General features: G+C 43.7%; 1 protein-coding gene across 1 annotated transcript; it reads left to right on the plus strand.

Annotated features, from left to right (window-relative positions):
- The first annotated feature begins 708 nt into the window (after positions 1 to 708).
- tns1a (tensin 1a) lies at positions 709 to 55,018 on the plus strand. Its single transcript, XM_069675674.1, has 34 exons — positions 709 to 910; positions 1,187 to 1,188; positions 9,307 to 9,345; positions 12,787 to 12,828; positions 18,260 to 18,309; positions 19,985 to 20,156; positions 20,304 to 20,354; positions 20,503 to 20,625; positions 21,233 to 21,297; positions 21,769 to 21,852; positions 25,065 to 25,177; positions 25,258 to 25,318; positions 25,406 to 25,481; positions 25,687 to 25,816; positions 26,354 to 26,419; positions 26,496 to 26,621; positions 39,245 to 40,930; positions 41,774 to 41,854; positions 42,353 to 42,507; positions 42,595 to 42,739; positions 46,574 to 46,648; positions 46,910 to 46,936; positions 47,187 to 47,268; positions 47,348 to 47,904; positions 47,980 to 48,066; positions 48,149 to 48,277; positions 48,353 to 48,448; positions 48,529 to 48,606; positions 48,692 to 48,763; positions 49,631 to 49,657; positions 49,921 to 50,089; positions 51,904 to 51,972; positions 52,059 to 52,088; positions 52,179 to 55,018. The coding sequence occupies exons 1-34, from the start codon at positions 901 to 903 to the stop codon at positions 52,306 to 52,308; spliced, it is 4,905 nt and encodes a 1,634-aa protein (XP_069531775.1). The 5' UTR covers positions 709 to 900; the 3' UTR covers positions 52,309 to 55,018.
- Positions 55,019 to 55,572: the final 554 nt, after the last annotated feature.

The following is a 55,572-nucleotide window of genomic DNA, read 5'->3' on the forward strand; positions in this document are numbered from 1 at the left end:
TGGATGTGTTCTCGCCCCGCCCATTGTATCAAGGATGCTTTGGGACGTGGCTATCGTCGCTCTTGTCTGATTAGCCTCCCCTCCCAAGTTTACTTCCCCTGTCTCAGTGTCAGTTTGTTGTTTGTCTTTCGTTCTCTTTGTGGATTAGTTTCTTGTGGGATTGATCATACCTCATTTTGTTGGATTTCTTACCTGGACTTTGACCCGTAAGCATTTGTTTTTGTCTGTTTTTTTTGTGTGTGTTTGAATAAATCATCCATGCATTGTCTGCACCTGGGTCCTCTCCCCTTTTTGTGTCAATCCTCAGATGTATCACGACTTTCTCTGCACACTGGTGCCCCACATGCAGCTGGTGCCCTTTTTTTGCCCCCGGTCCTTAGACGACCTGAGTCCGCCCCTGCTCTGAAACAAAAACAGGGTGTATTGAGCTAAAAAAAATAATATCCACATTTTTTATGTTCCAAAATTCAAGCAGTAATGTTACAAATATTACAAATTACTAGTATGACAACATTTAGAACATTTGAGAGAGATTTTCTGCAGTGGAGAAACATGGAGAGAGAAAAAACTCCTTCCTATTCTCCCTCTCACTCCCCCTGTCAAGCATGTGTCAACAGCTACAGTGAGGGCTGTGAGGAGAAGGAGGGAGAAGAGAGAGAGAGAAATAGACAGACAGAGCGGGTTAGCAGAGGGAGGGATACAGAGGGATACAGTTACTGTCTGCCCCCGGACGGCTTTTTGCTCTCTCGTTTTGGGTACCGGAATCATAAGGAGCCCCAAGCCACTTTCTTGGCCTTATATAGCGTGTTTCAAAATTTCTTGGCAGTTGACGGGAGGAACCAAAGCCAGCAGTATAAAGACTGTATCCTGGTCCAGTCCAGAGGCTACACAGACATCCACATGAGCGCACGCATATACACAGAATCGAGTTCAGTAGCTCTCTGGCACGCGTTTGGGATTACTGCTGTTGTTTTGAGCGAGAGGGCCGGCTAAGGAGGAGGAGGAGGAAAGTGTCTGTATTTGGTACTCCCTCTCTTGCTCCCTTTCTCTCCTGGAGGGGGGTCTGAAGGAAGTGAGAATGCAGAGGTAGAAACAAGGCAGAGGGGGAGAGAAGAGAGAGCGTGAGAAAAAAGTGGCAGTGGTGCGCAGGTAAGACATTGAGGAGTGGCTTGTCAGATGCATAGAGATGTATTTTTGCACAAAATTCCATGTGTGGTTTGGATTGTTGGTGTGTTGAATGAGTTCTTCGCATTCCTTCATGGCTTAAAATCAGTCGTAAGAAAGGGGACGTCAAGCCGAGCTTTGAGCGTTGTAGTGCATAAAAAATGCTGCTGTTGCAAGAAAGCAAAAAGGGATTTTTTTCATGGGATGTCATGTCAGCTGAAAATGCTCAACTCTGCATGTTTCGGATGTAGGCTAGTCTGCCACACACTCATGGGAAAGTTGCTCCCACGGGGAAAGGACAGACAGAGTTCATTTGTGTTGCTGTTCCAGGCCTTTCATGACCCGACGTGTAGTGATTTGTGGCAGCCGAGTCACAGGGAGACCGGGACCAACTGGTCAACACAGCAGGCGACCACGTGTTTCCCCCTTCAGCGTAACCTGCTCCTGCTTTGGCATTGCGAGACATAAAGTAGAGCAGCTGGTCGAGTTGAATGTTTGCAGGAAATGTCTTTTTCTTCCTTACTGCGCCTTCGCCTTCCCTTCGCTTGTTCTCACACTTTTTCTTTCTGACACCTTTGAGAGAGGATGCAAACTGATGAGGGCAATCACTCACCTTTGACCTTGAGCTAACACAAGGGTGGCAGTTAAACATGAGCGGTCAAGAGGTCGTGAGGCTTGTATGTCCCGTCTCCCGCTAAAGAGTCAAAACAACCCAAAGGAATGCCGTTTTATTACCCTGCCAGAGTCACTTTTTTGAGGACATAGACGCATTTTTCTTTCAATTTCCTTCAAGACATTGCATAACCTTGAACCTGATGCTCTCGCCTTGGCATCGCACTTTTCAAATTGGGTCCAAAACTCTCAAGAGAATCTTCTCGACCACTTTCTCCACCTTGCCCAGAAACACTCTTAAACCGCCAAAAGAGCCCTAACTCATGCCTCCCTCGTGTCTCATAACAAGAAGATGTTTAAAGAGCGTCTGCCTTCCCAGAAGATCTATCCCTCTTGAACTATTTGTCTCTTCCGTCTGTCTCTCCCATGCCTTAATAACATACCCAGCGTCCCTCAGGGCAGTTCATCTTTTGACACATCAGAGGAAAGAACCCTCGGCAACGGTTAGAGAAAATGTTGAGAAAAAAGTACCGTAAATCGCAGAAAAGCACCTTGAAAGGTTCAAAGTAGATAACTTTGAACACTGATTACAAAACAGCGACTCCTCTCGCATTTTTGAGCAGATGTGAAGCTTGTTTTCACTTTTGTCTTTCAGATTGAGTTTTAAGATATTGTGCCGGTAGGCTTCGTGAGATGAGAAACAGAAAGTATGGTTGGTACACTTTGACACTCCTCCAGCTGTGTCAGCTCCAAACTATGTGCCGGGAAGCGTTATAAAAGCAGTAGTGACCAGGGAGGATGGCATTTCACATGCAACCACACAAGAGGCCAAGGCTGAATTAGTAGAAGCTCAGCCTACCCACTAACTTATTTCTGTCAATAAGTGACAGGCTGGCAAGGAGTCTTCAGATGTGTCTCGCAAGAAAATTGCAGAAACAAGCACACATTAAGGCTTTATTACATTCAAGAATCCTTTCGAATATCTTGCTCTCCTGTAAGCCTATATTGTATTGCAATTTTCTGACTGTATACCCGTGATTTTGGCTTGGCATTGTTTCTTTATTCTCACTTCCCTGTGCTATTAGTGGTCAAAATCTTCCTGTAGCCACCGCTGATCAAACGAGAACTGATTGCTGTCCGGAACAGACCAATCAGCACCGTCCAATGGCAGTTCCATCCAGTAATAATGAACACTTCCTTCTCTTAGAAGCCTGGCCTTTCAAGTGTTACAAAACTCCACTTAATTCTGCTGTGTTTCCCACGAGTGGAAGCCCGAGATCTTGCAAATCAGGTGAGTTTCTGTTTTAAACCCGTTGCCAAATGTTAGCCCTCTCCCATGACTGAACCCCCGATTAAATGACCGAACATTGATGATATGCGGTCATGCCCCTCTTGCATAAAACTCTTCGGCAGGCTTTGAGATTTGGAGGTTTCCAACCTGTGTCCAATGTAAGCCACAATTGCACATCTGATATTCATCATTTTCTTGTTTAATGGGGTATTTTGTCGCTCGCAGTTGTAACCATACAAGGGGGTGAAGCAGCCAAACCAGAGTTCGCTCACCATTCACTGTGGCCTGACCATGATGCTGCTTCATTGATCCATGGTCTTTGGCCTGTTGCGCATCCACTTGATGACGCCTCGCTGGGCCTCAAACCCAACATTGGCATGTCGGTTTATCGAGGTGAAATGTCAGTGCCTTTGTTGGACTCAAATGGGAGCTCACTGGCAATCGAAAGAGTTGAAATAAGAAAGCAACCCAAAGTGAGGAACCTTTCCAATGACCTTCTTTCTGTTGTGGTATATTTTGTCTGAACCATTTAGGTTTGTAGCGAACGCTTGTGCCTGTCGGCCGATCGTTATGCTTATTTATGGCGTGTTAACCATGTGTTAGGGATTTTGTTCTCATGTGAAAGAGTATATCCCGTTCTTGTGTTATCCAAAAGAGTTGGAATGTGGATTCTTCATGTTGCTTGGTAGATTTCGCATCGCCAAGAAAGCCTCCAGTCATGGCCACATGTCGATGGCTCAACCGTCACAGGCTGGTTTTGATGCTGCGGGAAGGCCTTGTTTGTGTTACGCTACCGGGTGTTGATGGACGCCATTGCAAACAGCTGCTGGGCAGCGTGTTCTACTTTGCAAAAACAATTATTTAGATTTGAAGTGTATACAACATCCCCTTTGCATCCTGTTTTGGTGCACAAGGCCTTGAAACAGGATTTGGACCTTCATGGACGAGCCAAGACTGAAAGTCATGTTTCACAGTGTTTGGTTCCATATTTAGACATCCAGCTAATGGCTTCGACCTTTGACAAAACAACATGTTTGAAGAGCGGATTCCCGGTTCTAAACGGTATTAAATCAGGAAAGAAAGAATCTACTCTCTTATAAATGATAGATAGCATTGTAGCGGTAGAACTTTCCCACACAGCATTCTTCTTTGGCAACATTCTGCATGAGTCATTTATTGTGCCATTATTTCACTACGACTTGGTTTAAGCTCTCCATCGGATTTAACCATTGACAGCATCACTCCTCATTGCCAGGGCAGTCTTGCCAGCGACACGCTGCCACCCAGACGAACATGCCGTGTTACACACTTGACATTATGTCAAAATGTCAAAGCAGAAAAGGAACACGCTCCCAACCAGCACAGCCATCGGCGGATTTATTAGCTCTCCAAGTAAAACAGAAACCCAGCCGACAGATAAATCCCTCCAAAGGGGCTGTTTGAGCTTCAGTCCTTATTTGGCCCCCGTTTGGAAAGTGAAGAATTTACTTTCTCAGGCAAACTGCCATCAGCGCGGCAGTGGCTCTTGTGTGGGCAGGAGGAGTGCTTGAGGAATTTTGAGTGTGGTTGGACCAATGGCAGGCTCATTTTTTGGAGCCAACGGGATGATTTATGCACAGTTGCAAACACACGCTCTCTCCGATCGGTTAGGCTCAAGTTGATCGACAAAGATCAGAGGGATTATTGCTGGCTTATTGAGGGGTAAAAGGGCAGAAACCTGAGGAAACTCTGCAGCTTTCCCAAGTGAAACAAACAACTTCTGCTTCTAAGATATCTTTAATCCTTTGTGCAATATAACGTAGGTTAATATCTTCTGCAAAAATGTACGTTTTCATACCTTTTTTAATTGGCTGCCCTTATTGTTCAAACAGAAGAATGCAAAGGTTGCTGAGCAAGCCGGTCTTATTCTTCCTTGCTTATCAGAGGATGCTTGTTCCAGCCTGTTTGAAGTCTGTGAGAGTGAAGGGAAACTAGTTCATCACTATCCTGCTTGAACTGCAGAGCGTTTACTCATTATACAATGTTTCAACTCAGTGGACCGGGCTCCAGAGTCGTGCTTTGATATTCTGCACTCTCCATTTCCATATAAACCCACTTGAGTACTTGAGCAGCACTTTTGCTGAAATCATTAAAGCTCCCGCTGATCCACGCTCTCATTGTGAAGGAGGGAGATCAAGGAAGAGAAGGGAAGCTCCGTGACGCTGTCGAGACTCACCTGAGACATTTGACCTTTGCTGCGGGTAATTCAACGACGTCCCGCCTGGGCTCACCTCTGTTTGCCCCCCGATGAGGCCTCTCGGCTGGGTTGAGATTGCGCAGGGGCCCCCACGGTGGCTCGCTTGACTCCTTGTTCTAGTTCATTGGCTTCTCAGACGCCCCTCGTGACTCGACGAGATTATAAGCTCCCTTGTTTTAAAAGCCTAAACCCACTTTGACTCTCGCTCGATGTTGGAGAGTTTTCTTTGTGGTCTGCTGGTCGATTTGCTGGGAAGGGATTGGCGAGAGACACATTCAGAGGTCAAAGAAACGTTTTTTAAGTGGAATCTGGACAGAATTTAACTCTCGTTATTGGGACATTGGACAATATCTGTCATTTAGACAGAAAATTCATCATCGTTTCAAGGTACTTCCTTGCTATGATACATGTGCAGAAGAGGCACAGATAAAGCGTGGAAAAGTACCAAACAAAACACACTAGGTTCTATGTTTTTTCCAAACTATTGAGCAATCCCAAACTGAGCTGGATCACTTTACAGATATTGAGATGGCACAGATGCACAAACAATTTCAGGCTGATGAAGTTCAGGTGTCCGCCTGGCCTCGTGCCGAAGCGTGTTCCTCAGAGATTCCTTTGCTTTCATCCGTCTGAGCTGCTAAAAACCACGTGAAGCCTGGAGAAGTCTGGCTCCCAGCTTCACCCACCAAATATGGTTGAAGTTGTTCTCTCGCCTGTTTGCATGGTGATGCGGTGAGGCTTTTTAAGTTATCCTGAGACTTGGTGTTTGAAGGAATGTAAGAATGTGTGATTGTGAGGTCAGTGTCTGTATTTTCTCTCCGTCGGCTGCCCTTGCTGTCTGCTCTTAAGACTCCCTCACTAAATCTTTGATTTAAGAATAATTGCGAGCAATGACCATGTCCAATTTTCTCTGGACTATTTTTACATGCACAAACATGTTCCTTCAGCATTCATTTGGCTGGGATATGTCTTGCTCACTAGTCTGGTTCCTTTGACTGTAAACCAGCAGTAGCCAAGTCATCTACATCCTTCTGACCTTTCGATCAATACTGGAGGGAGTCATCATCAGGACATTTGCAGGCGTACGCTACAGTACAGCAGCTCCTGTCAGCTGTAAATAAAGGCAGATGCTCTTGCTACGAGGCCCCCGGGGCCACTGGAACAGCCAACACTGATATATGAATGTCAGCAGCGGCCCCAGGTAGCGTAGAAACAGTAAAGAACGAGCATGAGCCGACTCGCTTCTGATTCCTGGCTGAAGTTTGTCTTCTGTTGGTGTCTGAAAAGGTCCACTTGAGGAGTTCGGTGTTAGCTGCCTTGCTAAGGTCTCTTTTATGTGATTTAAGAGGGCACAAAACAAGTTTCTCTTCCTTTATCCACTTCCCTGTAAGACCTGCAGGAACAACAGCGTAACTCATTCACTTTATTAACCCAGAGGTTCAAACAATGACCTCCAAGTTGTGTGTGTTGAATGGCCTCTCTCACACGCACGCAAGATCCAACTGCTTTTGGCCATCAACCCAGGGTCGCAGGGAGGCTGGAGCCTATCCCAGCTGTCATTGGGCGAGAGGCGGGGTACACCCTGGACTGATCGCCAGTCAATCACAGGGCTGACACACAGAGACAGACGACCTTTCAAGCACACCTATGGACAATTTAGAGTCACCGATCAACCTAACGAGCATGTCTTTGGACTATTGGAGGAAGTACCCGGAGGGAATCCAAGCATACACGTGGAGAACATGCAAACTCCACATAGAAAGGCCCCCTATTTTAGGATGCAAATCATATTACAGTGTGCATACACACCAGGAGCTGAGCGAACCCCAGCCACTACGTGGTAACATATCAAGGTGCTTGTACTGCAGCACAGAATCTAGCACAATCCTTACATGGTCAGCTTCTTCATGTTTTCTGTGCAACCAAATCAGCACCGACTTGTGGACTGATGCCATCACATTGCATATCAGCACTGCGCTGGGTGGGATCTGCTCTGCTGGCGATGTTATCCCACTACTGTATTCGGATACGCTTGATGATAGCATTACAAAGTCAATGAGTCTTTTGTTTTCCCAGAGCAAACTAATTACGGCGGCTTCCTTCCTGCCTGCCTCTGTTGTACGCTGATAGCGCGCACTCATCTCGCCGCTCGTAAACATCCGTCAGCACACATCACGTCGCTGCACGCATTCTTAATTGTGCACACGTATGCATCCATGCACTCCTGCATGCATGTTTATTTATGCACACTCGAGTAAATAGAAGCCGGCCTGGCAGAGAGTGCATGTTTATGCATCATAATCAGTGCAGAGTGTGACACAGACTATTAGGAGCCGCACTAGTCTGACAGGGATACTATTAGCAAAGTGATGCCCTTACTGCTATTTTAAGATGCTACATGTAGCATTGCATCAGGAAATCAATACTGCTCTTATTTTGAGGTGATAGTATAATTAGGAGACAAGTGATACTGTTGCTGGGAGGTCTGGCATCAGGTAGTGGTTCTCCACGCTGCAGTTTATAGTACTGATGTGCCACCAAGCTGCATTTGTTGGTGTTCTTTTACAGGACAATGAAGCTTTTAGTTTCTCTGTGTTGCAAAGGAAAGGTGGATGGTAGTGTATATCTAATACTACACTCCTGCAGCTTTCCTATTCATATTTACTACACACACCAATCAACGTATAACAGTTGGAATTATGTTACTTATGTTATTATACCTGCAGGTTTACTGCATAAGAAGAACAATTGCTCGTTCCAATCATTAGTCGGTGCTAGAAGAGAGAGTCAATAAGAATTGCTACTTGCAGAATTGTGGGTAATGGAGTTCCACTTGGCCCCAAGGTGTGTTGCTGGGAGTAAAACCAACAAATACAGCTTAAACAATTAGTCGGAAAATTAATGGTTGATGCAACTTTCTTTGATGATTAAATGCAAAACATGGAATGGTTCAACTTTCTCAAAGTTTAGTTCAAGGAGTTTTTATAAATATATATATATATTTTTGGAGTTTGTATTGTTGGTCAGTCAAAATAAGAGCTCTGGGAATGTTCACTGTATTTTTTTCACCATTGTCGCACATTAAATGATGAAAATAGTCATTTTTAGTTCCAGTCAAAAACCCAATATATCTTAACCAAAACCACGCAAACTACCACAAATCCCAATTTCAAGTTATTACTCATAAAATACTGGAGTGAATGATGAAGTTGGCTTTTCTGATAAGTTCAAAAGGTACAGCCAAGACCCTAAAATTTAAATAAGAATAAAGTATGGCAGACTAATCGACAGAATAAAAGCATACAGTGGAAATGTGCCCCTTTTCCCAACAAACCGCAACATTCTGGGAGTGCGTTACCTTGACAACGAGCCCGGAACGTTCTAAAGACTGACACCAGCAACTGCCAGCTTTAGAATGTTATGGTGAGATGGGCATCGTCCGGGCAGTGTGCAGCCACCTTAATCTAACAGAGTCACCATTTGATAAGTCATGGCACATGTGTCGTTTAGTCCAAGGTGCGTTCAAGGCCCTCCTGTTCAAGGGAATAATGAGTGCAAATGCGTCCTTGTTATTGAATATAAGTGGAATTGCTTTGCTTGATTCATTTGTCTCTCAGCATCATGTAAAACAGATGATACAGTCATAGCGTTGAATTACAGGAAGCACTCTGTGTGATGCTGCCTTGAACACGGCCGACATGTCTCCCACACAGAGCAACAGCTAAAATGGCCTTTTTGTTGACGCAGTGGTTATTTCTGTTCTGTTGAGGTCGATTTGGGGAATACTCAGGCATTCAGGAGGAAACATGCCGAGATGTCTCTGCCTGCCTGTTTGTACAGAAATAAACGCACTTCTAACAGCAGTGGTTTTAAAACACAGTCCTAAAGTTCCTCAGAGAGGACAACATGCTCTTTGGTTATCCTTAGCTCGTGTTACTGCTTTTACTTGATGCCTTTTTCACGCTTTTCCTTGCTTACAATTTCTCTGTTTCTCTACTTACAGGTCACCACATCATGTCAAACGACGACCAGCCATGAGCCGGTGAGTTTCACATTTTAGTGTTTGTCCACAAACACCTTTTAAAGATCTCTATGCCCTCTAGAAACCCCCCCTCATAATGCAATGACACTTCCTGTAATTGTGGCAGAACCACACAGATTGAACCCCCTGTGAGGTTGCTGCTGGAGGTCAAAGGTCAGAGGCTATAACGATAAGAGCTTCCTCCCCTTACTCAAAGGAATATCCTGTATGAACAGCTCAAACAAGACACGCTGTCCGTCCTGTTTTAAGCTTTAAAGGTGATAAGAATTTGAGGGTGATGCGGTCGGCAGTGACGGTGATGAGGATGATGAGTCATGGGGCAGCTGTTTCTTTTAAGGCTATAAAAAGGTAAAAAATTCAACCTTGTGACTGACTTCCTGGCAGCTCCCACATACGCCCATTTAGCTTCATACTTAACTTTCAACTATTACATAACATTATATTTATAGCACAGGTTTGGATCAAACAGAATAAAAAGATATACGACTTTGTAGCAGGAATAAATAAGTCAACCAAACTGATTTTGATTGGCTTAACTTAAAACTTGTTCAACTTGAAACATAGCAAAGAAAAGGTTCATGCTAGGACTTAAAGGCGCTATGTTGAGGGGGTTTTTTGTCAGCAAAGTTTCTGTTTACATTAATTTTTGTATATTCTCGAGGTCTAACTAACATCTTTAAAGCTTCCTTCCGCATAAAAGCAGTTCTTTCTACTCTTCTTCTTCCCTGCCTTTCAGTGGCCATTTTTGTAGTTTCTTGGCGTGTTATCGCTGCCTATAGATCAGTGTAAAATTATGAAACCATTTGCAGGAGTGTGTGCACATTCGTAGGGACCAACAAAACTGGGTCCAGTCGTGAAATAACCACTCCACAGGGTAGCTTTAATATTTTTTTTTGAACGATTGCAATTTTTTAAAAAACTTTTTGATCACTTCTATAAAAAAGATATAATGTATAAAATCAGATTTATTATTATTGTTTTGTATTACATTTTTTTTTACACTTTTCCAATATATTTTTTACATTTTAGACCAATTTTTTGACTTTTTTTGGACTTTTTAGACTTTAACAGGCCGGGAAATAACCCAGGCATATCTAAATTTGTTCTCTCGGGTTGTAGCGTACAGTTTGGACACTAAAAAAAAGGTTTTGAGAGTGTTTTTCAATCACAAACGTGGCCTGAGTTGTTAAGGATGCCATATAAATGCTACACTGAGAAAAAGAGGGCCGATACGAAACCTAAATCCAAGTGATTATCTTCCTTCCCTCTGGAGGTTCCCCCTCTACAAGACAAAAAGTGATTTATGCACTGCAACACTGAAGCTGGAGTTACTTTCACTTTAATGAGCTTGAATGGGAGTTTTTCATCCCCGTTCATAAAGAATGCATGCTCAGCAAATAGTAGGACATGATTAGAAAAGCAGCATGAAAAGGATTTTGATTCGGAGTTCTAGTCATTTTTTCCTGTAAAGTCAAATAAAAACTGCCGCAGTCAGATTTATATTAAGATTAAGCTCCAGTGATATGACCAAATTAGGAACATTCCGAGCTGCAGTAACTACTTTTCACTTATTTACTTTGGACGCCGGCCTTTTTAAATGACTGCAGCAGCTTGTTAAACAGTCCCCGCTTTTGTTTATAGAGCTCACATCAGCAGCAGACGCTGTGCTTAACTCAGTTAAGGGATTTTCCTCAGCACATGGATCAGTGTCAAGCTGTGTGTGTGTGTGTGTGTGTGTGTGTGTGTCTCTTCCTTCAACACATCACATACTGTTTCTCCATCTACCTGGCACTTATTGACCAGATTAGTGTTTTATTTTCACATTTTTACATATTGATATTCTGGCCTAAAGTGCTGTGAAATGCGGAATCACTTTATTAAACAGTATTTCATCTTGATGCTCGTGGTTTTTGTAGAAAGTAATAGTGTGGCTTTGGCAGGACCAGGTGACCACTGTGTCCAATGAGAATCCAAAATACCACATTGATATTATTATTGTTGGTATTATTGTTTTCCGAAGCCTCACCAAGCAGTTTTAGTGCAGAAACCTGCCCAAACTTTGACCTTTTCACACAACAAAAAAAGAAAGTTTGCAGTTGTAGGAAGGTTTCAGCACAAAAAGTAGGTTTTGAAAAGATCATGGTTTGGGCTAAAATAATTATCCAAAACCTGCTGTGTTGAAATTATAATAGTACAGAGTACTAGGGCCATGTTCATGAAAAAAAAATCTAATATTTCAAGAATAATGTCGGAATATTACGAGAATAAAGTAGTAAGAGGAGAAAGTTGTAATATTTCGAGAAGAAAGTCATAACAGAAGAAAGTCGTAATATTAAGAGAAGAAAGTCGTAAGAGAAGAAAGTCGTAATATTAAGAGAAGAAGTTCGTAAGAAAAGAAAGTCGTAATATTAAGAGAAGAAAGAGAAGAAAGTCGTAATATTAAGAGAAGAAAGTCATAAGAGAAGAAAGTCGTAATATTAAGAGAAGAAAGTTAAAATATTACAAGAATAAAGTCCTAATATTAAAAGAACATTACGACTTTATTATCGTAAATTTACGACTTTATTATCATAAAATTATGTTTATTCTTGTAATATTACAACTTTATTCTAGTCATATTACGACTATTACGAAAATAATGACTTTATTATCACAACATTATTACTTTTTTCTTCGTAAAATTACGACATCTCTCTTTATTTTCTTGAATGTGGCCCTAATACTCTCTCATAGAATATAGAACCCCCCCTATATATATGGACATGATTTAGTCCATCAATCCGTCTACGTATTATTGCACTATTTAATTTAAATATTTTCCAGTGTAACACTTTGATTGTGACTTTGAGTATTTATAGGGAAGTCTAGTTCCAAGTTATAAGGAGCAAAATTCTAAGTGTAAATTTATAAACAAACACAAATATTAAAGTAATGAGACGACACAATGAGACACACAATGATGCACAACACTCTGTCCTGTCCTGTGAAATTCAGCCATCGTCACCTTGCATTTTTCTTTTCATAACCACCAAAACTAACATCAATTTTCACCATTTCTTCCAGAAATTCATAAAAACACTTTTTCTATAACTGCAAAAAAATGGTTGAGGGGGAGAGTTTTTAATTTGCGACCTCCATCCGGCCTTGAGTCACACTTTTCAAGCCAAAGAGCCTTTACACTCAAAATCGCGCTTGAAATCATCTTTTCATAACTTCCAACTGATACATTTCCTTTTATTACCTCCTGTCTATACCTGAAGGAGTATCTGAGAACCATAATGGTCCTGGTCAAGTCCAGGAAAATGGCTAGACTCTACATGATCTCTCCATCTTCTCTGTCTTTCTGTCTCTTTATCATCCTTTCTCTCACCATGTTGTTTCTTCCCCGGCGTGAAAGAAACAATGACTAACCCTCTGACTCTTTCTCACTTCTCTCTCCAGCCTCCCACTCCTCAGCTGCCATTAAAGCATGTAGATACCCCGGTAAGTAACACCTCTTCTTTACTAGCGTTAAAGACAAGGAGACATGCTTTAAAATTCATTCATTGATGCGGGTATTGTTATGCAGCAGAGAGCTGGGATAACAATACTTTGTACACTAAATGGCCAAATGTATGTCGACTTCCTTTAGCTCATACATTTGTGAGCATTTGGTGTACAGTTTTTGTCATGGTTTGGGAATCTGTAGTCACAATGTAGAGAAATATTAAGACTTGTAAAGCTTGGTGTATTTAGAAAGGGTTCAGTGTGGAAGAGCTTGGCCTGTTCTTTTTGGTACTCTTTTTGGAGTCTGGGGTGTAACACTGGTTTTAAAGACAATCATTTAATGATACATTGATTATCACTAATTTTAATGTAGGTTGTTAAGCAAATCCCACCACCTGTTCCTGCACTCTGCAGAAGGTGGCAGCATCATGCAATACAACACAGCCAGCCCATGAGCGCTCTTGTTGTTGCTCTGTGGGTTTAACTTCTTGTTGTGACACAGGCATTACATAACTTAAAATTAATGCACTAACTTTTATGAGTTTATTATGTGTGTCTAATAATTGAGTTGGGTTGGGAATCAGTTTTTTGATTATCAGTCGCACACCCCAGACTCAATACAACCAGACGGCATGAGGTAACTGATTTAACCCTCTGTGCTGTGCCAATGTAAAGAAATATTTGGTACATACCTTTCAAAATGTAAAAAATCTGCCGTGACATCTGTTGCCGCCACTTTGCTGCAGATTGCGTCTCATCTGTGCCAGAAATCTCTGCCAAGGCCCGGACCGAGACTAGGAATGCATGTTTAGCTTGACATTGCTAAAACCATGAAGGGTGTGGGCACGGGCAGCGGGTTGCAAAGAAGGCGAGATTCCAGGAAAATAAGAGAGGAGAGAAACGCTTCTAATGTAAAAGAAAACAGTTTATTCAAGCCAGCAGTCATAGAGGCAAAAATCTGTTCGCTTGTTTGTAAGATATTTAGAATATAAGGGGCTTTATTTTCCTTTTCATGAAACCAGAAACAACATTTGTTCAATAGATTAAAGCAGCACTGGTGTCTCACATCCCCTTTTCTTACTTTTATCTCTTTTCTAAGTCAGTAATGAGTCAGTGTTTGCGTCAGACGTGGCCTGATTGTTTAGATCGGCAGCAGAAGTTCGACGGTGACTCAGAGAGAGATTATAAACACAGATCGGTCTGTGTACACCAGCCTGTAGGGAGATTTATTCACAGTCTGTGTTTTCACAGAGGAAAAGGGACGCAGAACAGAGTCCGACAAGCAGATACCTGAATATTTTTAATTAAATGCAATGTTATGTAACATATTGAAGGAACACTCCAGACAACACCTGTTTTAAACACCACACACTGCCTGCTTTATTAAAAATGTGGCTCCAAATAGCATTGGCATGCTAACTAGCTTATTTCTAGTGTTTCTTATGTCCTTTCATGTGCTATAATTTATCAAACATGTCCATAATACTCGACTTTAATTTGTCACTAGCATTCTTAAGATATCTTTAAGCATTTGTTGTTAGCAACCAGTGTACACGCCAGAAGAAACGCTCCAGATAACACCTGTTTTAAGCACCACACACTGCCTGTTTCATTGAAAAGTTGGCGCCAAATAGCATAAGCATGCTAACTAGCTTGTTTGTAATGTTTCTTCCGTCCATTTATATGCTATAATTTTTCAAACATGTCCACAATACTCGACTTTAATTTGTCACTAGCATACTTAAGATAGCTTGAAGCATTTGTTGTTAGCAACCATTGTAAGCAGACATTCAATCAAGCTAACACAAGGCGTTGTGTGTTTAGCCATAAGTTAGCATATTTTGGCACTGATAGGATTGTTTGAAGCATACTTGTGTTACAGATAAACAGTGAAGAAGTGGATTATGAGAGCTTTGAGGAGTCTATGAATGTTTTGATTTGTTTTATATCTTTAAGATTTGGATGCCAATAGCAGCTGTAAACACAAGCGAACCACTAGCTAGCTGATATCAATCAAAACAACACAAGCTACAAACTTTTATGGCGCACAATGAGTCTGTCTTTAAAGTATAAATAAATACCGTATTACATTTTTATATTTAAATCAACAGGAAGTGGGTGCAGTAAAAGGTTTAAGACTTTCTTTGTCCTCTTCAGTGATGTGCACAAACAGCAAAACAGTAGTTTAATGGTTGATGAATGTGTCAACATCATCTTTTGCAACAGCTAGTGACAGGATTTATGGGAAAGGTGGGCGTAATAATGAGAAATGCTCTAAAAATACCAACACTGAGGCTACTAATTCTCTTGACCATTGTCTTGTTTTTTTACTGTAATTATAGAAAGATGTCACAAACAATTTGACAATGACTTATTGGTCTTAAGGCGCAAACATAGCCCAGTAGCATCCTTAGCAGCGGTTATTGCTGATGATTATGATGAATTATGACCAAAATTATCTCTGCAGTAGTGTTTCGTCTTCTCAGAGCAGTCCTTGTGTTACCCATCACATTAGGGTGCTTTTATTCCAAGATTAAGGTACATTTTCCTTGTTTTTATTGGTTAAATTCCATATCTTCTGGCTGGATTTCAAAGGATTTATATTTCTAAATGTTTTATTTATAGAATCCCGTTTTCTGTTTAGATACGTATATCTAAGTATCATCTACATATGGGTTTACCATATATGTGGGTCTGTGTGTGGTATAGAGACACAGGGGGTAGGTGCCAGTGGAATGTTTATTTGGTTAGTCCATATAGGATACTTCCATGGTGGTTTTGAGTCCAGGAACCCCACCGTGTCCATAATTGAATCAGTGTGGGGCCTGTTTTATGGGGATAAAAGGATAAAGAGTTAATGGAGACATACGTGTTGTAAAATTTTACAACTGCGCAAAGCTTTCGGAGAAAATACATGTTCTTTGAGCATTTTTGTGCTTTTGTAGGTAGATTCTCAAGTTTAATTTAAGTCACACACATGCAGCCGCATAAACACAGTCTGTGTCCTCACAGGAACCATACCGTACACAAACATATGGCCTGGAAAAAAAAAAGGGAGTAAAGACAGGAGAAGCAGCAGAGGGGGGAGAGCCGGTGATAATGAGAGATAATGAGACTGTGGGAGGAGTTGTTCCAGAGAACACAAAGTGGGCATGAGGGAGAGGATGAGAGAAAGCAGGAGAATGTAGGGAGAAGATCATTGAGACGGGAAGAGAAGGAAGAATGCACCATCAAATATTACATAATTGCGGATGAAGTTTGGCACAAATTGAAATTATGTGGAACTGAACCTGCTTTGTTTTTGTATGGATTTGTCGATTATATGTTGGACATGCAAAGCCAAATTTTGGTTGGACATTTTAACCCAGTAATAGTTTTTGATTTTTAATCGAAATAGTCAAACATAGAGAAGTGGTTCCAGACGTAGCCATGCCTCTGAGCAGCTGCATTCGGGAGCGTTTTGCTCACCTGCGTTCATCCTGGAGGTGGAGCACTGGGTACCTGCCCAGCAAGGTAGGCCACTCCCACACAGGAAGTCCAAAATGCTGCAGTGTTTTCTTTCTTTAGATGTAATTTTTTGTCATTATTGCAGAAATTTTCCTGCTTAAAACACGGTTTTAAGCAATTCCAATTCCATGAATTGACCAAAACAAACCCAGCATTTGATTATATCTTGATACTTCCTGTTTTCCCAACCTTGGCACAAATGGCTGGATCATTTCTTGCGGTACGATGGTAGAAATGGAAACCTTTCCATACTACGAACTACCAAGAAGGTTGTACCAAGCTAGTGATTTGAAAGATGAAAATATAGTCACAAACCAAGTCACTAATTTTCCCTAATAGCTGGGCACTGTAGTTTGATGCAAATGTTACTAGAACAGGAATAAGCAGCATATTTATCAGGGACTATTTGCAGCGGTGGAATAATCTGCATGTATTGTCTTAAAGGAACATGTCATTTGTGGCACGTGGATGTGTTTTGAATCGTTTTATGGCAGAGCAAAGATAATGTGTTTATAGTCTGTTTTTATTATGGTATTTTTTGACAGTGAGTATCAGCCCTAAGCTATGAAAGCTAATGTTCTCGTGCATTTAAATGGCGAAATAGTCCACCCCACTTTGCATGCTGCATTGACTTTCACGAGGCGTTCGAGCACCCATGTTGCTACAAGACAACAGATTGTTCCTGTGATGTGAAACGTAGCGGCGTAACACCCCCGAAGCCCCATGCGAACAGGCTGTTTCATTTAGCAAACACCAGCGTCCGCCGTCCGCCTAGCATCTGCTTCCTGTCAAATCACACAGAATTATGCTTCCCATTTTTGGCTCTCGAGGGGTGGGATTAGCTTCATCTGCAGGAATACCGAGAGCTTTGGGCTGTGTGTTTAACCCCGTGCCATGATTAGAGACCCTTCTGACAATTTTTGTGGGGAAAAACAGAGGGTGCCTGTGAAGATGGAGCTGTCAGATGTAGTTGTATATTTTTGGACGACTTAATCGTTTTGATGGCAGCTGACTCGTAGAGACATAAAGTTCTCCCCTGGGCCGACAAACACTAAGAGGAAGAGCCAACTCCAGCATCTATTATGCAGAGTTTCCTCGACAGAACAGCATATTTAGTGACATTTTCTCAGTGCTATCCCGTCAAATAAAAGAGCCTGACGTCCAATCTTTCCTCAATAAATAACTACAAACAGGAAGGGATAATTAAAGCATTCGCTGAAGTCCTGACAGAACCTGAGTCAGGATGGTTCGCTCCTTCTTCTTCCCCTCTTCCTCCTCTCATCCTCTTTTCCTTTTAACATCTTAGTCTTGTCTTTTTCTACATTTCTTCTTTTCTTTTTGTCTTCCTGACCTTCATCTTTTCATCATCCTTTCATTATTTACTTCTTCCTCTCCAACTTTTGCTTCTCTTTTTTCCTTGTATCTTTTATTCATCTTTTACCTGATATTATTCTGCTTCATTTCCTTTCCTTGTTCCTCTCCTCCCTCTTTTATACTCATTTCTTCTGCAGCTCTTTTTAGCTGGTTTTTATGCTCTCTTTGCCCTTTCTACTAATCCCGAAACAATTTCTTTTTTCTCTTCTCTTCTTCTGTCTTTTTCTACTTTTAATTCCCTTCATAACCTTCTGACTTTCTTTCTTCTTCTCAGTTGTCTTTTTCTTCTTTTGCTTCCTCTCTTACTCCTTATCTCCTCCTACTACACTTCTTCTAACTGTTCCTCCTCCTCTTCTTTTTCCCCTCTCTTTCTTCTCTCCAAAACACTTTCAGTTTTGCTTCTGTGATCCAACTGTGCCCTGTTGTGTCAGACTGTAATTCAATAACAACATCCCCATTACCAGATGGACTTTTTGCTTATAAATCATTTTCTCCCCTCCCTCCCTCTGTGTGTGTGTGTGTGTGTGTGTGTTTGTGTGCTCTCTAGGGATCTACAAGGTCCTGCAAGAGTGTGGAGATAAGGCGAAAGCAGTCGAGGTAAGACAGCGTTGTTTTTTGTGTTAAATTCTGTGCACAAACACAAATATACACACAAGTATCATCAGCGAAAAAGCGCACTAGGACTGCTACGATATATGGAATAAATCAGAATCTTCTTTGTTTCTTGTCTTCCTTTGATTCTACAACATAATATTTGATGAGTTTTCTTCTAAAAGGCAAATCAGCATGACTCCTAGGATTGAAAAACAATTGTTTGCTCAAAAAACGATATAAATTCAAGCACAAATCCCTTAAATCCCCAATTTAATTGTCTAATGGTGAACATCATTTTTTCAAAGGAATGTAAATCATCATTCCACCTCTCTGTTGTCTGTTATTCTTCAAGCTTTCTCATGCTGGGCTTTACTATAGACTCACTGGCCAGTGAACCTGATCGCTATTTGGCAAACTTAAAAAAAAGATTGCATAACACCAGCAGAGGTCACGCCAACAGTCAACCGAGGATTATAAATCTTTTCCTTTCCAAGAAACTTAAGAGTGAGCTGCAGTGAGTTTACATTTGATCAAGTGGATGTTTGCGATGAACCCTCGTCGTTAGTCCCCGAGAGAGATCGTGGAGTTCTAGAAATGTTCTCACAGCAGCTGTAAAAAAAGAGATTCATTACATGATAATGGCTGGATATTGGAAGGCAGTTTGGAGTGAACAAACCTTGTTATCCTGACGTTTTTGTCGAGTAATGGTTGGATGACTGTGCTACATCTAGAGGGATACATGTGGTATAAAAGTTAGGTTTGTTTGGCCTGTTTGAACGCCATTTAAACAACTATATTATCAGTGGCGCTTAGCACATCCTACATTCTCAGCTGGGTTTCCACTGCAGGAACTGCTCTCAGTGGTCTTGGCACTTTTAGGGGTTATTAGCAGGAACCAGAGTCTAAATGAGGTACCAGATACTATTTATCCACCAAAAGGTCCCTGCTAGAGGTAGAACTTTCTGAAAGTACAGGGACTTCCAGTGCCAAACATTTATATTTGTTGAAAACTTGCAGCATTCAGAAGCCTCTCTACACGTCAGCTGAATAATTTGCTTGATCTTCGCGGGTCTTCAGACCTTGGTAGAAACACAAACAATAATGAGTTGGAGGAACCTTTGAGAAGTAGCCCCTGGGACTTAAAGTCCTGGATACTTTTGGTGGAAACGCTGCCTAAACTCCTCAGTCAAATGTTGTCCTCTAAAGCAATAAACCAAGCACGTACATTTGTAATCCAAGAAGTTTAAATGTGTTGATTCAGCTTTGAATTGATTTCACCAGTGCTGGCCATCCCTTTCACAAAAGTACACTTTGTTATTGGAACAATCTTTGGTCTGATCTGAGTTTATGTAATGGACAGTCACAGGAAGTCAATCTCTTGTCTGACTGATTGAGCGCTGATGGTATGCACATTTACGAGGGCAGAATGAAAATCAGAAATGATCCCTATATAGAAAGAATTAAGTCTTTACTGTAAATGCGAGTATAGCATTTATTTTAGTGATATACAATAGCCTTTCCAATCAGGGCCTTTGTTTTGAATTTCAAGGAAGGCCAGGCAGATGTTCGCCAACAAAGCTTGATACCTAAATTTTCTTCAGTTTGACCATGAAACTATCGACCCATTGGGACACAAAAGCACCCGATAACCTCCTCTTGCTCCCCCTACCCTCTCCAGGAGTCAGAGTGTGGTCCCTGCCATGGAGGAGAGCTATGAGGTGGACCTGGTCTACATCACAGAGAGGATCATCTCTGTCTGCTTCCCCGCCGGCGCCGAGGAACGCAGCTACATCCAACACCTCAAGGAGGTGGCGACGATGCTGCGGTCCAAACATGGCGAGAACTATCTGGTGAGAAACATCATCCCCAAGTGAACCCAGGACATCCTGTACAACTCGTATCACATTTTGTGTTTCCTGTTGTTACAACTTTGTCCTTTGCTGATAACACTGGACAGATTGGGTCCTGTGTTTTACACAAAGTCTTTCTAATTACAGATGCTAAACCTGAGCGAGTGGAAGAGTGACTTAACAAAGTTAAACCACAAGGTACAAACAGCTGTCATTCGATTTCAGACACATAAACACATCGAAATCAAATCACCTCAATTTTTAGAGGAATCAAACCAAAAAGAACCCACATCTACCTTTAACCTGGTTCTTCAATTCTTCTTTTGGTCCTCGTAATCCCCCTCAGGTTCTGGAGTTTGGCTGGCCAGACCACCATGCACCGGCGCTGGACAAGATCTGCAGCATGTGCAAGGCCATCGACACGTGGCTCAATGGAGACCCGCGCAATGTGGTGGTACTTCACAACAAGGTAATGAAGAGATGACCTGAACACAATTATGTAGAATGTGAGAGAGAAAATCTTCTTGTGCAAAGTTTAAAATGATATTCTTAAAGAAATATTTCAACATAGTTCAAAATAAACATATCCGCCTTCTTGCTGAGGTTCAGACGAGAAGATCGATACCATACATGCTCATTCAATATGGAGTCGTAGCCATTAGCCAGTTAGCTTAGCTTAGCATAAAGCTTTTTACACAGGGGAACAGCTAGCCTGGCTCTCAAGAAAGATATCAAATCAGCAGACAGGCACCTATAAATCTCACTGATTATCACATTTGACCTTATTTGTTTTATCTGTAAAAGAGCAGTGACTTCCTGTTGCCTTTGTTACCATTAAGTAGAAAGGCGCCTGCTGTACAGCAGCAGAAAGAGAAATATTTTCCCTGCTTTACTCTGGAATAAGGATTTAAAAATCTATTTCATGCAGTTTGCTGAGCAAAATCACATCTGAGGGTTTTATTTCCTGTTTCTTTCTTAATACAAATGTCTTTAATTACTGTTTCAATAAACTACACATCTTGAAACTTTAAATAACCATGTAACTGAGTCTTGTTGTCTGTGTTTCTGTGTCACAGGGGAACAGAGGTCGAACGGGGGTGGTGGTGGCTGCGTACATGCACTACAGCAACATATCTGCAAGGTATCAAAAATGTCATGATCAGTAGACACATCCAAAAGCTTCAGGAAATTCAGTGGCTGTACTGAGTTCAAACAAAGAATTTAAGCTGCAGATACACAAGGTTTTGTAAGGACAGGAGTACTTATCAATTACAGTAAGGCCTCGAGGTCTGGGACTTGAGCAGCCTTCAAAATTAAACACCGATGTGATTATTATGACAAATCGCTCCATCCTGGCAAGCTTTATTTTTCTGGCTCTGTATGAAGAAGCACTCCAAAAATGTCATCATTCTTTAATGCAACCAGATGTTAATAGCTGGGGAGGAGCCAGGAGGACTTAAAGCTGCTTTGTAAGTGATGAAGGCCAGGGGGGTTTCTAAATCTCAAACTTGGAAAAGAATTGGTCCTCCAAAATACAGGCATTAAAAACACTGCTAAATGTACTCCAACATGACAAATGATAACAATGCCTTTCAAATTTTGTGACATGCAGTGCCGACCAGGCGTTGGACAGGTTCGCTATGAGGCGCTTCTACGAAGACAAAGCACTTCCTGTGGGTCAGCCATCACAAATAAGGTCAGTTGTTACCTCACTTCCTGTTTGCTGACATCTGCTTTATGAGTCTGACCTTTGCCTCAGTGCTTTGTTCACTGTTTCTGAACAGCAGTTACAGCATAATTTATTAGCTTCAGCTCGCTAGTTCACCAACTAGGCTAATGCTAGCTGGTTGAAAATGCCTTCTGTAGGATTTAAAGCTACATTAGCATCCATGCCAATTCAAATAAATAAGCTTGCATGCTTTATTCTTCATATTTTCAAGAAGTATATTTACCATGTTTTTCTTTATGAGACAAAAGATGAAGGCTATCTCTCTATCGCAGCTATTGAGTTTAGCTAGGTTTTTTAGAGTGTCAACCACCATAAAATCTAGCAGAGCAGGAAAGGAGTGCTAACGTTAGCCAAGATTGTGTTACATTAGCATCCAAGACTGGGTAGCTGACATACCCTTTGGTCTTTGGAGCAACACTTCTACTGTAAGTAAGCTAGAAAGCTGGACATGCTAATGGTAACCGACAAACTCACACATAACCCCATTCTCACTGCTATGTGGAAGTTGAGAGACCTTCCTGTTTAGCTATCTTGCTAACATGTGATTGCACAATCCAGAGAGTTTAGCTAATGGTCAATCTGAGAACAGAATAACAAGGGAAACGGATTGATCAGTGTTATGGCATAACTCCATCCCCACTTTTTGGTTTTGAGAGCGACTCTACAGAGGAAATTCTTTACATTTTTCCTCCTGATTATCTCCAATTTAGTTTTAATTGGGATAATTGTGAGTGAATGTCATGGCACGGAGAGAAGCTATCTATCTTGTCTGTCTGAGGGATTCCACTGGTATCTCTGGGGAGGCTGTGGGGCTTGGTGGCAGTTCATTCCTGTCTTCTTAGCATATCAGAGCGTATTTTCCTCCAATTCCTCTCCACTTTTTGTCCTATTTGTTTTTAGAAAATGTCCTTTCCACAAATAGAGAGCAACAGAGCGGAGTAAATTCCAAACCAGAATGGGAAAAACCAATCAAGAGAGGGTTGAAAGGCATTTCAAATATTCTTGCAGCTCTCTCTTGGAGGAGTATCCTTCTTTCTACCATATTATTAGCTCTCTTTGCATTATTAGAGAGTCAGCTGCTTAAAGGCTTGACCCCTCACCATCTCTTTTCCTCACCTGCTTCTCGGACAGGATGAGCAGCTTAAAGGTTACAGGGAATAAACGAAGAAACAAAAGGAAGCGGCGAGGGACTTAACACTTCATTTTAGCCGGTGAATTAGACAGCAAGCCCCTCTCTAACAGGTCTATAGGCTTGCCCTCTTGCCCCGCTGCTATTTCCTGCTTGGGATATAATTATCTCTGCCCCTGGAGTCTGCCAGTATTATGGTCTGGAATGTGTGACATTAACATTAAGAGTAGGAGATGAGCTCAATCTGCTGCTGCGGCTATTAAAGCTTGTAAAAGTTTGGATTAGAGGTGTTAGATGCAGCATTTAAGTGTCATTAAACGATTAGCATGTTGGTGTGAAGTGTTGGACTGCTATGAGACACAAGCTGAGCCCTTGCTGGGAGGATAGTCTGCCTTTTGTTTGTAAGATTCAGCTGGAAATATCTTGAATGTAGTTATAGCACAAAACAGGAGGAACATTAGAGATTGTAGCTTTATATGAGACTCTGTTATCTTGCTCTAGGCACTCTAGGTTCACGTTAGGACCAAATATCTAGCCCCATTCACCCCTGGGCCTTGACATTTTGCCAATGGGGATTTCTGCAAGGGTGCCTTGCTGGATGGTTTCCACCAAGTGTGGCATCAAAATGTCTTTTATTGGATGGAAAGGTTGCCATTTGAATCAATGGAAGTTGTTAAAATGGGTTATTAGTGTTTAACAATATATTTCTAGAAACTCTTTGGCGACTACGCTCCGTCAATCTAAGGCATCTTCAGTGGGTTTCCAAGGCTTGCATTGGTAGAATTCAACCCACTTGGAAAACCAACTGCTGATTAATTGGTATTCCCATTTGCCCCCCAAAATTAACCCACTTAAGAGCCCACTATGCCCAGTTGAAGCCCTCCAACCCAGGCCAAATCCAAAGCCAATGGATGTGTCGGTTGGGTCTAGATGGTGGTGGTGGTGGTGGTGGAATAAAACCTGCAGGAGGATGATGGAAACTTACCAGAACTTATTGGCGTTCATGGTGTTGATGTGCAATGTAGTAACCAAAGTGGTGTTGCAATTTTACGACTTTTGGTTTGGAAATTTGGGCCATATTTGGAAGGGAACACAATCCCTCAAATTAGCATTTGGCTACACCACTTCGGGAACAATGCTACACCAGGAACAGTTTGTCAGCCAGCAGAGTTTAGTTGATGTAAGAGGCATGGGCCAGCTTCGCATTCAGTATGCAAATGGAAGAAATGGCATAATACCTTAATACGACCTTTAATATATCCAGGATAAAAGTCAGAACACGATTAAGTTTCACATCACACACGTACTGTAACAAGCTCGCAGCACGTCTCAGCTCGGTCTAATTGAATTAAAAAGAGTCCAAACCATCTGGCCACTGACAGCAGAGCATGAGGGGGGGGTTGTCTGCGTGCTGCGACCCCCACGGTCAAGGTCGTGTTTGGTACCATCATCATTATCATCATTAACAACCAGACCACACTAACTCGACAGACCCCCAACTGGCCTGTGTACACACCAATTCGCCCTGACATTTCCCCGCCGTGGATGAAGGGATTTTATTTTGGCGGTGAAGTGAACCACCGTGATATTAATCGTTCCTAATTATTTTGGTGATCCTGTAATCCATCATGTACCGTAGTGTCAGAACTTTCAAATGCTCTCCAAAAGGAAGATTTCTTTAACAACTGGTAATGCAGAAATACACGCTTGTACAGAATTGTTATGGGCAGAAAGTTACCACACTCTTTTAGGCGTAGTGACCTTAAATGTCTAGCCATAAATGAGTCAGTGGGATAAAAGCCACATTTTAATGACCAACATGGGCATAGCTTTAGCTGCTCCAAGAGGGGAAACACTCCAACAGTTTGGTAATAAACTTAACAGCAAAAATTGCAGGTTATTGGCAGGTCATTTTGCCTTTTTCTTGTATTTTTAAGGCTTTTATTTTGGTAGTTTAAGGTGAAGAGATTATATAAAATGTAGGAAGATAGATTTATGAAACTACTACTACGACTTGTGACTCATACTGCTTACCTTCCTTCGTCTGCAGGTATGTGCGCTACTTCAACGGCCTCCTCTCCGGACACATCAAAATCAACAACAAGCCCTTGTTCCTGCATCACGTCATCATGCACGGCATCCCGAACTTTGAGGCCAAAGGGGGTGAGTGTCTCCCTCTGCCAAATACAAACAGAGCTGCTTGGGTTTGCAAGTCTTTGAATGTTGCTCGTTTTGCCTCCCAGGCTGCCGTCCTTTCCTGAAGATCTACCAGGCGATGCAACCCGTCTATACGTCAGGAATATAGTAGGACACTTTTATTACTTGTTTGTGTGTGTTTGAATAAAGCTGAGCTAAGGACATTATTATTGATGTGTGTGGGGTTTTTTACAGCAATGTGCAAGGAGACAGCAACACGAGCATCTGCATCACGATTGAACCCGGGCTGCTTCTGAAGGGAGACATCTTGGTAACATTTGATTCTACTCTTTTTAAACCTTAAAACAACAAATTTTGTCCATTTCTCTTTTTTCTTTCTGACAAAAAATCTTTTTACTGCTTGTTATTTTATTTTGAAAAGCATGAATTCCAAAGTAAAAGCTTCAACACGCCATTAAATAACAAAATGCATTGATGTCTCACAACCCGACTCTCTCTATCTTCTTCTCCCGTAGCTGAAGTGTTACCACAAGCGCTTCAGGAACCCGACCAGAGACGTGGTGTTCCGGGTGCAGTTCCACACGTGCGCCATCCACGACCTCGGGGTGGTTTTCGGGAAGAACGAGCTGGATGAGACCTTCAAAGGTAACGGCTCTCTGGGTGGGTGCGCTAACAGTAAGTGTGTGTGTGTGTGTTTTATGTGGTTGACTTTGTATCAAAGAAAATGTGTTTGTAAGTCAGGGAAAATATCGTGGTTTGCTTGTCCTGCACACGTCCCTTTAAGTGAGTGTTGAAACGGCCTGCATCGGATAAAGAAGTATTAAATCATAAATGTATTCAGTTGTTTCAACAGTAGTTTTAAACTACGGGGTTCTTTGGTTTACAGTGTGATAAAGCTGTTGTGCAGTGCTGCAGGAGGACACTACCTCTCGTGTTTCTATAGCAACCTCTGCTGGTGAAAGCAGCTCTGCTTACACTTACAAGAACAGAAACTTTTAGGCCCTAAATTCGCTCAATTCTTGACGTCTGATCTGTTGTCGGTGTTTCTTGTAATTTGTTTCACTAATACACAACATGCAGGTTTAAACATGTCATATTTCACCCACTTATTGTGTTTTTATTCATGCACATACGTTATTTAACTCAATTAAATCATTGCTGTCATACTGTGTGTCCCTACAGACGAGCGGTTCCCGGAGTACGGAAAGGTGGAGTTTGTTTTCTCGTATGGACCGGAAAAAATCAAAGGTAACCAACGCAACAATGGAGACTACATCTACGTATGTGTAGGACTCAGTTAAGCATCATGCTGTTTGCTCTTCAGGTCTGAGCCACCTCGAGAACGGGCCGAGCGTGTCCGTGGACTACAACACCCAGGACCACCTGATCCGCTGGGACTCGTACGAGAACTTCGAACACCGCTCTGAGGACGCTGTGGACGGCGAGCACGGTATGTCCGGGTAAACACGCGCAGTTTGACGGATGGGTTGTCTGCGCTCGTCCACGGATACTAATATAGACTCGCTTCTGTTATTGCTGCTGTGGTGTTTTGATTTTATCCTGAAGAATAACACAGAGACGTAACTTCAGTTTCCCCTGATTCAGATACTAATCCAAAGTTTCAACAGCACAAACTCTTCTCTCATTCTCTGTCCGTCATGCTTCTACTTTACATCCATCTTTCCTCCTTTAAACCCGACATCTCTGAGCTTCCCCCCTGCACCCTCCTCCCCCTGCCTGTCAATTAGGCCTTTAAATAGCCGCTGCAGAAATAGGGGGGCGTCAGTCGCCCTGCGACTGGCCGCCCCCTCTACAGGGGGGTTGTAACCCGAAACCTCCAACCCAGAGTCCCACGAGTGCCCAATACCCACCTCCCTGTGTCATGTACCCCCTCCTACCTACTCACACGTCAACATATTGTGTGAGAAATTAAATATAAATACATTTTGCTTATGTGATGCATTTAATTCTGATAAGAAATATATTATAGTTATGAACTTTAGCTGACTGGCCAAACATAGATTATCATCAGTTATCAGTCGTCTTAAAGCGGCAGCAGTACATTGTCATACAGCATTTAGAATAATTGCTTTTTTTAATGACTTCAGGCAATTACGCAGCAGTTGGAGTGACGTCTTTCTGACGCAGCCAACGCAATAAGAGCTGATGCACGACTCGCACAGAGCAGAGTGAGGTAAAAACAGGAAACAGGCAGAGTTTCATGTCCTGTACAAGTTTAGTTCACAGGTAATCAGAAGGGGAATAAGTCCAAAGAGGAAGGCATAACGGCAGAGTCAGAAAAGGTTTGAAGGAACACAACAAACTGGCAACAAAGGTGAAGACACACAGGGTGTACATACAAAGAGAATCAGGGGATAACGAGACACAGGTGAGGCCAATTAGGGCGGGAATCTAAGGCTGCGTTCAGACTGCAGGCAAGTGTGGCCCAAATCCAACCACTCCGACTCTGCATCCACACACACCTCTGTTCTGAAGTAGCCGCCATCGCTCCGCTAAAATCCACAATAAAAAATTTGTCTCTCTTTCTCCTCATCCTCGTTATCATCTGCTGGCGAATTCGCTGGCTTCCACGACACATCAGTTCATACATGAAACTGTAAACGCTCGCTTCCACGGCACACGTGTTTGCTTACGTACGACGTGGTCTTTGTTATCGTTCTTTTGTCGCCAGTTCAGGACTGTGACCAGCTCACAATCTGATATTGGCCACATTTTAAACCTAATGTGAACAGCCAAAGAAAAAAATCAGATCTGAGCATCCTGCGTCTGTTTAGAGCGTCGGCCGTGCACGTCCTCAAAAATAAACGCTACGTGAGATGCAGTACGCACGTGAGCAGTAGGGGCAGTGTCGAGGCAGAGGGGGTGTGACAGGGCCGACACAGCAGCACGGACAACAATGGCAGGAAGTTGACAAAGTCCACAGTATCCACATCAAAGCGACAAACGCGCCTGTCAAAACAGCTGGTAACAGATACATTTCATTTTAGAAGTTGTCATGGAAACCTGCAAAACTAAATGGAAACAAATCCGGCAGCGTTACGAGCCGTGCACGGAGGAAAATGTTGTTGACGTCCCGCGCAGACGGTAGTTGCATGCTGCCTGAGCTCCCTGCAGCGCCCTCGAGAGGTTTCCTCCGGTAACACGCGTAGTACAGAGACAAGTGTGTGAACTCAAACGCAAGGTTAAAAAGCGAGAACATCTCCGGCTTAAGTTTCAGAATAAAACAGGAAATGATCAAATATAAGAAACAAACACATGACCTCAGGTAACTTTACTTTCACCTTCCTCTAACTGATGCAGTGAAGGCACAGTTCAGCATTTCTTTCCGTCCCCACTCTGACCTTCTTTGTCTTGTGATTCATTATTAAGTCAATTTCTCCTTGTGTTATTTAAACAGTTAATAAACATCACACTTTGATTACACCATTAAACACCCTGTCTAAGAGTCCTTCTCCCCTCTCAGTGATGATGACATCATAATCACCGCTGCTAATCTGAGAGCCTTGCACAAACAGAAGGATGCGCTCCCCCTCAGCTGAGTCAGGCCTTGGCAGCCATTGTAACATCCACTTTTATATATGGGATGTTTTTTTTTTTCCTCCTCGTCTTTTTTACGGCTTCGCACAGACCCATTTCATTTTTATGAACATCCCCAGAGGACCGTTGCGGTAATTGCTGTGTTGCAGGAAGGTCAGCGGGAAATCGCCAGGATTGCAAGTTTGATCCTAATTGAATGGGCGGCGGCGTTCTCAGCACTCAGCAGAAAGAAAAAAAAGCTCTCGGCCAGTTTATCCATTTGTGTAATTGCAGATTTCGCTCTTAAACTTGGACGTGAGAATCAGAACACGGCGTCTGTTTTTATGAGGATGTGAGCAGACGGAGGAAGAAGGTCATGCTTTTATTTTGAAGGAGCCAAATGCTATTTTTACATGCTGCTTTAATCAGTCATCACGTATCATTCCAAGATTCCAGCGTTGTTTATTTTCCGGGTGTTAACCGAATGCTTCAGCGTCAGGCGTTGATGTCTGGGTGAGCCTCGGCTATCCCATCCGGACGCCATTTTTAAATCCGGCAGCCTTGGCGGTCCATCGAGAGGACCCAACGAGAGATGGGTGTCTTTAAACGGGTCCGCAGGATTAGGAAGCTTAGTGGTTGTGTGCATTTCATACTAATGCATTGGGAACGTGAGGAGAGAAGAGGCGGCGTGTAAAAGTGTTGTTCCAGCTGTTGTATTTTTGCGTTTTATGAAAGTGCAGAAGCATCTGTTTGTGCCTGTAAATGTTTTTATGTCTGTATGTGTCTTTTGCAGCTTTTTTTTATGTGGTATGTAAAAGCGTGCGGGAGCGTGTGTGTGCACCTTGTGTTTGTCGGCTTGCCTTTGCTCCACTAATAGCCCTTGCGGCGCGGTGGCAGCTGTCGACCCCGGAGGTCAAAGCAGCCGGAAGGCCACCGTTCGGGGCCACCGGGCAGCCAAAGAGCAACAACTGCAGTGTTATGAGCAAATCTGTTGTCTGAAAGTTACTCGTGTGGCATTAAAAGTCTGAATTTCGAAACGGAAAATATTCTCAAGTTGGGAAACAGTCTGACTTTTACATCGTAATGTGGGAACAATATGGACGCCCCCAGAGAGATATGTTCCATTTTTTTTGCTCTGAACTAGTCTAGGTCACCCAACGTGGACAGTTAGTTACGGTTACAACTCAATGCCATATACCAATTCCAAATGAACCAAAAGATGTATTTTAATATCTAAATCAAGCATCAAGTCAGCATTTAATCTGGGCCGCCATTTTTTTGGCAACTCGGCAAGTTGTGTGCCAACATTTTCTTGTTGTTACTGCTTCAGGGAGTCATAAACTCACTCCACTTAATGCAGGGTTAATCACAGTGTAGCATTATAGATTTATGTCAAGTTTTGAGGGATGTTAGCGGGGAAAAATGTTACTGGCCATGACATGAGAATTGCCTTTTTGTTTGTGGCCGTTTTAAAGTTGTAATCTCGAAGATCTCAGTTTCGTTTTCTTTGGCGACACCTGTGGCGATAAACGGTAATTGCGGGAGCACACTTCCCACATCTGAGCGTCAAATTAGTTTCTCTTTCTCTGGATTTTCTCTTCTTTTTGAAGTTGTATCTGTAGTCATCCATCTTTGTTTGTTCAGCCATAGTAGATTACTGTTTACTCACAACACTTGCAGAGACCGGAAAAGCAGCCGCTTAGCTCCGCCTACCCTCTCTGGCAGACCAACCACTGCTGGCTGATGGAAAACGCGTCACTTACTGGGCGCCACATGAAAATCTTTGAGATTATTACTTTACTTTACTCAAGTACCCAGATCTTGTAGTCCCAGGAGTCAATTTTCAAGTAGCTAAAAGGTTCTTTTAGCTCGTTGTTGTTCGCATTTCCACCGTAGTCTCAAGTCATGTGGTGATTAGGCAGATGGGTGCGCTGATGTATGAAAACGTGACACTGTTTTAAACAGATTTACAAAGGTTACTCACATAATACTAGTACTCTAATTGTCAGCACTTATATTAACTTGAACTTTTTCGTGGATGCAGCCCATGTTCGAGAAACATAATGACCCCTTAACTTCTGTAAAAGAAGATGAATAATGACCATGTAGCGTCTTGCCACAGGGATATAGTGTGTGTGTGTGTTCCAGTGCTTCTGTGTGAGTACAGTAGGGCAGAGGGCCCAGTGACCGCACAGGCTGTCTTCCTTGTTTACCGCCCTCCTCCCATATTTGGCTGGGGCCGAGCCCTGAAACATGTCTGGAATAGCTGGACGGAGACAGACAGAGAGGCAGAGATAGTGAGACAGGCACAGGGAGGCAGATAGACCAGACTTTTGGGAAGATTTGCCAAGTTATTTTTCGTGTATTTATGAAGCTTGAATGAAGGAGAAAGGAGGTTAAATCGAGGGGAGACGGAGGTCAGCTGAACAGATTGGTTGGTGAGTAGAGCTGTACAACAAATTAGAAGAGAATTTAAACAAATAAGGCATCAAAAACGGCAACATTTGTGTTATTTTTCCTGTAAGCAAGTCGGTTTTTCCTTCTTAAACTTCCTCCAACGACAGGAACACAACTTTTGCTTCATTGCAGTCCACACACGCGAGAGTCTGTTTGTCTGTTTGTTGTGTTTCCATGTCAACGTCGTTGCATCCTGTGTGTTTGGCACCTATACGGTACGAAATGAGTCATGGAGCGAGCAATTTGTGCGGGGAACATTTTATGAGCGGGCTGCAATTTGGGTACACCAAAACTATTAGGGAGCATTGGCTGCGCTGGGATTCATTGCAAGAGGGATTTGTGTTGCAAGCTACCCTGGAGACAGTGTTTGAAAAGCTGCAACTTTTTGTTTGCTTGTTTGTTGATATTTATATATTTTGCATATTTTTATAGTCCAAAAACTTAGCCCCTTCCGCATTAAAAATGGTGCACAAAAGTCAGTTTTCTGAAGCATGTCTTAGGCGAGCGTCAGGTATTTTAAAAGCATCCTGTGTGCGTCTTGCATGAGCCCATAATGCTTCTAGTTAGACCCCTCGCTGACAGCACGGTGAAATCCCAGCCCCGGCAGCCCCTCGTCCCTTAATGCCTCCTTTCTCCTGCTGTCTGTGTAGATGTCTCCATGTGTCCGTCACCCTTGCCTTTTTCTTATTGGGAATTTTGTATCTTTAATTGTTCCTGTAACTCTTGGCTAAAAGTCTCTCGGCACCCAAAAGCACTCAAAGAGACAGAGCGACATCTAGGTAGACAGCAGGCAGATGCACTCAGCCGCTGATCCCCGTGAGTGCAAGACAGATTGACGGACAGATGCACAGAAAGCAACCCGGAGACAGCCAGACGTGCAGAGGCAGACATGCAGGCCCTCACATGATCCAGTTGGTCCTCTTTATGTGTCTGAGGCGACGTTATGACATACCGATCGTATCATTTTGGGCTTGTGTAGAAGCAAAGACGCCAACTTGACCCCCATGGGTTCCAAGTGGTATCCAGCGAATAACTTTGGACTGAAGTGACTTTGGCACACATTTTATTTTGTTCCAATGGAAAAGAGAGTGCTTTTTAAAATGCACCAATTTGTATTTGCCTTTTAGGGAGGGAAGAAGGCACGACGGTTGAGTTTGAAGGCACTCTTTGGCAACACAAATGTTCTGTATCGTAAAAGGTTGAATTTATTTCACTCCTCATAGAAACACTTGCAAAGCTGATTGCTTAGACATGGCTAAACTTGCAATGATGGTGCTAGCTTGCAGCATTTATTAGCATATTGCTATATTTTTATGCACCTTACCGCCATTCAACTGTCGATTGGTGGATTGGCGTAAAAATGGCAGAAGACACAAGTATTGTGCAGCCTGAATTAGAGGTCTTCACGGGTCCAAAATTTCGTGCCAGAACCCTAACAGACCCGTTATTGTGTGATCCGGAACCCATCTATTATTTGAAAGTTGGGACCCGGACCCGTGAAGAACCAAGAAATGCCAGACCAGGACCCATCTTTTCTTTGAAAGCTGGGGCCCGAAGGGAGTTATGTCGGACCCGACCCCGGCCAGGTCTTCCCGGATCTATTCGGGTATTACACATAATGTGACCTGGAACCGAGGATGTCCTGACCCAGACCCATTTGACCACGTAATACGTGGACCCGAACCTGTCCGGGTCCCGGTCCCGGTTTTGGTAGACCCGTGAAGACCTCTAGCCTGAATCCTCAAGCGCTACAAACAAAACAAGGACCCAATGCTAAAAACATTGCTACACAGGTAGCGCTACCAGTGGCCAAAGGCTTTAAATAGCGCCTTTAACCTTTTTAAAGTGAAAGAAAGTATCTGCAAATCTGACATTTTGAGCACAAGTTTATTACTAGAATATTACATGACATTAGCTTCTACGTAGCTACTCAGTAATTCCAACTTCCCTTAACCAGGAAATGTTGGTTTGAATGAGCCGAAAATCTCTTGATCTAGCATTTCCTCCCGGCTCGACACGAATCAGGCGTGGAGTGTAGCTGGTTGTCAGTCCGATATACAGACAGACAGCTTTTTATGACAGTCACTCGCAGATGACAGACGGGCAGATGGATGACATCACCCTGAAATGAATCATGAAGCCCGACACTGATACGGCCACGTCACGTTACCTCAAACTGTGACAGCTGGACACTGGGTGATGGATGGACTGAGAGGCAGACATGGCAAATATAAAACCGCGACAGTTTTCCTTGTGCCAGTCATTGATACACCAACCATGACACCTTTCTCGCTGATGGACTGTCACAAAGTCACTCATGATGTGCTGCAAAATGTCCTACCGCAATGGACCACTTGCGGCCTTAACTTGAAGTTTACAAGCAACTCATCTTGGAATACTAAAATGCAGATCTCTACGCTCCAAAAAGAGTATTGCCCCAAAAAGCAAGCGCTCAAAGAGGTTATTTTTGCAGTGTCTCCCCATGACATCCATAAAGGTCTTTAAGACAAGTCATTCAGTTGTCAGTCAAACCCAGTCAGCCACTGCTGGCATGCAGACTGCCAGTCGTCACGGATATGGAAGCTGTGAAGGTGAATGTCACATCCTGCTGCGAGATCCCCGGCAGCTCGCTGACAGCCGCGAGCCTGCCACTGCATGTCGGTGTGTATAATTGCACATGAGAGAGTCACCAACTGACTCAAAAATGTTGTGCAGTGTGATGGAGGGGGGCAGTTGAGGTCTTAAGATCAAAGCGTCGAGACAAAGTTACTTTACTGACAGTGGAAACAATATCCATCCTTAAGCTGTTTTCAGGAGCTACTAATGGTAAAACTTTTCATCAGTCTTCAAGGAGCTTTGAACAAAAAATGGTTCCTTTCATCTTTGTCGTCATGGCCCACTTTCAAGGAGGTGCTTCATTTTTCCAACCTAGTTTAACTGCTCTCACGCATCCACACCCAGTTTCCTTCTCAGCTAAAGACCTTCGCCAACTCCCAAAGACCTTTGCACAGGTCAGCTCTCTCGCTCTAAATAAGTCTTACTGTAGATGTCTGTATGCGTGCATATGCATTTAAGAAATATATGAAATCATACACCATATCCATAAAACTTGGGTTCATTGGGCTCTCTCTCTGAAGTGGGTGGGAGACCAACCATGGGACTGTTTAATTATGCGTGTAAACACTAGGTGTGTTTCTATATTTATGTGTGTCTGCATGTTGTGAAAACGGGTTTGATCTTTTTATAAGGTCATCGTGTCCCCTATAAGGTTGTCGAGCCCATCGTTGAGTTTACACCCGCCCTGGAAAGATCTGCAGCAGCCTATAAGTAATTCCAAAGAAAAATTCCACCAGAACTTCCTTTGAAACTTCCTCCTTCCTTTTCTATTGATTCAAATAAATCAATCTCTTTTTTACCCCTAATGATACCAGTTAAATAATAAGAAGTCAGTATCATATACAAATTGCTGTGAACTGTATAAAGTTGTATTAAAATGTATTACAGGGGAAACAATATTAAGATATAGGGAAATTAGAAGTGGTCCAAGAACGCCGCCCTGGGGAACCCCTTTACAGATTCTGAGACAATACACATGAGTTCTTTTGAATGGTGTATTTCATTGGACACGTCCATGTTTGGTATTAAAATTTAATTTAATGAGGCGGGAAGTATGCTAACCAGAGCTAAATAAGGTGGAATAAATAAGTAAGTAAATAGAGATGGTTAAACCTGTGCAATGAGGATCTTAAAAACGATTTGATTGGTTTTAAGAAATTCATGTTCCTCACACATTGGGTTAATGTTGCTTGTCCTTCTTCTGTATTCCCAAATTCTGCCCTTAACTAACACAGCTATAAAAACTTAGGGAGTAATCTAGGAAGCATGTATGCGTAATACACATTCTGCAACTGTGTCCAACATGTTCTCACTTCTTTATAGGCGTGTTGACAAATGTGCCGCCTCAATCAGCGTGTTTGTTGATCTCCAATGCACTAACTACGTATATAATCCACTTTCCAGCTGGCGCATTTGATACAGCAATAACAATGGTGGTAACACATTGTCTATTTTTAACAAACCATTGGCCACAGGTGTTTAAATGGCTTTTTAATGGCCTCCAAGCCTGCAATGTGGCAATGAGACACTCAAGCGAACACTTAAGAGACTACAGCCAAGAGGCAGGTGCTGCGTGTGTGTGCTCGTCTGTTGGTTTTTGTGTGCGCAGCACATTATGAGCAATGCTTTTGGCACTTTCACAAGAGAGGAGAGCACCTGTCACATGAGGGAATATAGAGAACGGACAGGTGTGTTGTGTAAGAGAGAGAGGTTGACATTGCGGAGTGTTAAATACAGTGCTACATTTTGTTACAACTGCAGCTAAAAAGATCATTTTAAAGTCAGAAAAGTTTGTTTTCTCTGGACTTAATGTTCAAATATTAATATAAATACAACAAAAACATTTTATAGACACTTAAATGAGTAGTGGTAAAACTGGCTTTGTCCTTTGTGGCACAAAGAATGGCATGGTACACTCATTTACTGCACGAGAAAGTCGTCATGTTAGCCAAGCCTTGGTGACTCAACTGAACTAATTTAAGGTCTGCTGCAGCTATTTATTGACAAGTATAGAAGAAAGCTATTTGTTCTATCTGGATGTAGAGCTGCTTGTTGGTGCCACTGAGAATTCGCTGGATATAATAGCTGGCAGATCTGAAGCTCACATTGGTTCTACTGTACAGCAGGCGACGTAGAGTATTTTTAGTGTGTTGTCATACTTGGATCATACCTGGAAATGTGTGCTGCGTTCATGTTTCAATGCAAAGTCAATCAAGGATACGTATTATTGTGTTCCTGGTTCATTACTGTGGTTTTGCATGTTTTAGATTGTTCATTATGCAAACTTAATTGGCTGCTGATCATTTCTAAAAGCCATAACTTGTTGGACCAATTTCCTCCTTCCTGGCAGCAATTACACCATTACACCATTATACCATAATGGGCGTATAATACCGCAGTATTGCAGCGTTTTGCTGATGATTGTATGTTCTCAAGGAAGCTCTGACATCCAGCACAGAACAGAAACACCGTCTCCCCTAGAGATTCTGTGCCTTCCTCAGGCTACATTTTTCCAGACAAGTGTCTCATCCTTCGGTCATCTGAGTTTAAAGAAGAACTCGTTCAACCCCGAGCACCTCTGCTGCCGTCATGTACAAAATATGTGTGTATATGCAGCTCTGGTGATGCATACAAGCGCATGAGTCTCCAGGCTTACACACATGCCACGCATGTGGGTTAAATGTAGAGGTTGTGACCTTGGGACGCTTGTTTAGCACGTTCTCGTCATGCCCAACGTTGTTTGGCACTTCTGGGCTTTACTAAGTCCGGAGGATTGAACCAAATCGCAGGCCCCTTCTTTCCCGGTTGGAGTGTGGGAGAAAATAGCGAGGAAGGTGTTTAAGGAGGTGAGAGTCACTCCAGATATACATACTTGAGCTGTGAGTCAGAAGCTTGTGTGACGTTTCTGTCTACACTTTATCCTGTTGGCATACAATTCCCAAAGCAGCAGTGTCCCATAAAGATTGGGGATATTTTAGATTAAAAATCAGGAACAAATGTTTCCTGATTACACAAATATAAGTTGATGCTGCAGCAACATCTTCAGAATCTCTGCGACCCACAACATGTTGAATAACGCCTGCTCCCCTGATTTAACCTCAGGATGGGGGTTAACCAGCAGCTGGAAAAAGTGTCACCATGGCAAACGTTGAGTTGTTTTTGCCACACGGTTCTGAAAGATCCTCTTTTATGAGCGAGAACAAGGGCATTCCCTGTCCTGTTAAAGGTCAGGGAGAGAGTGAGAGAGCTCAGCTGGTGGAAAATGCAAAATACAGGTCTCTGAGATGTGTTAAAATACTGTAGATTACCGACATCTGAGGAAGTTACAGGAAAGGAGGGTGATCCTGAGTAAGGGGATCCCCTCTAATGATGTCACCAGGCATGGGTACTCTAGTCCTGGGCCGGTCAGATGGCGTGGGAGTTGTAGTTTGTTTGAAACAACATCGCTTCCCAGGCAGCTGCAGTGTGGTGGTAGTGGTGGTGGTGGAGTCCCTCCCCCGTTGCCGGGAACAAGTCAGAGATCATCCCAGAGTGCCAGCTCACCCCTCTCGGCAGCTTCGGTGGTACAGCCCTGCCTCGCCTCGCTCCAGCAGAGCACATGTTGGGTGATGAGAGGACATGAATCAGAGAGGGAGAGAGAGGAAGCCCAGAGACAGAAAGTTCAGTCCCTCAGAGGCTGCTGAAGGCTCGTGATGTATAGATTGAACTGTGGGAAACGTTTGGATTTCTAATTTCAAGCTCATTGGCTGAAGAAGAGGAAATATTTCATTTATTTTTGAGTGTTTTGGGAAGAATGGAGTAGGATCTCAGGTGTTTGGTTTACAGTGCAGGTAAGGTGGATTTATCAATTAAGTTTGATAGCATGACATAGATGTTTAATTATTAAGAATTCACTTTCAGTGACATAAAAATATTAAATTTGCAGGATTTAAAACAATTGCTTGCAAGAAAGAAACAAGAGAATTTTGGCTTAAAATTTTAATTCAGAGCAAATGAAACCCAACTACCAAATGTAATGTTAAACCTTGTTTATGTACTCCTATAATGTAAATCATCATGTCATAATTAAATACAACCACAGGAACAAACTGTGTTTACAACTTCCTCGCCTACCCTCCCACCCTTGTTGCTACTGTGCCTGTGAGTTGTTGTTGACATGGGTTTGGAAATAGCTGCGGTCCGAGCGATTCACCATCTGTCCCCAGGGGTCGCTCAATTTGGAGCCAACCTCGGTCGTGTATATGTCTTGTATCACTTTGCAAATGTATACTGGATACTGGAAGCCACTTTTGGTGTATTCTTTTTTTTCTTGTAAGCAAAAGTGCTACAACAGAATGAGCTGTTGCACGTGTGATTGTTGCATTTTGTGGATGGTGGTATGAAGTTGGAAGTCGAGCTGTGGGGTATGATTGAAGTACACAATGGCTTTTAAAGCTGGGTGTATTACTTGACTTCTGTTTGTGTATTCATGTTCCACAATGTTTTTACCAGTTTCACCATAAATTTACCAAAAAGGAACTTTAAAAACAAATTGGAATATGCGCGTCCAAGATTTTTTTAAAGGAGTTTCTACAAACCAAAAAGTTTTCATACCATAAACTGATGACAATCATCCTAATTCTATGGTTTTGTAATTACTGTTGCGATCTAAAAGTTTTGTACTTTGGACTTTAAAATGTGGCATTTGAGGGACTCCATGGCTGCCGGTGTTATTGTGGAAGTTTCCGAACTGTTTTGAAGTTCTCATAAGTTACACAGCCAGGCCAAAGAATTTGGCTCAGTTTAAGTTAGATGAAACATTGGTCTTCCCCAATTGCAAAAAACTAAATAAACCAAAAACCAGATCATAAAACAGGGCCATGCGATTTATATTTACATTCCTGTCAAAGAACTTAGAGAAAACTTTGATCGTGCAACATGAAAACAAATAGTCTGACTTGTCAACATGATTCAGCAGCCAGATACCAACTTGAGAAAGACAGCTTGTCCTCTCCTAGTCAAGCATGGGCTTCCAAACTGGCGTTGCCGCTCTTGTCTTTGGCTCAAACAGACCAGCTGTTTCTGTGCGTTGGCCAGGACCCACCCTGGTTCACGTCAGACCATGTGGGCCTGCACTGACGCAACGTGACAGGGGCTTTAGTCCTGCAAATTGGCTATTAATAGCTCTGGATGGGCTGTGTTGCTGGTGGCAGAGCTACGAGCTGAACTTCAGTGTCAAAAAAAGACGGGTGCAGAGGGGGGTCACTGGGCTGGTTGTGTGGGCGATCCGGTTCCGTGTTAATGTGACTTGATGAATGAAACCACTTTGTGCATGAAGACAAGATCATTCAAATCTCTTTAAGTAGTTTTGGTACTAATTTGAGTCATCAGCAATAAAAAAAGACTTGTGTTTTGACTTTTGTGGTTGGGACTGAATTAGCATGCAACTACTTCAATAACTTAAGCCCTGTATGTCTCTTTCAGATGCTGGTCACACCCAAGGCCCACTTGATGGAAGCCTGTATGCCCGGGTCCGCAAGAAAGACTCCCTGGAGGGAGTCGTCACCATCAACGGTCTCCCAGTCCATGAAAACCCCTTAACAAATACAGAGCACCCGTTACAGCATCCCAGCCATCCCCTCCAAACCACTGAACATACCCTTCCTGTGACAGGCCACGCCTCCCTCCCTGCCGTCGACCACACCCTCTCTGTGAGCAGCGACTCTGGCAACTCTACCGCATCTATCAAGACTGATCGTACAGATGAGCATAGCCAGCCTTTACAGGGGGCTGTGAACCATAACAACCCAACAGCACCCCACCCAACGCTCAGCCCACAGGAGAAAAGAGAGCTTGACCAGCTTCTGAGCGGCCTTGAAGCACCAACTCATCAACGTCAAGCCTACCTATCCACGTCAACTAGTCCTGGAGGTGGTGTCCGACACCTCGTACCAGCGCAGGTGCATGTCAACGGGGGGCACACCAGGCTAGTTGGCGCCCCTTTGACGGATGAACGAGAGACAGACATTCTTGACGACGAACTACCCAATAGCCAAGAGGGCAACAGTGTGGACAGCTTAGGCACACTCTCTTCCTTAGAGGGTCAGGCAACACCAGCTGACCTCTACTACCAATCGCAGACACCAGCTAGCAGGCAGAACGACGGGCCTTACCTAGAAAGAGGTGTGCTTGGGGATAAGTTAAGTGAGATGCCTGTGCATGGAGTACGAACTCCCACAGCGATGCAAGAGAGGTCTGCGGACTCGGCATCGCCCCAGGGGGGATACAACAACTACCAGAATGGAGGAGGGATGTATCGTTCCCAGTCTTTTGGGAATCCGCCAGCTGGCAGCCCTGAGACCAACCCTAAACTGATGCCCAGGGCCCCAGAGAGGAGCACCAGTAGCAGGGAGGCTGTTCAAAGAGGTCTCAATACCTGGCACCAGTATAGCCTCCCAGATGATCCATTTGGCCCTCCTCTTCAGTCAACCCACAGCTTGCCCCACTTTCCAACGTCAGCCTCACAGCGGGACATCGAGCAGTCCATCGAGGCGCTCAACATGCTTATGCTTGACCTGGACCCGATTAACTCCCACATGTCCAAGTCCCACAGTGCACCTCCTGGGGAGAACAACCTTGATTCGACCCAGGTACCCTTTTCCCAGACCCTTGCAAGACCCTCTTACCAAGCAGACTCTGCGATCCACGGTTACAACAACTCCGGATCTGTCAACAACTCCTTGCATCAGCCCTTGCGGACAACTGGGAGAGTCTCCACGTTGCCTAACCAGAGCCCCGTTCCAGAGTCCCCGATGTATTCTCCCCAAAGATCCAACGCAGGCTACCAGCACCAAAACACTACCCCAACCCACACCCCAGAGCCCTACCTCCAAACACGCCAAGCACCCCACCACTACCCCACCGACCCCTCCTCTAATTTCAACCAGCAGGTGCCAGGGAAGCCTGTGAACTCATATCCAGGTAGTGGGGTTTCCCACTCCCCAGACCTGCAGGGTTCATCTCCTTATCCAGGCTACAGTGCCTCTTCCTCTCCTCTCCCAACACTCACCCCTCAGCCCAAGGATACCTCCTCTACATCCTTGCCCAGAGAACAAGATGCAGAGGAGGAAACGCTAAACTTGGAGGGCCTTGTGGCACATCGCATTGCCGGTATGGCTTCAGATTGTTGTCTGAAGTGACTGAATGAATGGATGAGAGAGGAAAGTGGTGTGTGACTGCAATTGCCTAAGTCTGTTTCTGGTCTTTCCTCATATTTGAGGTTTGAATTGTATTGAATGGGAATGCTGAGTTTTCAAACGAATCTGTCCATTGACCTGCGCTGGTAAGGGCATCATAAATGCTGACAAAACTTACTGGATTGGAAAGAGGACCGTCTTCAGAGTTCATGTTGGAAAGTTTTAACTTCAGCTGGAAGCATCTTTAGTCAAAAGCATCAGCCGGCACATGAGCGCTGCAGCTTTCAGCAGTTTCTGTTACAGATCACCATGGGGGGTCGTACCAGAGGAATGACCTGCAGTCATAAAATTAGCTCTGCAGCTGAAATAAAGCAGAGCTGGTGAGAGTGGAGTTGGGATGAGAGTAAGAATAGCCCAGCGTTCAAAGCCTTTGGCTTCCATGCATTGTCTGCATTCGTATTTACCTTTTTGTCAAACCATAAAGAGGCTCCCAGGCGCCCCCCAGTGGAAGGAAGGTGTAAATGTCTACATTTAGTCTTCAACTCTATAGAATCAAATCATTTCACCTTGCAGCTATGAAGCATAATTAGGCTCTGACCATTTTGACATATCTTTTCATTTTCTCTTCACTTTCATTAGATCCATTTCCTTTCTGATTTTTCTTTGTCCTTTTCTGTTCCTCATCTCCCTGCTGTACGGACCCCTTCCACCATTGCTTCTCCCTCTGCACATCTCTCACCTCCCTCCTCCACCTTTTCTTCCTCCAACTCCTCCTGCCCTCCATCCACCACCCCTGACCTCCCTCCCCGGGAAACAGAGTACAACGCTCGTATCCGGGGCATCAGTGAAAGCATGTCACCGCAACAATCTGACCGCCATCGCTCCTATTCCTTCTCCGGTTTGTCCACTCTCCCTCGCTTTTATTTTCTGACTTTGTTTCATTGTTTTTCTGCATTTTTAGAAGCTTTATTTCCAAACCATTTTCTAATTCTTTTAAGACTTTTTATGATTCCTTTCTTCATGAATTTTCATTACTTCCAGTTTCTGCTGTTTCTCTTTTCCCACCACTTTTTATCCCCTTCACTCCACTGCTATACCCACCTCTTTCTTACTCTCTTTTAAAAAGGGAATTTAGGTTATGTCAAGGCCTTCAAAGTTTAATATGAAAACAAATATAAAGTAGCTGAGATTCTTCAGGGCAGGGGAACAAAAGTTACTGTGTTGATTTTTCAGGGTTTTTTATGTCCTAAAATTCAAATTAAGAGAACATTTTTTATATCTATGTCAACTGCTTACTTTTGAGTGTCCACATCTTCTCAAAAACATGCTAAATATTCCCATGTTGCACATGTAATAAATATAGCTGTCACACAGAGAATATCTTTGGGTGTTTCAGGGGTTCGCTCCAGAGGAATGACCCCAGAAGTGACGCAGGAGACGGGTCGGCGTCGGACCACAAGCGAGGGACAGTACCAGAGCAGCACACCAACGGTGGATTCACCGGACTTCGCCCAAAATCTCGCCCTCAACCCGGGAGGAAGACCGAGAGAGGTTCGTTTTTTATTTTGCGAAACCAAATGACTCTTTGAGTTGATGAAATTTTGTGTGCAAACCTGTCCTCTCTTTCTCGTCTTCCAGGGTCCCATGCACAGTTACCGGGAGGCGTTCGAGGACGACGAGGCAGACCGGTTTGCTAACAGTCCCACCTTTAGAGGCGGTGGTGAGATTTCCCCCCCGACCCCCAGCTTCCCCGTGTCGCCACAGACTCCTTACTTCAACATGTGTAGGTTCACTCTGCCTGCAGACGGGGGGCGCTCTCAAATCCTCTAAACACTGACCTCTGATCTAAATTCCTCTTTTTCCCTTTTATTAAAGATGAGGTAGGCAACATGAACCTGCCCTGCCGACATATGAAAGTCATTGCTTATCCTGCCTCTCTTGTGCTCCTAACTTGCTAGCGTTAGCTTAGCTTTTCAAAGACTTCACAAATTATTACCCTCCTGCGACAACCGTGGATCACCGATATTTTTTTTTTTCTCAGATCATTTTATTGATTCATTTCTCTTTGGTTTCAAGAAATGTCCAACAAATTATGATTCCAAAAAGAATCGCCTACGCTGTAAAAAATGAGTTGAAATCCCAAAAAGAATGCAAAAAAAAGTACAGAAGAAATATCATTTTATTGATTACATTTTTCTACATTTTAAAGATGTTGTACAGTAAAAACTAAATGATAAAATACATCACAAAACACCAAAACTAAGCTAGTTTTCATTTATTGAGTTTAAATATCATCAAACAACTTCTAATTGACGAATAATTAGCATTTTAAACTCTCAGTAGCAAACGAAATAAAGCTTTTCCTCACAATCGTGAGCCTCCCACCGCTTTTCTTTGACCCCTGCAGGAGCATCGCTTACATCAGTAACATGCACTGCCTCACTTCCTGCGTGACGCCGCGTCCATGAAGAATTCGCCGCCAGTGTAGAGTTTGTACTGTTTCTACTCTGCGTCTCTTCCCTCATCTTCAGCGCTGCACACTCCATCTCCACATTCAGACACGCGGGCTTGCCGTCTTTCCCCCAGGCGTCGTAGTCCGTCTGCTGTCCGTCCGTCCACAGCCAGCTTCCAGGGAAGAATCGGAGACCGATCCAGACGTTGTCCGTAGTCTCGTTTTTCTCCAACTCCCTCCAAATGAGCGTCATCTCCGCTTCAGACGCGACACTGGCGAGGTCGCTGTGATGCGCCCTGCAGTAATCCACAGCTTCCACCCAAGTCTTCCTCTCCCTCACGACATAAACTTTGTAGCAGAAGAAGAAGAGTTCATTGTCTGGCCCTGCATCGTGCCACTTATCGCGATGCATCAGGCCGTAGTCCTCCGACTGTCGGTCTTGTGGCTGCCCGTCTGCCCAGAAAAACGTCTTCACCTCCCCGGCTCCGGACCACGTCCACTTCTCGCTGTCAGTCTCGTTCCTCTCAAGCCCGATCCAGAGTTGCCAGTATCTCCTGTAGCCGATGAGGTCTTGAAGAAGCTTGAGGTCGTGACTAGTGCTGACAGGAGCGAGCTCAGTCTGAAACTGCCGACAGTAATTCTGAGCTTCGTGCCAGGTCAGTAACTCGTAGATGAGGACGTACTTGCAGGCTGCTGCGAACAGGCTCGGCAGGAGCAGGAGGCAGGTGAAGATTTGATCCATCGCTGTGTCGAGTCAAAGACGGGCTGAGGCTTCAAAAGATGTATACGCTGCAGTTTGTTCTGCACAGTGTATTTGCATAGGGTGGGACCTCACTGTCACTGTCACCAGAAACTTGTAAGAAATCAGTGACCATCAGTGCTTCAGTCATGAATGTATTTCCTTTTTTACACTAGAAACATTAAAAAGTCGACATAAAACCTCTTATTGAAGCTTAAATCACATCCTTCACCTTCACCTGATAAAGATAAGATTCCCGACTTGGAAGCACTGCAGCACCGAGTGACGACGACCTTTTGTGCACCATTTGCAGGAAAGCCTTTAATTCCCCTCACCTGAGAGTCCTGGTCCCAAGTTTTGAAACACACTAAAAGCCGAAATGATGCTGCACAAACAAACAGTTTGAATTTGCTTCAGGCAAAACCGAAGCGTCGCATGACTTGACGGCAAACAAGGCGCAGAGCAGGTGTGTGCAAATCATGCCTCTGAGTGACGAGGGGGAAACAGTGTCGTGTTTTTCCATGGAAGGCAAATTTAGACAAAAGAGGACGAATGTAAAGCGTCGTAAGAGGGAGGTTTTGCATTGATTTATTTACCTTTAAGTTTCTTCTTTTTTACCTTCTTTAACTTCCTTTTTCAATATATGTGCATTTTATTTTGAAATATATCAAAGTATAAACTGTGATTTGTAGTTAAACTATAGCCTACTGCCATACCCTGCAATTCATGAACAAAGTAAGATATTTGTTGCAAAAATAATATAGCATTTTTAATAGTTTTGTCTTCTACGGAAGCGGACATGCATCCATATATTTTATTTGCTCCGTTTTCCCGCCATTTCGGGTTGTTTTAGTCTCTTTGATCTCGACTGATTTGTCTCGAGAAAACGACTCGTTATCAAAGGAAAACAGAGCACATTAAATGTCAGCATCGGGCTTCCGTAGTTGTTCTTTTTTTGCAACCTGCCAATCTTCTGCATAACACACACAAACACGTCTTGCTTCGACGATATTTAAAAGAAGATGCAAAGTCTGTTGCATGACCGCTGTGTGCACCAACGTGTCGTCTTCCCCGAGCACCAAACCTCCTTCATGTATCGATTAGATCTCAGGTACGCACTCAGGTCTTTAAAGCAGCCCTGCCTGTTCTCCTGCAGTCAGTGAACACACCGCTGTTGCAGTAAGAATCTGCTCTGTGGCACAAACCTTCACTTTTACCTCCCCATCTGTCCTGAATCCCCGTCATGCTGTTTGATCCGGAGTCTTTTGTAAGTGGAGGGTTTAAAGAAACTCAAGAGCTCATTTCCAAAGTTTAGATTCATCTGACGCATCAATAAGAGAAATAAAAACTCTTATTTTGGAAATCTCTCTTCAGTTTCTGCACAGCTTTCTTGTGTCTCTTCCACCGAGCATGAAAACATTAACGACCCCCATCCTCATTTGTCATCCAGTGTTGTTGACTCATCTGGTCTGAACCGGACCGAATCATTGTTTAAGTCGCAGAACGCTGTTTAGTCTGCCAACATCTTCGACTGCATACGAGAAATTTTAAGGTGCTGATCTCGAAGAGCTCAGTTTTGTTCTCGTTGGTGGCACCTGTGGCGATAAGCGGTAATTGCAGGAGCACGCTTCCCAGATATCCACGGTTGGCTCCGGTTGTAACTCAATTTAACTGTTTGCCTTCATCTGAGCGTCGAAGTTGTATCTGTAGTCATCCATCTTTTCTTTGTTTGTTCAGCCATAGTAGATTACTGTTTACTCGCAACACTCGCAGAGAGCGGAAAAGCAGCCGCTTAGCTCCGCCTACCCTCTCTGGCAGACCAACCACTGCTGGCTGATGGAAAACGCGTCACTAACTGGGCGCCGCTTGTGACACCCAGTCTGTAATACTGCAAATGCAAAGGCTTTCATCAGTGGGCCACAGGCTCAATCACCTGTGTGTTACCTCCTTCGGCGATAGATAGAGACTTAACAGACATGAAAATCTTCAAGGTTATTACTTTAAGAGTAAGAGTACAGTTTGCTTTTATTTTGAAAATTTCCATATGAAACATGAATCCATGTGAACATGTGAGCAGGAAAAGATTTGTCTAACTATTTTGCTTTGGAACTTTATTTTGAAAGGATAGGGCCACATGTGGACTTAGACGTCACTATTTCCTGTACATTTTTTTATGCATAGAACACAAGACAACATTTGTGCTTCTGCTTGTAAACCTTTAAATAAAGTTACTACCCAGAATGTAAACGATGCATCTGATCTGTATATCCATCATCTCATGTAGCATCCTACTGATGCTAAAGGAGCGTGTCTCACTTTTACATCACTGCATGGCTTCTGTGCACAACTCTCATCTCACTGTCACTAAGTGTTTTATTCCCTTTAACATCCCTCTCTCTCTCTCTCTCTCTCTCCTCCCCCTGCAGCTCGCTCTCCTCCAGGTTTGGCGAAGACGCCTCTGTCGGCACTCGGACTGAAACCTCACCAGCCGGGAGGATCAGGTCAGTTTACACCTGCAGGTTCTCGCGTGTATATTTGTCTGCAGTCTCTTTCTCAGAAGCAGCTTCAATAAAGAACATTTTGCTTCAGCTGTAGCTGGCTGTATTTGTTAGTGTCTGCTGCCCTCTAGTGGCTCAGAACTGGTAGTAAGCTGCTTCCACTCATTGCCCAAAACGCTAACCTTCCTCTTCCTGCTTTGCACTCTCCTCCTTGTCTTCTCCTCTTCCACACATCATGTCCTCCTCTTCCTCTCCTGCTGTCAGACTCTGAATCTAATGACGGAGATCAAGGTAAGGGACGGCCACATGATGTCAGCGTCCTGTCCTCTTTTCTCACACGTCTTTATGTTTCGTTTTGCACCTTCTTTCGTTTCAGTTCTGCATCCCCGCTCAAAAACGTCCAAAGATTTTCTGTCACTTTAACTTTATTTGTGTTTGTTTCCGACGCCTGGTGACTGCATCCCATTTGGTTCTCTAACAAACATGTTTACACAAAGTTTAACTGACTGTCTGTGTGTGTTTTTTGCTCTGTGTTCCTCAGATAATCGCAACTTCGGGGACTCCAGAGTGCAGCCGTTCAACGCTCCTCTCTCCTCCAGCAGCCCCATCCACAGCGCTGACGGGTGAGTCGTCCTTGAAGGTCGAGGCACCTTCAAAGCACACGACGCTGGATGAGGTAATAATGTCTGTTTTTGTCTCTAGAAGGAGGATGGGTTCCTCCGACAGCGCCCCGCACAGCCCCGCCCCCTGCTACCCTCACAGACCCGCCTCCCCTGAAGGCTCCCAGGTCAACATCATGGGCGTCCACACTGTCCCCGGCAGCCCCAACACCCTCCACCGCACCGTGGCCACCAACACGCCTCCGAGCCCCGCCCTCCAAAGACGCCTGGGCCAAGCCAGCCCCTCGCTGGGCAGACACGCTCCTCCAGCTGCGGGCGGCGTCCCCTCCAGCCCTCTGATCGGCCGGAAAACACCATCCGCCGGCGTGCCTCCGAGCCCTCTGATGGGGCGACGCGTGGCACCGAGCGGCCACGGGACACCCGACGAGCTGGGCGCCGCGTCTCGTCAGGGGAGCACGCAACCGCCCTCCACGCCCGCCTTCCCCGTCTCCCCGCAGCTGCCGGAGAAGAGGCACATGTCCAGCGGGGACGCGGAGAGGACGGACAACAAGAATCTGACGCCTACGCCCGCAAGCGGGGGCAGCACGCCGAATCTGTCCGGCACACACACGCTGCCGGACGTCTCCAAGTCTATATACGGTGAGATGATTAAAGACAAAAGGAGATTCTTACTCGCAGAAGGTTTTTGTTCTCAATAGTCGTGTTTTTTTTCAGATGGTTATCCAGACATTAAGATGAATGTGAAGTTTGTCCAGGACACGTCTAAGTACTGGTACAAGCCGGACATCTCCAGAGAGCAAGGTGAGACGCAGATCAAACAAGCGAAATGAAAGAGAGTAAAGAAAACCCTCTTCATCGTCTCTTTCTCTCTCCTCCTCTCCAGCCATCAATCTCTTAAAGGACCGGGAGCCCGGGGCGTTCATCATCAGGGACAGCCACTCCTTCCGCGGAGCCTACGGCCTCGCCATGAAGGTGGCCTGCCCGCCGCCGACCATCCAGCAGAACAAAAAAGGTAAAGAAACAAACTCTTAGTTTGAAATCCAACTTTGGAAGAAAGAACTTATACATTTAATCACATGATTTCCAGCTGGGGACATGACTAACGAGCTGGTGAGGCACTTCCTGATTGAGACGAGCGCCAAAGGCGTCCGACTGAAGGGCTGCCCCAACGAGCCGTACTTCGGTGAGTTTGTCGCTCCCTCAGCTTCTAATTTAAAATATGAAAGACGTCCGTTTAACAGCGAGACGACTCTGTGTTTGCAGGTTGTCTTTCTGCTCTGGTGTACCAACACTCGATGACTCCGCTGGCTCTGCCCTGCAAGCTGATGATCCCCGCCAAAGGTGAGCCACACTTCAGTGAGTGATTTTAAAGTGAATTATTTTTCGCTGTGATCTGTGTTTTACGAGAGCTTCGTGTCGCACACAGACCCGAATGAAGAGGCGCTGGAACTCGCCACGCCTACTGATCCAGTCGTCGAGCTCCTGAAGCAGGGAGCAGGTAAATATTCACTGCAGCTTTGATTGAGAATGCTTTGCGGCCACTGATCGCTACATAAATTGCGCATCATTTCCCCCCGCTGCCTGCTCCGTCTCGAGGTCTGATTCACAAAGCAGACTGCCCTGATGATATTCAAGCGCAAACACGCTTCGCAGATCCGTGCTCTTGCCTGACTGTGAAGAGAAGCCACACCTGCGTTCTCTGCTGGGAGAGGAGGGGGCAGCTCTTTAAGTCCAGATTCGACAGGTGCTTACGAACTTCGCTGTCTGTTTTTAAACGAGCGCGCAACAGCAGCTCGTCCAGATAATAATCCCCGTCCTGCGCGCGGCTCCAAAGTGAGCCTTGCACAGCCCAGGACTGATTGGTCTCCTGATTATTATGATAATGACAATATATATTTTATTTTTTAGATTATTTTTTGGGGCTTTTAATGCCTTTATTTCAGAGAGAGGACAGTGGATAGTGGCAGGGATGGGGAAAGAGAGAGTGGGGATGCGGCAAAGGGCCGAGGGCGAGATGGTCACCGATTTAACCGCTGATTTTAACCGGCGCCCATGCAGGCAGTATATTTCCTCTCGAACTGCGCGGTGCTGTTAGCGCTGCTGTTTGTGAATGAGGTGCTTTTTTGCATAGAAAGGGGCGCCTGCATAATGACTCATTTAAATAGCTGCAAACAGCACCGCAGCACAGAGACGCTGTTCGCTCTGCAGCGCACTTTGAGGTGCGTTCAACCCTCTGCGCGTGCTTGGAGAATGAGGCGGAGTCATTTGCAGTCCTTTCATGAATTCCCAACAAACTATCTTTTAAACTACAATTGAATGGTTTAATAAGTTAGTTTGCTCACACGTTGTCACTCTCACCTTACAGTCCAGAAGGCTCCTGAGGACGCTCATGGTAAATATGCACTTTAAACGCTGTGGTGCCTGCTCACACAGACACAGTGCTTCCATAGAGTCACACCAACGTTTTTAACTGCATCTGAGAACTTTAAATGAATGCACTGCAGAAAAATGCACGCAAAATATATCGACTCAAGCTTGTTTACAGTGCATGACAACTTTCACTGCAGCTCCCATCACCCTACATTACCCAGCATGCACTCCGATCTCCTCCCGCATCCCGTCACATTTGACTCTGTTCCGTTTCCCCCCCTGTAGCGTGCAACGTCCTCTACATCAACTCCGTGGACATGGAGTCTCTCACGGGGCCTCAGGCCGTCGCCAAGGCCATCACTCAGACTCTGTCCACCAACCCTCTGCCTGCGGCGACCACCGTCCACTTCAAGGTGTCCTCGCAGGGCATCACGCTCACCGACAGCCAGAGGAAGTGAGTGAGCACGCAACAACAAACACTTTCTTAACTTATCTGGCTGCCTTCAGTATGAGCAAGCCTTTTGTTGTATACGCTTCTTGCAGCACAGAATTAAATTCAGTCTCCTCTTTTTATGTCAACAAAAATAAACACACGTTTATTCTGATGAAAACAGAAACATAGTAAGTCTCTCACAGCCACATCAGTGGGAGTAATAAGCTCCAAAAACATTTAGCTAACTGTAGGATGAAGCTACGATTTAGCTAGCAGAGCATGATAACGTGGTGAGCAGGGTTATTATAGTTCATATAAACGAGCTAAAATAATTCTGTTAACTGAAATAAAAACTACAATTTTCAAAAAAACTAAATAAAAACTACAATGAACAATGCAACACAAACTTAATAGAATTGCAGACAAAATCAGCACTGCTGTTGCTATAGCAACCGCTTTGTCCTTTAGCTTCTGTAAATAAGGCTTTCCTCTTAATACCTGAAAAACTAAAACTAAATAAAAACAATCCTCAGAATAAAAATAAAACTACTTGTGAACTCGTAAAACTAAAGTGAAATAAATAGTAAATAAAAGAAAATGTTAAAGCTATAATCACTCTGGTGGTGAGCCTCAGCGAATCAGCACCATCACTAAAGCGTTTCATATTGAGTTCTGAGATTCTCTCAAACATACCTGATGGATAAACAGCACTTTACCTCAGAACACCAACTTATTTTAACGTCTTTTAGCAGAGCTTATTTCACACTAGGACAACATGGGGCAAGTCCTTCATGTCTGCAGCTCCAGCAGAGGGCGCTCATGTCACACACAAAATGCCAGTCTCAGTGTAACGCCAATAAGAATACTGTGTAGACACAATTAAATGAGCAAATTACTGGAAACATACTGACAGATGAAGGCACAGCGGAATCATTAACACTGCTGTTTTCGCACAAGTGAGTTCCACAACTTAACTGAAACTGGACTGTTGTTGCCAAGCAACACAAACATTCTCCTGCACTCTGCGTCTACAGGTTACCACAGACCAGGGGCCGGTTTCACAAAGATGTGTTAGACTGGTCTAAAGTGTTAGACCGTTTCACAAAACATATAGACTAATTGAAGCCGCCTTACCCCCCAGGCTAACTCAGCTCTAAGACCCATGTTACCATGGTAACACTCAGTGACACCTGCTGACCAGTAGCACCAGATTTTGACTGTCTTTGATGATCCTTTCAACGGTCGGATTAACACTGTTTACTGTTGCTGCAATTTTATTTTACGTATCAGGTTTTTTGTTGTTGTTGTTACACTCTAAATTACCTTAAAACTTTGTTTAATTTACCCAGAATTCAATGCACCATAGTCCTGTTTAAGACAGTCAAGAACTAAACTGCTTTGTGAAGCGGATGATTTTAGACGTCCGTCTGAAGTCGGACTCTTTGTTCTACCGAAGCCACAGTCATAGTTTATCTTTGTGAAAGCGGCCCCGGCTGTTTTTAATCACGTACATTTATCTGTTTGTTTTTAACGCGTCATCAACCAGTGAAAGAAGAGTCTGCTGTGTGATTCAGAGGCACCAGCTTGATCAGTGTAGAATTAACAGTAGTCAGAACACCTGGCTGAGAAGGAGTGCTGTTATAGTGTATATTAGCACTCACGGAATGCCTCTTATCCAATCAGATTACTTGGTCGGAATTAATTTTGTAATGAATATTGTTGAACCCCTTTATTTTTTATTTTGTAGTACTTTGGCGACCTCGAGTGGTCTTACTATCTCACAATATAATATACCAGTCAAAGACTAAAGAGTCCATTCATTTCTCTTGCTGCAGACTTTTCTTCAGGCGACACTACCCCATCAACACAGTGACCTACTGTGACACGGATCCCCAGGACAGGAAGTAAGACACGTCAACACCCTTTTTGTACCAAAAAAAATCCAACTTTTTGATTAACTTACAAAATATCTTGTGTTTTCTTTCCGTAGATGGGGCAAAGAAGGAGGCGGCTCAGTGAGGTACGTTTAAATACTTAACAGCAGAGAAGCATGTGGATAAATCGGTGTTTCATGCATTCTGACGTCAGGGTGTTTTCTCCGTCCCGCCAGGCTTTTTGGATTCGTCGCGAGGAAACAAGGAAGCACAACAGACAATGTGAGCCACCTGTTCGCCGAGCTGGACCCCGATCAGCCCGCCTCCGCCATCGTCAGCTTCGTCTCCAAGATGATGAAGCGGTGAAACCCCGAGGACGCGCAAATGGCGGTGGCCATTTGTTGAAAATCTTCCTTCGTCGTTCGTTGGTGTCTTCTTCGCCAGGACTCGATGATGTCCTCTTTTTTTTTTCTTCTGTTTCTCTGTTTCTCTCTTTTTGTCTCTCTGCCTTGATGGTTTGTCTTGACTTTTTGGAAGGATTTCGGAAACAAAGCGCTAGAGGACGTGCAATGTGGAGCTGTGAACGTGACAAACAAGGAGGCCGTTGAAGGGAGAAAATGTACTAGCTAGGAGAGAAAGCTAGCTAAAGACTTAAAGAGGCGAAGCTAAGTTGAGTCGGGGAACACGTAAGGACTCGTACGTTTCAGGGTTTTCTGTTGTCGTTTTCGTTGATTGATTTACCAAAGGTAGTTGCAACACAAGTGCAAGAATGATGTAGCTATTAAGCCATTTTTATTTCCTCTTTCCAAAAGAAGAAGAAGAAGAAGTGTCGAACAAAACAAAGAAAAAAAAAAAGAAACCTTGTTGAACTCGTCTTCAGGAAAAAAGTTGGCCTCGACGGCTTTTAGCAAAACAGAATCTGAAGACCTTATGCATGTTAGCTTGATCTTTAAGCTCGGTTCTTCTACCTTCCACGAAAAAAAAACAAAAAAAACCCATCGTGAAACCTTTAGAGTGGTCATTTTCCCGGGTCTGTTGTGTGTTGGAAAGGGCTCTGCAGTGAAACAACGACTGATTTAAAAACTGCGCACAGCAGACCAGACTTTAAAAAACACGCCACGCTGAAAGGTCACCGCACTTTGCTTCGGTCCAAGCCTGAAATCTCTCTCTGACACTTTGGAATCACTTCGCCTGGAATCAGCAAGCTGAGAGAGGAAGACTGGCCACAAGGTGGCGCCACTCACTCAGGCTTGGACCCCTAACCCCCTTCCTTTCAGACTCCTCCATCACCAACTGCTTGCAGTCTGTTGAAACACACTGGAAATCACCAGGGACTGACCCACGACCTGGACCTATGCACTGTCTTCTTTATGCATGTTGTTGTCCCGAAACTTGCACCCTCCCTCCCTCCCTCCCTCCCTCCTTTCATAGCTACATTCACTGAAAACATTCTACGCTTAAAAAAAAACAAAAACCTTACGACAAGTCCGCCGAGGCTGTCCCGACTTGTCAAAGACTGCATGAAATAGAAACACTTTTATACTCTGAGAAAAAAAAAAAAGAGTCCTGAAAAAGAAGTAGACAAACCCATTGTTGAAGTAGTCACATGATGGTGAGATGCTCTCTTTTTACGCATTCTTTCTCTCCTTTTTTTTTGGAGCCAGGGTTACCTTTCGCTGTATCAAACAGGTTTTTTTTGTTTTCCCGTCTCACAGTGTCGTCAGAAGTTACATTTAGGTACCCTTTAGGGCAAAAGTAAAAAAAAAAAGAGAAGTTTCCACACTGTGCGCAAACGCCTGCTTGTTGAACACACGCTCAACCATCACAATAAGCTAAGGAAAATCGATATTGATATAAATGTACATAGATATACTACTTTGAAAGGTGACATAGCGAAAAAGTATTTATTTTTGTTGCTTTGGTCCCTCATGATTACTCATATATACATATATTGTACAGTCTAGATAAAGAAGATTACCTAAATGGGTCGAGAAAAAAATATAGACTTATTTTGGCTAATGATTTCAAAGTCTGACGATTTTGAAATGTGTTTGAATATATGGTGTACATTACTTTGTACATGTATATTGTTTTATTTTGGCTCGTCATGTTTTGGTTTCTTTTTGAACGAGGTAGGGCATGAGCGAGATAGAAGACTTGCATGGACATTTTTTCAGGGCGCAGGAACGCGCGAAAAAAGTTGCGCCGTAGCTGGTAGATTTTAAAAAGGTTTTAAAGACGCCGGATTTCAGCAAAAGGGAAAAAAAACAAACTCAAATGCAATATAAAAACAGCTGTATGCACCCATGACGGTTACTTTTATAATTTTGCCAAAGATTCAAACACTTTACATCTATGCTGACTGGCTGCATGTTGTTTTATGTTCCGTTTTTTGTGCAGCTTTAAGAACCGGCCTGGAAATCTGCGCCACACGCGGAGCCTTTGGATTTCAACGCACATGACGGAAGATATTTCTTCTTTTTACGCTCCAACATGTGAGAACAAACCCGCCCCTCCCCTTAATAGGAAGTGTAAACAAAGCACTTATGTTCACAGTTAAAAAAAGACGAGCGATTCCGCGCGGGTGTCGGCGCTGGAGTCGAACGACGTTGTCTCACCGCGACGCTAAAAGCTCCACAGCTGCAGCTTTTTTTTAACTTTTTATTTGTCAGACCGCCAAAGGTGTCTTCTCTGGCCCTCTTCGAAAGTCCACATTTTATTTATTCTTATTTATTCTTTTTATTTCATGTCGCGACGGTCAGTGTTAACGAATGGAGGAATGTACGGTGGCGGTTCACTCGAAGCAAAGAGGCGCGGCGCGGGGGAATCGAGTCGACGATTTATTAAAAAACCCGCTCTGCACCTGTTCGCTTCGAGTCGAGCGCCACCTCCGTGAAAAAGATCTCTGTGACCCCGCTGTACAGACGATGGGATTTGTTGTATGAATGTGCTTCTATGGATGTACAAAAAGGGTCTCAGATTTTGTTTGCGCTTATCATTTACATTATATTGTCATGGCTTACCTGTTCCTAAGGAGAAAAAAAACATTAAAGCAATACAAATCAGTTACATTCAAGTGACGTGGGTGGTTCTTGCTTCTTTTTGGACCGTTAGATGGTTGCTGGTTTGGGCATCAATCCCTGATCTGAGGTGTGCAGCTCGTTAGGCTCAACGCACAACACCTGGGGGGAGTCCGCTTAACGAGCGGCTGGCTCTTTAAATGTCTTCCGGTGTCTCGTGTGGCACGACATCAAAGGAAAGCTAAATAAGACTCCATCTTCTTATATGACAAACATTTTTACATAACAATTAAAGGGTTAAAGGTGCACTCTCTGCCCTGCTCACCTTTACATCCCGCTGCATTATTTAACAGTCAAACCACAGCCTGTTTTTAGTTCCCCTGTGGAAGCTGCTTATTCCTCTTTTTCAGCTGTAGTTGAAGCAGTACCGTCCTCACATGTCAGAGAAGGTGCAAGAGCTGCACCAGTTTAATGTCCACAAAATCGACTGTTTCCATCCTTTGTTGTGTAGACAAACACAAGGTGGCGCCAGCGAGGTGCCTCTAACTGTTGCAGAGGAAGCAAGAAGATTACATTAAAGGATGTGGAAGACACTTTAAAAGCTTAAAGG

Source organism: Semicossyphus pulcher, unplaced genomic scaffold (genome assembly GCF_022749685.1).
Source record: "Semicossyphus pulcher isolate SPU_LCO1_2020_fin unplaced genomic scaffold, fSemPul1.0.p SCAF_24, whole genome shotgun sequence".
NCBI classification, from domain to species: Eukaryota; Metazoa; Chordata; class Actinopteri; order Labriformes; family Labridae; genus Semicossyphus; species Semicossyphus pulcher.

Excerpts from the sequence above, each read along its gene's own strand:
- tns1a (XM_069675674.1), top strand. Across the intron at positions 18,310-19,984 it reads ATAAGGCGAAAGCAGTCGAG|GAGTCAGAGTGTGGTCCCTG; the intron begins GTAAGACAGCGT and ends TACCCTCTCCAG. Across the intron at positions 21,298-21,768 it reads TACAGCAACATATCTGCAAG|TGCCGACCAGGCGTTGGACA; the intron begins GTATCAAAAATG and ends TGTGACATGCAG.